Source organism: Gavia stellata, chromosome 3 (genome assembly GCF_030936135.1).
Source record: "Gavia stellata isolate bGavSte3 chromosome 3, bGavSte3.hap2, whole genome shotgun sequence".
Lineage (NCBI taxonomy): Eukaryota > Metazoa > Chordata > Aves > Gaviiformes > Gaviidae > Gavia > Gavia stellata.
The window spans coordinates 100185848-100257936 of NC_082596.1; the positions used below are offsets into that span (position 1 = coordinate 100185848).

The window sequence follows — 72089 nt, forward strand, 5'->3', positions numbered from 1 at the left end:
ATATGGGCATACTCTCTGAGGAAGCGAAGAATTATATAACACCAAATAATAAACTCTCATATAGTACACCACAAATAGAGGGACTTCTGCATCCTATCGTGCTCTCTACTTTCATAATATCCAGCTAATAAAATAAAAGATTACGTCACCATTAAAAGTACACAACTTGTCTGCAAGTCTACTGTGGATGCTCTTCAATGAACAACCCAAAACATTGTAAAATACTATAAATGTAATAGAATAGTAAAAATGTGAATTAAATATAGCATTAGAAGATGAGAAACATTTCAATTTAGATGCTGAAAATATCCTGCAAAATCCAAATATAACATGCAAACAAGTACATCTCAACTCGATGAGTTTTCTTACAATCACTTATTCAGTCTTAATACTTTTTAGGAGAAGACTGCATAGTTCTGTGAGAAAGAAATGCTAGAAAGGAATGTTTGTTAAATCTGTAAATCTCCAGGAAAAGAAAATAACTACAAAAGCGCAACTTTAATTCCAATGTGATATGAACTGAAAGTGGAACATATGTCAGTGAAAGGACAGACGAAGACCATACGTCAACCCAAGGTTACCATTCTGGGCATTCTCATAAACAAACACCGTCATTTAAACAGTCCAACAAGCTACCTATTGCACACAAGGTGTGCTGTTCTAGCCAGTACCTTTATTCAAGCAAAACTTCCCAAGACTTTCTTAAAGAAAGGAATGTTGAGCGAGCGCTAAATGCTGATACTGCTAATATACAAATAATCTAAATATTTTAAGTTGTTCTAGGAGACACTGAGTACATATTTCAGCATACAGTTGAACATATGCCATACTAACACCGTGAGAAGTCGCTGTAGCTGTTAATGAAATGTTACAGTCTATATTATGTGTTTATTTAGACAAATATATTTATTACTTCTTGCTCAATCTTTTTCCTCAAAATTGTATTCCTGGATCAGAACACATCACACATCAAATTCTAAAAAAAAGAATAAATCCAAAAAACACCCAAACCCAAAAAACTAATTCTGATCTCTACTAGTCTCATGTAAATCCAAAGTTTTTATCGTCACTTTGAGCCAGTTTTAGTTAAGTCCCCCAAAACTGTTTTTATTCCCGTATGTATAACTAAAAAAAAATTAGCTGAACTTTCTAAGAAAATGCTCCATTAGGCTATGACTAAGCATGTAAAGTTTTGGAGCCCAGGAGGGAATTTTCTGCAAAATTACAAGCAATTGAACATTTCCACTACAATTAATCGTGTGCCCTAGGAAATGTACATCTCAGACAATTAAATTTCCTCCTGCTTATGCTCAGTACAGCATTTTCAATTGGTCATAACCTTTCCTTGACTCCATTTTCTTAAAGTGGATGGTCCTCCTAAGAGTGTTTCTATGTCACTTCATAACGTTATGTCTATCAGTATGTTTAACATTTTTACAACTAGGCGCTTAAAGCTATACTTCTACAGTCACTTTTAAGAACCTAAGAGTAATTTTCTTTCCCTGCATGCCAGGCATTACAGCTCCAGTTGACCCCAGTAAATGTACATGGGAGATCTAGTCAGTACAACTAAAAAATTAAATTTCTTTTAAAATAAGTTTGATAATTTTGGTGTACTATGAATAATATCTGACATTGAAAGACAAAACCTCAGCCCAAAGACTACTTATTCATGGAATTTGGGATGTTTTGATGCAATGAATGCAATGGCAGAATTTTATCAACCAACAACAACCTGCTCTATCTGCTTTCAGTTCAGAGCCATTGACCCTACAAAATAGTAGATCAGTCAAATTATACATTTGAGTGTTGATCAGCCCTTATCATTGCCAGCAGCTTTAAATTAGCTGAGGCAACAGTAAACAGAAGCCCGAAAACAAAATTAAAAACAAAAGACACCTTGACATAACACACTAATGCATTCCAGTGTCATCCAAAATGTAAAGCCTTGCTGTCCTGAGGGCACAATGCACAAGGGCTTCTGCAACTCATCTCAGACCAAAGTAGCACCCTGACAAGTGAATAATCTCAGGAACACAATGAAACTCAACAAGTAGCGACCAGTTCAAAGTTGATTTTTTTTTTCTTCTTTTTTTCAACAGAGTCACCTTGGTATTTAGGCACTAGCATTACCTAAGCTGCGGATTAAAGCTAGAAAGCTTGCAAAATACTCCACCATGGCATGTTTCACTTCCCAGGTGCCAGAACCAGTTTGCAGAGAGTCTTGGGCTATGGGGAAAAACAGTAAGGAAACAATACTGTATCTCTCTGCCTATCTGCATGTCATGTCCTCCCCCAACATAGGAAAAACTGACCTGTGAATTCATTCTCCCTCCACCCACCTAAATGCACAGAAGGTGCTGTAACCATCTCAGGCAGCTGATGGAAGCCTGAGAATCATACCTGGTGGTGTTCTGCCTGCCAATCTCATAACAACTGCAGGAACGGGATGGGGGTTCCCTGCGCCGAAACCCAAGCAACGTAAATGAGATTCCAATATCTTTTAAAAACAATGTTTGTGTGCTGAGGGAAAAATATAATTCTTGTCCCTTTCCAAACAATGAAACACAGTATCTGCAATTATCTACAAGCAGATTTCTGTGCAGTGAAGAGGAATTACTTGTTTCTGGCAGCAAGATTCCCATGCTTAAAGCCCCTAACTGTATCAGTCATTCCCGAGTACTTTCCATTTTCTGCAATCTGGAAATCCTCTGGATGTGTGGACTAGTTGTGTAACAAAAACTGCATTAATACACACCCTGGATGACTCAACCTGTCATATTCAATTTACTATTTTTTTTTCATTCACTGCACTTCTCAAAGACACTACTACTGAAAATGATGTTTTAGCAGTGCATAAACTATATAGATGTAAGCTCCTAACATGCAAAGCAATTAAGTTAACAAGCCAATATTAAGTGACTTTTTTTTTCTTTTTTTTTTCTGGTAGTAAATGCAGAACACAATAAGCTCAATGTGATTTACAAGGTGTTAATAAACCCTAAGATAAATAAATATCTTTATGATTCTGAAGGAGTCCTGAGATGGCTAGGCAGTCTTAGATTCATAGCTAGTTGCAATGCAGGAATAAAAACAAGAGCAAAAAAGTTTTTAAGTGCAGTCACTGAAGTGGCTGATACAGTGAGATGGTTCCCTCTTCTGGCCAAAACTGGAGGAGACTAAATGCTGATTTTACTTTTTTAATTGAAACCGAATAATCTGCAGAATTAAAAAAAACCCAGCAGTCTAATTTTACTTTACAACAAATTCATCTAAACATTTCTACAATATATTTTCAGAAATTAGTCCAGAGATGAGGTAATTTTTAGAAAACTTTTTAGTGAGGCTCATACATCTGGTCTGTGGAACTTCATGTTTAGATTACCTTACTGGTAAGAAAATATTAGCATAGGTCTAACTCACTGTTCTCGTAATGAATATGCATTCTTCAAAAGAAGGAAAATGTAAAAAACAGTTAAAGCTAAACTGAAAGATTATTGAATAGCATATTTGAAAAAAAAGAAGTCATTCCCTTGTTGACCCTGACTAACCTTGTAATTTCCAACAATGCTCCAATCCAAACACCTGCTGGTGGCTATGGCAATGCAAGCTCAATAATGATAAATTTCAAAAAAGGAGAAAAAAAGAAAATGAAAAAGGATAAAAAAGAAGATAAAAAAGGAGGGGAAAAAAAAAATAACAGAAGGAGAAAAAAAGGCCCCAAACCAGAATAGCTCCTTTCTACGTATTACACCTGAGAACATAACTGCACCACTAACAGTGCCCGTGCTCATTCAAGAGCAATATATTATCTTTTTACCACAAGGTAAATAAAAAAATAATTTATATATGAATTTGTACCGAGGAGTCAGGAAATACCAAGCTGAACTGAAAGAGCGACTCCTAGGGCAATCAGTAAAAAATATTTAAATTAATAATATAATTTTAGAGTTGAATACATAATTATTTGGTTTTATATGGTCAGAGGCTATTTTGGACCTCATCCAAGGAAATAAGATCAGGAAAATGAACAATGTAGAAACCAGAGAATATGCAAGAACTATTGATAGTCATTTGTTATAAAATACCACAGAAAGAAACTCATTAAGAATCACCATGATATCTGACAACAGTGTTAAAGCTGCTTGAGATCATTCAGAGCACAACTGGTAACAGTTAACCACAGGAACACAATGCACAAGGACATCTACGCACATACAGCAAAAGAGTGGACAAAGAAACAACAAAGAAAGAGCTGAAGAGCTGCAGCAAAACACTTCCTCGTTAACTCCCATCAAATGAAGGGAAAACAGAAACAACAGGACTTCCACAGGGCCCAAAGTTTTATTCTGATTCTAAAGTTCTGACAGATAATGAAGAATTTGGGGATGATGCTAACAGTCATCGCACGCAGAAGTAAGGAGAGACATAAAAAAGCGTATTTGATGCTTCACATTAATTTGTTATAAGCAGACTAAGTTCAGCATTTGCCTAGTTTGAACACCATCTACTTGTCTCTGGGCACCATTTCTCCCACATTCATCCCTCTTTTTGAATTGCACCCTGGAGAAATTCCCCAAAATCCAATTTTTTTTTTTTTTTTTTTGCAATCCCAATTACTGTTATACATTCCTGACAAAAGCCAACATTAAGTTTTGGAGCTGAGACAATGTGCTTTCCAAACTGATACTTTTCTGGGACATTATATTGCCTCTGCTAGGAGACTTGCAGCTGCTCATTCGCTGAAAATCCTATCAGCCCTAACTGCTACAATAAAAAACAATAGAGATATTTCACTGTGCAGCACACGTCACTCAAGCCAAAGAGTTACCCGGTTAATGATGACAAACTGGGGAAGGACATGATAAAATACTTACTCTGTTCTCTTGTGCTTTAGGACTTACACTCTGTTAGATTTTGTTATGAACTCGCAGCACCAAAGTTCTTCATAAAAGGATCCTTTCCCCCTCCCCCAAGTTGATGTGGCCAAATAATTCTGAACTCTAATACTTCTCCTCTTTCCTTCACTTGCCTCGCTTCATTTATTATTCAGACACTGAATCTACTACCTCTGGTTCAAATCCTGCTTTTTTTTTGTTCAGGGAAAATCATAGCAAGTCAATCAAAGCTTAGTGTTAAAACAGTAACAACAACAGAGTTAAAAGCAAACAGAGCATACCATTTTGGCTCTGCAGCAGCCCACGGAGAATTGGGAAGCAAGAACGAGAAAAGGAAGATTTTGAACAAGGTGCAATCTTGTGAGCACACAGCTGGAAAAAATTAATTTGCCACTGAAATACTTCCAATAAAGAACTATGGTAAAAAAGAGCGAGTCTTACTTAGAATTAAGAGCTACATCTACAGTAGCAAATAGAGCATGGCCAAGGCACCGGATTGAGTATTAAGCTATGATCATCCATAATATCTAGCTGCTGCATGTTGTCCACTGTGGCTTCATGCCATGCCAAGTAGCACTCCCCCAGACAATGCCCAGACTTGGTCTGAAGGCCAACACAGGACTGGGGCTGTTCTCAATACAGAGTGTGGATAAGGGCAGCCTATTCTGTGAGAAGGCAGGCAAGGAAGGGGTAAGAATGAGTTTAGCTTTATGGACACAAACTATTAATTTGCCTTTGTAACTCTGCCTTCTCCACATCACTTTGCTCGAGCACTTTTTACATGCAACTCCGAAGTGTAAAACACATTTATTGGCTAACGCACACAAAAGACAGCTAGGACAGATGTGCTACTACACTAAGCATTAGTATCGTCACCATCCTTAATAATATACCTTAATAATAATGAGTATTTTCCAGCTAGGCAGGCATAAGCCCAGTGGGAAAAGGTTGGTCTCTGTTGCTCCTTGGAATGGCTGCTCCTTGATGTTGTTGAGTTCCCCTCCGCCAACTCCATTTTTTTTCTTTCTGTTTTTACATGTTACTGGTTCTCCTCTTGAATCCCTGAGAACTTTTAACTAATCCCAGTTCAGCCATCTTAGCTCTCTCTGCAATTTTAGCTTTCCTGTCTTGTGCAGCTCTAGTTTAGGCACTTTCACACAACTCAAATTTTCTCTAGTCTGAGCCAAAGTTACACTGTCTTATATCAATGCTGAACCTTGGAGGAAGGTAATCCCTAAGAGGAGGGTTACACCTTCAGGTCAAGAGAATGGAGCTTTTTCCAATTTATTGGCAAATACAAACATAGCCAAGGAGCCCTGAGTATTGTTATTTGAAATATGGGACCGGTACACCTTAGTATGGAGCAGAGGCCACAGGCACCATCTCTTACAACATCGTAAAGGGACAAGTCCAGATTCCTTTGTATAAGAACAAACTTCCTTGCCTTCAATCTCTCCCCTCTAGTGCAGGCTGTGTCTGTCTAGACAATAAATAAAATAAAATTAAAAAAAAAAACCCAAAACATTTCCTACCACAGCAGGATGTTGCCACTATCCAAGTATCTTGTTTTTCAGAGTAAGCTTTCAGGAAAATAAACCATTTCATGAAGCAGACTGATCTTAAAAGAGCTGCATTTTCTGACATAAAAGCGTTTAGTTGCAGTTTTCTAACCAGTTCTGCCACAGCACTCACAGGGGTGCTGTGAATGCTAATTTATTAATGTTTATATCAACAAATTATTTAAAAGATTCTTTAATATTCTAGAAACAGTTCTAACTAAGTACTGTCACTCTCAATATGAGCAGTAGCTTACACATTACTATTTTTTGCCTGGAAAAAAAAAAATCAAGTCAGGAGAAACAAAAAAAAAAAAAAAAAAAAAAAAGAAAACCACTCCACTTGGCTTCCCATAACAATTTTGTCCTGGAAGTTCAAGGTAATCAGTAATTTGAGAAAAATAATATCATTTTTTATTGAAAAAGTTGTGAAATATTCAGAAACATTAGAAAGAAAACATACTTTTCAGGTGAAATTTATGTTACGGGACAAAATGGGACTTAAACGATACTTACTTTTATGTTTCTTTTGCATCGAAATACAGTGAATTTCTATATATGATCTAACATTAAAAGCTTTTCCTTAAACATATGCTATTTATACAGAATCAAGATTTTCTTCCGATGGCAAACTTTTCAAAATATGACTTTTTGGAATAAATCTACAAATGAAACGCTACTGTACTTTTTGCATAAGCTTGACTTCATTGCTTGTTATTGTTATATAAAAGAATGACAGAGTTTTTACAGAGCACAGAGAATCAGAATGTTTTGAATATTAAAACAAGCTTTTGTAAATTTCCTTTGTCTCAGATTATTTGCTTACTGAATCTTAACTTCCCCAACAACGCTCACATTAATAATGCTAACATTACCAGATGACATACACTCTTTCCACACACACAGAGTCCAGCTGAATAAAGAGGAATTAAGAGAAAATTTCTGCCAACTTCAACGATGATAAGCAGTACTTTAAAGTAAGGCATTTAACTTGACCAAAAAAAAAGGCAAGAAAGTGACAGCTAGCAAAAGTAAGTATGAGCAAACTGAACCCCAAATTTCTAAATTTCTAAATGTATGAGGAACAGTATATAAATTACTGTCAGGTGTTGTATACCCTTCTGTACCTAGTTTCTAGGATTTTCTTGGTGCAGGAAAAATAGTCAACCAGAATGTATTAATGTTGGAATTACCATTTCCCCAAATAAACACAGAATTTTATTACCATAACTGAAATAAGAACAACAAATCCAAAAGATAAAATTTCACACTTGAGCAATCTGAAATTTTCACATGCTACCCTCAAGCAATATTTGCAATTTTATTTTTTTTAAACAAATAACAGTCAGTTTTTAGCATGTGAGGATTTTATCATTGTTTTTGAGGCAGATCTCATGAGCAGAAGGCTCAAAACTTGAGTCACATGAGTAGCAAATTTCTGGGCAAGATAAAAACTTGGTATTGAGATCCACCTCTGTAACCTAAAAAAGCAGCTTCTTAGGAAAAGGTTCTATCAATCAATCTTTACTCTGAAATAAGTTACTAATAATTCTGTTAAACAGCCATGACGCTACTTGTCCCTTACATGTTCCATACATCAGTTTCTCATAGTTTTCAAGAAAAAATTAAACCATACCTTCAAAAAAAAAAAAAAAAGAAAACAAAACAACAAAAAAACCCAAACAAAAAAACCCCAGACCTACAGATAACATTTAAAAGTCAGGGGCAAACCTCTTAAAGACAGGAGTTCGCCTTTCCGTCAAGTTCATGGATGTTATAGTTTGGTATAATTCAACTTCTAATTCCTGATGATATCAACGTAAACTATAATTTGATTCCACTAGTTTAATTTCTTTAGACACAGATGTAAATTAAATATTATGCATATTATCATATTGCCTTCCAGTTTTGCTTTCTAAGCTTAATGTAATATAAAGTATTCTTAATTAGTAGCAACCATAGAGAAACATAACAAAAAACCCTCAGAGCTGGGTAAGGTACGGAGATCAACTACCACACAGCTTAGGGGTTTTTTTTTCTTTTTCCAAAAGGGGTCTAATGTTGCACTACACAGCACCAACTTCTAAGGTTGTATCTTGAACAAAGACCAGAAAAAGCACTTCAGATGCATACATCAAAATCTACAGAAATTAAAAGAGGTAAACCTAAGCAAGGTGAAGATCTATTGAGATATCATCTATAGGCTCACAAACAATTCATTACAATTTGCCCAGTTTTAATTCTACGCCTTTAGATGGTGGCTTAATGAAAGCCAACAGCAAATGACAGACTCACCTTGAGTGTCATTCAGTTTTGCGGTCAACTGGCATTCATGCCAGATGCACCATTACATGGAAGAAAGGTGCAACGTTTAAGCTGTGACAGCGTTGCATGGTGTTCCTTCACATACAATACTCTGCAATGACTGACAGATGTATTTCTACAGACAGCTTCTCAGACAGGCCTGCATTTACAAGGGATGATGCCAAGCACTTTTCTTTTGTATTTCTGAGGGTCTTTATGCTGAGAGGTGACTCTTGACATTTTGGCATATTGATGTGAAAAGCACAGATATATTTTCCTGCAGTTTTGCGTAAGACATATGGGAACCAGAATGCACCTGTCACAAGTCACCAACCATAATATGTAGCTTGTAAGAAAACATAACCTCTGGGAATATCTAAATGATATTAACATAGTATGGCTAAACAGACAGAGGCCATAGTCAGGCCTGGCATATAAGGGCACAACTGCCATTGACTTTGGATGGTGTAACATTTCCTTACACCATAGCTGTACATGGTCCCAAATGACTAACAATTTAAAAAAATCTTCATGTTTGAGTTAATCACAGGCATAACAGTCGAGACATATATATATAAACAAAACCTTCATTTCCTTCAGGGTTATTATGAAAGTATTTGAAGTAGAGTGAAGCAGAAATCACCTTTAAGCCATTGAATGGCTTTTCCCTGAATATCTTCACTCAGAACATATACACTATTTCAGTGCCTAAATGATGGGTTCAATCACCCACAACAGTTCTTACTACCCTGTAATTTCTCTAAAAGTAAATAAAAATAAAAATGTAATATATAGAGGCACATCTGGAAGTAGAAATAGTAAATTTTCTGAAAAAAAAAAATCGGTTAGAAAATGATTCTTCAGCCACAAGTTGAATAATATATAGCAACTGCTGAAAATACTAGCAGATACACAAACCTCTGAAGTTATAATGGATAATAATCTGAGTATGAATCACGACAATGAAAAAAGTTCCGCATAAAACTGGAGAAATATTTCCAGAAATACAATCATCTATGAAATTTAAATAATTGGTCTCCTCCTAGAAATCATCATGAAACAGTAGTATAGCAATCAGTACTTTCTCATGTTTTCCCACAGGTACGTTGTTACACTTGCATTCTCATTCAACTTACGAGCATCTGCAACATACAGAGACCTCAACCAAATGACACGTCTAACATAGATGATAAAAGAGGCTTAAATTTCATTCAGACCATCAGTTTGTTCACAGCAACTGTTTGCCTGCCATATCCTAATAATGCTGAAAGAACTTACTTTTTAGTCATCCTAATAGGTATGATTCTGACCCAACAGCAAATCAAACACAAAGAGAGGCTAGAAGCATAAGTAATACCTCACCTACACTAACAGCCTCAAAATCACATCATCTAAAACCTGTATACATTCTTTGACAATCTAAATTACCAATATGCTAATGGAAGACAATCTGCAGCTGCACGATTCTCACACCTACCCCTTCAACACTCCTCTGTTCTGACTCCTCTCCTCTAGTCAAATCCTAGCACATTCCTAACAGCCAACTCACATAACTTCTTGCACAGGCAATACTTTGCTACAGTTTGTTTCCATTCATTTTGTTCACCATTTGCACTGAAACAGCAGTCAGGCAGTGTGTTTTAATTCCTGTACAAACTCGCAGTAAAAACCAAGTTCACACCCCTGAAAAGCTTGCAAACCCCAGTCTCACAATATTTAACATAATTACAAATATGTGATACCAGATTTGATCTTGCATTCCAAAAAGTGCTTCAATGAATCAAAATTCCCATTATACTGAGTGGAAGCAGCAACATGTCTCATAACACCCAAAGTCTATCATATCCAACCAGTACAGTCAAGTGATATACAACTTAATCTGTGACTGAAGAAGCACAGTTACTGAGTGATGTGCATCTTGCAATGCTGCATGCTGCAATCATTTTTATATCAAAACCGTGTAATCACCAGACAGCCCTGGGGAACGCTATTGACTAAAGAAACAACTGATAACTTAATAGTCAAAATGAGAGGTCTCACTAGATACCCTAGGACAATGCTGGCATTTTTGATATCACAAGAATCTCTGTCACTGAAGTCCCTGTTCCTGACAACAAGGATGAAATAAGTATTAAAAAAAAGCAAAGCATTGTATATTTATAATGCTATACAATTGTGGGTTAACAGCCAGATCATGCTGCCAAGCAGCTTAATTCTGTGATCTTCCTACAATAGTTGACTTCAGATCACTCAAAGCAATGTGGTATTAAAAAAACACGTTAAGTAGTTTATATTTTAAACCCCTGTGTTTGATCTTAAGGTACTTAACATCGTGAATTACAGAACAGAATATCCACTCCTGAAAATTAGTATCAAATTCATAATAGGTGAAATTTCATTAAAGAAAAAAAAGTGCAACCAACAGGTTTAGACTTCCTTGGGATATTATGCTATAGACACAAATATAGAGGAAAAAAAAAATAGCACTAGTTTTGTTTAGTTTTTAAAGGCTGGCTTTCTGTAGGTTTTGAGTCTTTTTCAATTTATGTACAAAGAAAACTAACAGAAAATTCATCATCCTCCTCCATTTTTGTCTTTTTTTTTGTGATGATCTATGATACTGCCTAGATGATTATACCTCACCATCTGGTTAACCTTATCAGCAAGACACTAGAAAACAAATCCTGTGCAGTACAGTTTTATCTATATTTCAGTTATTCTGATCACAAGCAGTTACCCAAAACTATGAAAAATTGTTATGGAGACCTGAAATGTGCTGCATAAACCACTTGTGACTGAATTCAACTGAGGGCTTCTGCACTTTTCAAGGAAAAAAATTATCCCCCAAAACTCCACTCATTATCACAGTTTTCATGGGCGAGAATATGTTACATTAGATACTAGACAAATAGATAATACTGGTTGGTACCAACGTATTGGGAGAGCAGAGCTCAGAGAGCACCTAGAAGCAGGTTAAAGTTTTTCATAAGCAAAAAACCCCAAATATTCCAGTCTTGGTAACTTATTTGGGATCTAGGAAAAATAAGCAGCAATGACATTTTGCATTTGAATCTTTAGGGCAAAACAGACATATTTATCCTACAGAATAACAGTTACATGGAAAGTCTCACACAGTGAGACTTCTCAGTTTTTGAGACACTAGCATCCCCTAAATGGGCCACTGAAATTTTAAACCAAATGTAGGCCATCCTAGAAAGTCAAGTGCAAGCCATCAGCCATACTGACTGGTTCTTCTAGTTCCTTAGGGAAAAAGATTTGCCAGAGCAGTTTTTTTTCTTGTAGGCATTCTCAAAGAAAGGACAATGATCTGTTTTGCCTAAACAGCAGCCAGGAAATCCTCTTCTCTAATTATTGCTTGATTGTCTGCAAAGGCAGAAGCCTTTATGAAGTAAGGGCAAAAATCCTAATTGGAGTTAGTAAAAGAATACCTCTCCAAGAGTGATCCAAAAAACTTTTTCAGCTTTTCTCTTCCAACTTTCTCTAGAAGAAATACCACAGTCTTACTGTCTATTGTAAGGCTGCTTCTAGCTCTCGTCATCAGGAAGAAACAAAGAAAATGAGACGAGAAAACATAAAGAGGTAAATTGTGACTCCCTCACAAGGGTCATTCAATATTCAGTAGGTAATATTCCAAGTAGATTGTTCATCCTTAACTTTTTGATGCAGCAGTTTTTAAGAACAGAATTCAGATTCATCACAGTTTTAGTCCTATTTAGTCCCATGTATGATACAAGGTCATAAACAACAAAGAGGTTTGCCCTGTAAATGAATGCAAACTGTTCCACTTGTACATTTCAATAGTTATGCAGAGCTGCTTTCAGTTTCTGTCATGGCCTTTATCCACCACTAAAGTGATAAACAAGACTAACGAATAAACCGCAAGGAGGCAGGGAGAAATTACCACAGGAAAGCAGCATAGAATCAACAAAAACTGCCTTATACTCCATGCCAGGCCCTAGTACAGAGCATGGTTAGGTGTGTAGAAACCTTGGATCTCAGCGCTATAGAAAATACATGGTATACTGCATCCCACTGGCTAAAGAAAGGCTGTTATGAATTATAGCAGTCCCCAGAAATTCTCTAATTTATGCCAGAAGCTGTCATAATGCCTCTCTTGGCAGAGCCTTCTGTATTTCACCTCTCAGGAGAGTAGCATCAAACAGTCTGCCCCACTATGTCATCTACATTATAGGAATACACCTCTTTTACAGCAGGACTTCAACACAGTGGGCAGCCCACACTGTTATTTTTGGAAAGAATGAAGCCAGTATCTTCTAATAAACACCTCACTTGAAAAGAATTGAAACATTTTTGTTTACAAAACAAAACAGTCAAATGCCCCTGTATTTATTGTTACCCAAATAAGAGGCTAGTAATACAACATAGTCTTACCCTTAATATACAGATTTTAGAGAACAACTATAACCCTGATACAGTTTACACTTCACCAATCTCAAAAATTACCTTAGAGGACCACCACACTGAACTTGGTGTTCTGCATTCCGAAGGAATTCCATCACTCTTAACCACCGTTACAATCTCCCTCTTCCTCATACCTACAGAATGCCAAGAGCTTTGAAATGCATTACTATGCAAATATCTTGGGTGCCTTTACTACACATTTATATTGCCGAGTAATCAATAAATTATTATTTCAATATTTATTGGAATCTCAGAATAAGAAAGAAGACAGATTACACAAATCCATCTTAGTTGATTAATGGGTACTCCAGCAAAAGGCATACACTGATGGAGTGGGTCAGTATGCAGACTATATTACTGAATATTTCAGCTCGGTTGTAAATATAGTATCTGTTTCTCTTAGGGACTGTCACACTGAGTGCAGTATAAAAGGCAATAAATTTCAACAGATTAATTAACTCTTTGGTTACTGGGGCTGTGTGTCACCTATCCTGGCACCTAATAAAAAATCCTTTAATGCCAAGACATAAAGAAGGGCCTCTTTGGAAATGAGTTATTAACAGCATTTCGTGAATAGATGGAGAAATTGTAGCCCAGCCATTTAAGTGTCATAAAGTGCAGCAAAGGCTGCTGGAGGCCTCTGAGGGACGCCAGGCAATACCATAACAATCAAATCTGAGATGGAAGAGGGATTGAGCTGTCCACTCAGAATTTTTATATTGTCAAAGAGCAGCGAGGAAATAATGTGATCAAGAAGTGAATTAACCTTGTGTGTGAAAGAAAGGGGATGATCTGATGGAAAAGGCAGTAAAGTAAAAATCACTCCATAATGCCTACATTGCAGGCTGGTCATGAGGGGCCCCTAATGTCTGCAGGCTGTCAGGGAACAGATCCAGCCCTCTAAGTACCATAAACCCATTACCTGCATTAGTCTGTAATTGGAATACATTTATTCATACTTTTTAAGTTCTTAGGGTCCTGGTGCTGGCTAACCACACAGCATTAATTTCTATAAATGTTCTCCGTTTCCTTCCTTGTGACAGAACATGGACAGTCTTCTGGGGCAATTAATACTCAAAAAGGGATGGAAGACTTACATACCACGTTACATTTATATGGATGTCTGCATCACACCATATTGTTTAATCTGGTTTCCTTCATGTCAGTTCCCTATGAAGCTATGCTGGCGTTTCTGGTAAATAACAAGCTGCAGAAATCTGCACTGTTGGAATTGACACAGGCATATGGGAGGACTATGCCAAGGAGTAAATAATCCATACCAAGCCTAACAAGGTTGCTTTGACCTAAACGTCTTTAGTAACATGCTAGCCAAGCAAGAGGCAGTGGAAGTCATACAGTGTACTCCAGTCACAGAGGAGTATGCAATTTTCTTTTTCTCCTTACACAAGATAAAAATTTTCCTTGGACCACTCTTTATGGAAGTGATGAGCACAGTCTAGGAGTATATTATGTCTACTGGGCACAAGCTTCCCATGTATACATCATTTACAATCAGATGTGACACCAGTGAGGCCTAGTATAAAAAAAATGATGTATGGACACAAACACTTAAAGTCACCCACAAAGACACAGACAAATTACATGCAGAGCGGGCTCACACTTGATGTTTTGTATGTTTAAAAGTATTTTCTATTATTAATTAAGTCTGCCTTCCTCATTAAAAATTTGTTCACTATTACCTCAAAGCAGAACGCATAACAGTGCAATGAGAGCTAAAGACCATCTAAGCAATTGGTTGCAGCGTCACTATATGAACTGAGCACAAGAAAAGCATCCTTTAAAGAAGGTCTAACAAATCCTTATCCTGACTATTAGAAATAACTAGGATTACAAAACCAATACGCAAGTTTAACAAAGATGTTAAAATGTACTACGGCTGTCCAAGTATTCTTACTTTAGTGAGGAAAATTTAGTTATCATCCATTCCAGCATACTTTAGCCCATCTAGCACTCAAAATCAGGTTGAGAAATGCAAGCATGCAAGGTCTCCTTGTTGCTGCCAACAGAATTTGCCAAAAAGAGTATGTTTCCTAGCCAGCCATTGCCCTGAGAGGAAGGGCACAGGACTTCTGGTATAACTCATCTCTCTTAATAGTCATGTTCTGCCACCATCCTGGGCATACCACTTGCTCTTGGCTTACAAATCTCCCCGGTCCAGCCCCTAGCACTTCTGACACTAAGAATTTGAACACAGTTTTAGTTTAACCAAGAACGTTTATTAGGAACTACTATTGTATCTAATTTTCAGAGGGCCTAGAGTAAGTAGTACTGCAGCTCTCGCAGCTCCACCCTTTCCTCTAACAAACTGACACTAAGAAAAAAAAATTGCAACTGACATTTCTGTAAATATCACTTCTTAGACAAGCTTTTGTGAAACAGTGTGTCTATATTTATGCAGAGGATTTACTAACAGTAGAAAGCGGTATAAAATTAAACAATTAATTTCATAAACAGAAAGTATTTACTACTCATGAATATATTCTCTTCCTCAAACGCTATTCAGCAGGTCAACAACAGCAGGAGTCAAACGACTTTGGGAAGCTTCGGACATGCTTATAGCAAAGAGATTACATTATGAATATCACCGTTGAGTTACCCTTCTCCGCTCCTTCAAGATTGTCCACACTCTCTTATATGTTCATGACAAACATACAGCAAAATACCTTGTGTCAGTCAGTATTATATCCACTTTTAGTTACCACCAGAAAATATACCAAAACTGCCTCTAGGAGCATCTCTCCAGGGCATGGAAAAATGCCTCCCTAATCTTTCTGTCCCTTTTGTTCAACCAGCCAAATATCCAAAGCACCAAAGTGAACAAGTAATACTGGAGAATACATTCAAAGCTGAAATTAGGTTAGTCACTTCCCGACTCTGAAGAACAACAAATAATGTATCCAAACCTATTACCCAAGAAAACATGGAATCAAACTGTGCAGCACTGAGCAGATTTATAAACACTTTCACCTAAAAAAAAAAGTATTTGCAACGAAACAGCTGAATGAAAAAGTCTTTCTCCAGGTCTGCAGAGCAGCAGTGAGTGCCAAGCAAGGCTCAAGCACAGGAAAATTAAATCTAGCAGAAGTCCAGGCACAGACTTCCAAGCATTGTGTGCAGCAGGGATACAGAAACCATTCGTCCTGCTCCCAGACTTCCAGTTCAGTATCAGGTAAAAACACCTCATCATTTTTAGTAAACTCACGCTGATAATCCAATTGCTTGAAATGAAAAATAGTTTTGCCAAAGAATATTAAATTCAGGCAATATTTGCTGAGCCTAATGGCATTTGATCACATGGCCACAAAAAGAGCAAGACCTAAGATCAATTTTTCAGACTCTCTTTCAGTGTGGCGGGAAACAGACACTTTGCTCCTCAACAAACATTTAAAAAATTGATAACTATATGAAAAGCTTGTTTAGTAGTTTGGTTACATTTTTGTTCCTTAAAACTTGTGACTTAATCCACGGGCTTCATCTTCCATTTATGAAATGGGCACTTCAATCCACAAACTACTAGGAAGAAAATTTACCTAACCCATAGTACTGTTCATGTTTACATTCATGATCAGAGAAGCCTTCCTAATCCTGATTAACTCTTGAATTTCACCCAACTAAAATCAGGTTGGATGAAACTTTTTCCATGACTATCCTACATGCCTGAAGTTTCCTAAAAAAAAAAAAATCTTCACTGAACAGAAACACACATATATGACTAAATAAAAAAAGTGACAAATGCACTGAGCCAGCAAAATTTTGAGAACAAAGACACAAAAAAAAGGAATCAGCCTACATTTTAGATTGCAAAAAGAAGTCAAACTCTCCTCAAAGCTGAAGCATTCTGGGACAATGATCACTGGGCTGTGAAAGGAATTAATGAGCTATAATAGTACAAGTACTACTGCCCACTGCGTTATAAATGCTTCACTCACTTCTTCAGTTTTCTTACCTATAAACAGGAGCTAGAATAAAAACAGCATGGTGTTGAAAGACTACTTGTGAGAGCTTACGACATCTGCAGAAATTATCAAACACTGTACTAGTTCAAAGTATTACAGATAAATGGCTTGACTAAAAGACCACATTTCTATGCAGATGACTTTTCACTTCAGGAGACAAGCAAACAGAATGGTTTTCATTCTTTCATAATGGAAAATGTTATAAATAGATGGTGTAAGTCATGAAACATCACTGTTCATTGCTTAAGGTCATGTCTACCACCACACTCAATCACTTTAAACTGAACTCCTACTCAGCTCAGTCTTGTAGTCATGGAATTTAAACATCTACATGAACACTCCAGCATGTAAAACACTGAACATCCAAGAGACTCTAGAATCCCAGGGAAAATTATGCAAAGGAACTTTGTTTCAATCTAAAAAAAAAAATCTGTTGGTTTTGGAAGAGTCACTGAAATATGCCCAGATACCTCAGTCAAAGCAATGATCCTGGTTAGTGAGCCCTGTTACAATTGTGCTAGTGAGTGAACTATCAAAGAGTTCCTAATAGGGAGGTTCAAAACTAGCAGAGTTCTAGCTACTTCCCATAAGGAATAGCCTTTAAGATAGCTGAAGCATAGTATCTTACAAGCAGAGGACCACGGAATGAGTATTTTCATACAACCAGGTGCTCTTCTAATACAATTGTAGTATAGCATGTTTTCAGAATGGACGATTGCAATTAATGCTCACAGAAACAAATAGAACAATACTAACCATGCTTACCAGTCAAGGCGTTGGCCACAGCCAATACCATAAGAACAGTTATTCATTTTAGTAACTCTACAAAATGTACTTTCCCCTTTAATTTCTTTTTCTCTCCTGCAGTAAGTATGAAAAAAGAATTGATTAATCTTCAAAATTAAATGCATTGAGTACATGGGAACTAAAGGCCACTAGTTTCTATCTAAACAAAAATTGTTCAACATTACCTTTAATCCTTTACAGTGAACCCTGCTGGTTCTTGCTCGTGGAAGGATTTTCTGCCACCAGCTTTTGTGCCCCAAGTAATTTTCATCTTTCTCACACACCATTAATAATGCTACTGCTCCAGGTATCACTAAACAATACAATTAATGGAGCCCAACTACACTGCAACCTAGCTGTGCTGCAATGTCTATAAAGAACATGCTGAAGGCCTTGGCAGAATTGGCCAGATTACCCCAAATAATAATGCTGTGTAGGTTCAGAAAAAGGAAAAAAAAAAAACAACACCAAAACCCCCACAAACACACACCACCTTCAACACAACCAAGCAACTGGAATACAACTGTAATAAACTGAGAATAATAAGCATGTTATAATGCTACATAACTTATTTGTAAATATCAGTTTAAACTGCTTAGCAAAGGAAAAAAGCTTGCAAGATGGACCATGGGGAAAAAAAAGACTTTAGATTATTGGCCTAAGTTCAGCAGCAGAGTTAGCAATTTATGGACTTGATTATACCTTCAAAATGAACAATAACCCAGTAACTACTGCAGTAGAAAGGTACTAAATTTTTATGATATGGGGTAATCAGGTTGGCTACCAAAGACATAGTAGACATGCTGCAAAGAAGAAACAATTCACATTAAAATAGCTGAGCAACGAATTTCCTTCTTGAAAAGGATATTTTTCTTTATATGATGTCTTTAGCAGACTGTCGGCTGTTTCTTTAAATGAATGCATATGACACACTTAATTTTCAGGCACACTTGGTTACAGAAACAGGCACTGCACTGTACATCATGTTTAGAAATAAATAGAGCTGTCATACCTGGATTCATATTGACATTTACATCAGATTCTTAATCTGTATAGATTTGACATATAGGAAAAAGTCAGTCACCCCACATATGAATGATGCTTACATATTCATAATCAAAATGTTCTTGGTTGTTTACTCAGTAAAGCAAAACTAGTTTCTTTATACATCTCTACTATGGCAGTAAATAGTCTGACATTTCAGCATATTTGGAGACAGTATGCTATTTTATTGCAATTACTATTTCCAGTAAAAAATTAAGGGGCAAAAATTGTGGTGATTTTTCAAAAAAATAATGTATTCATTTTTGTACAAGGTTGAAAAGAATTGTATTCTTTGCTTCATGGTGTAATGGGTACTCACAGACTGTGGAATTAGCAATTTCATGCAAAATCAGTAAACTTTTCCCTTCTATTTAGTGCATGAGTTGTTAACAAAAATGAAATAAAAAATGAAGCACCTATGATGACTCAATAAGCACTCAAAGGAATGTAATGCTTTTTTAATTACTTAATGCCTACAGGAGTAACTCAGTTGCTATAAAATGATGCAAATGAAATTATAAAATAGAACATTCAGAATTTAATATAAATAATATCCAAATGTTTTTATGACTCTACTATGTTTTTTCCAATTTCTTGCTATCTGCTAGAACTTTTATATACTGTCCTCTCCTGAATGTTTATGTATCGAGTTGAGCCCAAAGATGGGCACCATCCGTGCATAGTTAGACATTGGATGCATCCATAGGTATTTCCAATGAAGGCAATGAAGTCACATATGACATGAGACAATTTTTAGGACAATGAAGATAACTTCCTAGATATCAATTTATCTTTGTCAACTGCATTAATTATGCCACAAAATATTTTTCTGTTCAAGCATTTTAAATAGACTCTGGATACATTGTATCTTACCCTATTTCAAAAAGCCAATACACAATGCTTTAGAAGGAGAAAAGAAAGTTTACCAATATACTTAATCCTAATAAAAAGAAATCAACATAACACCAATAATGGTGATAAAGCTCAACCTTCAAAAAGACAACTGTGCTCTTTGCCTGAAGGTATACATACAAATTTTATCCTTCCAGTGATTCACCAAAATGTGTGGAAAGGTTGATTTCTGTTTGGCTGGTTTTTAAAATCACATATTCACAAACTAAGAGCTGTAAGGTTTTTCAGCACACTGAAGGATCTAACCATACTTCTTAACTAGGTATTTCTTGAAGCAATAAAATTCCCAGCGTAATCCACAGCCCAGGGGCTCAGGTATCTGTGAGTCAAGGCCAGGTTTTAAGTAGCACACTGTGTAATGTTTATTTAAGTTTACTAAACTGTGAAAGATTATGTAAGCTAAAGCCACACAGGAAAGGAAAAGGGAAAACAAACTAAAGTGGAACTGCTGAAATAGTAATAATAACTCAAGTCCTCAAGTGAAAAATACCAACGTGACACAGTGCAAAAGCCTAACAAAAAACCTGAAGTCAGAAGAGACATGTGACAGACTAAGGATCATCCTGTTCCAAGGAACAATGGAGATCAACACTTCCATACCTTCTGGAAAGCTCATCAGGTGTCTGCATTGAAAGTGGTGAGATATTAATGCTTCACCTCATGGCATGTTAGCCCTAGCTATCCACCACGCATGTTAGCCGTTGATAATTGCTGTACACTGGAAAGTTATATATGATATGCTTGCACTCTCTCCATGCACAGTAGAAGATGCCAAAATAAAAAGTGACCCCACAGAAGGTATATTATACCAAATGAACTGTACATCATATGAATTAGTATTTATTTCTATTTTTCCCTAAGTTATTCCACATTATAAACTCCCTTAGTCAGAGATGTTTATTTACTGTAAGTTTGTATAAACTCAAGCACAACTCAAGCCCTGTCTTGCCTGAAGAAATCTAGATGCTTAGTAGAAATAATAAAGAAGATTCAAGCATAATTAGGAGACTTTATTACTAACTGGAAAAAGAAGATACTTATTATACAAATGTGCACAATTTCAAAAAAAAACGTTGCTATAAAAGGAAAATACTATGGAAATAAAATACTTAGAGGTCTTTTCTGACATACATTCTTCATACATTGAAATTTCTACATAAGAAACATTTTATTCTTCTATTGGTGCTACAATTAAGCTTGTGAAATGGGGGGGGGTGTCTTGGGATTTGGGGGGGTGGGGAAATGTTTGTTTGCTTTTATAAAATCAAAACCTGTCTCTCTACTCAGGACTTTCTTAAGTTGGCAATCTCCAATAGTACTGCTGATTATTTATTCCAATGCACAGGGTTTCACCTAGTCAGAAAACACAGGCAGCTGTTCGCTACTAGATGGGAAAGAGATGGTTCTTCAGGAGTAGTCAGTAGCTGCACAATAACCATGTGCATGTCCGAAAGCATGCAGCACCCTGCCACATTACAAGAGTATCACCAACTGGCTTGACCAGACCATTAGCACAAGAAATCAGAGGTCCTGTTCACTGGAGTGGGAAGCAGGCCATGCCAGTAAACGTGCAGTGACAATATAACACAGAAAAGCATCAACTAACTCTGCCTTCTGTCTCTGTACATCATAGTAACATTGAAATCACACAGAAATCAAAAGCTGATAGAGTATTTGGGAGATTAAGTACAATTTTCTGAGGGAAATAATGATACTTTTTTTTTTTTGGGGGGGGGGAGGGACACGACAGGACAAATGTCTGCTCTGCAGTTGCCTCTACTCCTCTTCTGTATAGCTCTGAAATGTGAACAATTTACATTTCTAAAGGTATTTTAGTCGTTTTCATTGTCTTCATGCCATTTCAGTATAAAAGAACAGTTAAGATCTTGAATACTAGGGTCTCAGAGTAAGGCAAATACTTAAAAGCCAAGCAATGCTCTTGCAGGCCCAACACCACCGGTCCAGACCTCTGATTAAACAATAATCATCAGCCTACAGAAATTTTTCCTATGGCCTGTTAGCATACGGCAAACAATGCTGAGATTATATAGAAGGAAGGATACACTCAATACATCATTCTTATCTCACCAGTTCCACACTGTGGGAAACCGGAGATGATTATTCATCTACTCCCTAAAGAAAGCCAGTCACAAGCAGAGTCCCCCAGGGCTCAGTTTTGGGGCCAGTCTTGTTTAATATATTTATCCATGATCTGGATGAGGGGATTGAGTGCACCCTCAGTATGTTTGCAGACGACACCAAGTTGGGTGGGAGTGTTGATCTGCTCGAGGGTCGGAAGGCTCTGTAGAGGGATCTGGACAGGCTGGATGGATGGGCTGAGGCCAATTGTATGAGGTTCAACAAGGCCAAGTGCCAGATCCTGCACTTGGGTAACAACAACCCCATGCAACGCTACAGGCTTGGGGACCAGTGGCTGGAAAGCTGCCCTGCAGAAAAGGACCTGGGGGTGCTGATCGACACCCGGCTGAAGATGAGCCAGCAGTGTGCCCAGGTGGCCAAGAAGGCCAACGGCATCCTGGCCTGTGTCAGAAATGGTGTGGCCAGCAGGAGCAGGGAGGTGATCGTGCCCCTGTACTCGGCATTGGTGAGGCCGCACCTCGAATGCTGTGTTCAGATTTGGGCCCCTCACTACAAGAAGGACATGGAGGTGCTGGAGTGTGTCCAGAGAGGGGCGATGAAGCTGGTGAGGGGTCTGGAGCACAAGTCTTATGAGGAGCGGCTGAGGGAGCTGGGGTTGTTCAGTCTGGAGAAGAGGAGGCTGAGGGGAGACCTCATCGCTCTCTACAATTACCTGAAAGGGGGTTGCAGAGAGGTGGGTGTTGGTCTCTTCTCCCAAGTGACTAGCGACAGGACAAGAGGAAATGGCCTCAAGTTGCACCAGGGGAGGTTCAGGCTGGATATTAGGAAAAACTTCTTTACTGAGAGAGTGGTGAAACACTGGAATAAGTTGCCCAGGGAGGTGGTGGAGTCACCCTCACTGGAGGTGTTCAAGGAACATGTGGACGAGGCATTGTGGAACATGGTTTAGTGGGCATGGTGGTGTTAGTTGATGGTTAGACTTGATGATCTTACAGGTCTTTTCCAACCTTAGTGATTCTGTGAGACATCTCCTACAACAGAAAACAGTACTGATGACACTAAATGCTACAAACCAAACCAGAATGCAACTTTATAGCAAAGAAGATGGCAGAGGGTGAAGCTGGCAGTTACAGAAGTCTCTGGCTTTGACAGCTTTGATCACCTGCCTGTTGCAGAAATTGAACTACACTTTTCACCAACAGGACCAGGGGAAGCTGAACCTGGCACATGTCAGTTCAAAAGACACCATCCAATGACAGGTAGAGAGTATCTTTGACAATGACTCTTTGGCTACTCTAGCAAATTCTCTGTCGTCCCCAAAATATATTTTCATGCATAGAAGATATAACTTCATGGTGATTTGTGGCAGGGAGAAATAGGCTTAATCGTAAACATTTTCAGTGGATACTCTTTGCCGTAGTGTGCCGTATGGATCCATTCTCAGATAACTGCAGGGGAGAGATTGGGGTAGCTTAATAGAACTTTTTGTAAAAATGGTTTGGCACATGGATGACAAGTTCTCAACCTTTGTAAAACAAGAGGAAGTGTTAACACAAGAGGGAGATCTGCATTCCCGTCTTACCTCAGCCACTGAAGTCCATATAAACCTGGACGTAACATTGTACCTTGTAGCACACCAGTTCTGATGCCCATAAAGCAGTGACAAAACTACTTCACAGGAGTGCTGTCAGGAGTGCTGTTTTATCAAATCATGGTTGCAAGATACTCGGAAGACACTATAAAGTACCATAAAAACACCCATGGGTACAAAACAAGTGACGTGAGAATTCATTTCAAAACGTTCCTATGCGTAACATGTAAGTTTCTTCAGATTACATTATGTTATGGAGCTTTTCACAATCTTTCTTGCCTTCAGAAAATTTGAGAATATATAGGAAATCCATTATTTATTGTACCAGGTCTTTAGTAATAAATACAGTATATTGCTTTTATCTGCAATTGTGGCTAATTCCCAGCTGACTATTTTTCTAGCACATCAGCAAAGTATATACAGTTCTTTGACTCAAGTTATTAACTAATATTATTAATTCAGCAGAAGAAACCACTGAAATGTAAGAATTACTTCAACCCTCTTTTAAGAGGAATTAAGATGTAACAATGAATGAACTTCAGAAACTCCGGAATAAATCTGAATAAAAATTCCTACACAATATAAAATATTTTGATGCTTATCTAAAACTATCATTCTCCAGCCAAGCCTGTCTAAACCTATTCTCTCCCTAAATACACCAATCAGAAGCCTAAAATAGACCTCATATTCTCTTTTCCTTCTTCTAAGAGGTATCAATCCTTCCTTTCCAGTACCCATTTGACACCAACAAAACTGTTTGTTTTGTCTTCCAGGAACATACCTTGCTTGTCAAACACCTACCTTCCAAGTTCATGTATCTCAAAATACTGTATAATGTCTCCACTTACCCAATCCATGACCTTTACACTACTTTTCAGTCCCAGATATATCCCAGTCCCAGATATATCCCAAGTTAAGAATCTGTTAAAGCTCCCTACAGCAGCTCCTTAACTAAACATTACAGAGGCCAAGAACTTAAATGGCTTCAAAGCAACATAGACAAAGTGATGGAGGAGATGTTTACCAGTGGCCATTAAACAGACCTCCACACAAGTCACTAGCCCAAGCCAAGGGGCTACGCTAGGAGGAGGACTGCTTAATGTATCCCCAGGTTCCACGCTCCTCCCTAGACTCCATCAGAGAAAGTGACTACACAGACCTTTGATCTGATCCAGTATTTGTTCTTAAGTTAGCTCTCAAGCTCAGATATCCCTCAACATTTCAAAGCACACATCACATATTTTCAGGACGTGTAAAAAGCCACATCCTTCCTCAGCAAATCTCCCAAATCTTACACTTCAAGAAAAAATATCCATCACATCTTCACTTCTCAGAAGCAGGGCTTGAATTCAAACTTTGCACAGCCATGATACACCCTATTATTTACAGTCTAGAAGGCCCCAAACAATTACAAAAATCATGCGATAGGACAGTGAGAAATTTTTATATAGAAAACATTCTATCAATCAACCTGCCTCACTAGTACTTACTCTGCCATTGTCTCCAGTGTAACAAAAGACCTGCAGGCACAAGCGAGACAGCTTTTACTCGCATGCTCTGGAGTGTCATCAGTGTAACGCTGTCAATTTCGGGTCATAACGCCTGTTGAGAACTGCTTATGAATAAAAAGAAGTTATTCTAAAGAAGGTTGCTTGTGACCTAAACCAACTGGTAAAGTTCCTTTAACCCCCTCAGATCACAAACTACGAAATAATTTGAATACGTCCTGGCTTAAGCACAATTTTTCTGATATCAACCAGTTATGACTGTAAAATTCCCTACAATGTTATTCCAAACAAGTGCTAGAATATACATCTGCATGCCCACTCTCTCTGAAAAAATTACTTACTGTTTGCATTTCCAAGTACTAGCATGTATATGCACCAGTGACAAGACAGAAAAAATGAAGTTGTATCTAGACAGTTATCAACACTTGATAGATTATCTGTCTGATCATATGTTCCGTGGTTTAAGTGCAATTTAAAAATTTAAAAATCAGTATTACAGTACTTTGTAATGTCAGAGGCAGAACCTTAATTTAACTTTATAATTCCAGATACAATAGCTTTCCCTTGAATATGAAGTGATGTATCACACACTTCAAACTGGGTATTCTATAATCATAGAGCTTTTTGTTACTGTTAAAACTGCAATTTAGTTTCTGAGGCAGTAGAATGCAGTAGTACAAAGAATACGCTAGAAAAGGTTTTAAAAATTAGGCTAAGAAAAATCATTGCAGCTGGAATTTAAGTACAGAAAATTATATTAAAGGATTCAGAAAACATTTATTAGAGAAGCCTAAATAACATATACATTTTAAGGCAAAGTATGTACTTTTTAAATTGCATTGATATTGTGATATTTAACTAGCCATCGCCAGTTTGGGTGGGCACTTATTTCTAATTTTAAAAATATTCCTAGCAAAAAGCCAATCACGTCCTTCCTCTACATGTGCCTTATTTATTTTGTTCTCATTCCACAGCATCTCAGAGCAACAGCAATAAAAACCTGTACAGAGCTGGCAGGAAAATCTTCCTGTGAAACATATGGTATTAAATTATCAGTAACGCCATTATATTTGTCAACAGGAGAAGAGAACTATTGCTCCTCCCCATGCTACAGCGATAAAATGCCTCTCTTTTTGTCAATCAAGTTTCTAGGTTCACCTAATTCCAACAAACTCAGCAGATGACCAGTTACAACAGCCAAAATGCACTTTCATCCAACCAAAATACTTACTTTTGCATAACACTTAGTTGTCTTGAATGCAAACCCTGAAGTAAAGCAAAATTCATAGAAAAATAGGAGGCTTTGCACGTAATTCCCCACCATTTTTGGTAAAGACAATAAACCAGTAAATTACATTGGTTTTAGCTGTATCAAGACTCACAAACTGCATCCTCATTTGCATGTATCATGTTTTAGTCAACATAGCAGATTCTAAAATTATTTATACAAAGCTAAAAAACACATGGGTCTGAGAGGTGGGTTCAAGCTTTTGAACATGGTATTATCTGCCTTTCATGGTGAAATATAACAAAAACCCCTCATTGTTTTGTTTCATTAACTCTGTTTTATTTATCAGCTGTCTGAAAATGTTTGTGGATACTTGTGTCACTAATGGCATACTTATTTACATGTTTCATGGGGAAACATACCTGTATTGGGTAATTTTTGCACACATAAGAATTTAAAGGAGTAAAAAATACTTCCAAATAGGAACATATGCTATGCCGCAAAGATATTATTGTCTATAATCCACTAGCAAAAAGCAAGATGTGCACCCGTTAAAAATATTCCGTATTTGTGTTCCCTTCCACAAACAAGAAATGCATAACACCTTTGTTCTGGTTAATGCCCAACCTACCATATCAGGATTGGGTACCAGCGTACCATTTTACAGCTGAAAAATTATAAATGCTCATAGTGAAAGAGCTGAAAAACAATCTAGGCTAGATGATATAATATGGCATTTCTAAGTTAGATTGTAGTGAACAAAAGTTCCTGTTAATAAAACTACAGCCAACAGCATTATTGTATGTATTCACTTATGTATTCCAGAAGAAAGACAGAGGATTAAGTTTGCGCACAGAGTAAGCTTCCCTGTTGGTATCTTGAGTTGGTCAAGAAGAAGTACAGACAGGCAGCATAAGAACTTGGAGATCTTTAATACTTCCACTGCCTCTGCTTGTGATGTACGATATCTATTTCCTGGATAAACAGAGAAGTTAAGTCCCCAGAGTCTGAATCCAGTACCTTTCATAAGCCCTAACTTCATTTTTAAAAACGATAAAAGAAAATGTAATTTGCTTTCCAGCTTTACCAGTAATCCATACGTGTTCATATTGCAGACTGCAAAAACATCTGTGAGATCAATAATAAACATCCTCCTCATGGTTCATTCTTCTGCTTTATTTAAAGAGAACATTCCCCAGCATACACCCCGCTTTACACTTTCTCCAGTTTGAATGACGGAATATGGATAATAGAAATAGAAAAATGCATTGCAAATGGCAAAATGCATGTTCTTTACAAATAGGCAGGAGACCTTCTGAGATTAAATCAAGCAGTCTAGTTTGTACATTTCTCAATAAAAAAAAAATGTTACAATAAGACAGCAACAAGACTGCAAAGTCTCAAATATTAAGGAATATCAGAATCACATTTGCCAGTGTGTCTCCTCTCAATGCTCTTCCTAGTCCAGAGCCCCACGCCCCCAGGTTCCTTGTTCCAGTTACAGGTTAATTAGTCAATCCTGCTCAGTGGTACCGTTTCATTTTCCCTCCTATCTGCCTGCTTCCACTGAGTCATTCAGGCACACTCTACTCCAAATATTGCCTCCTACGTATTTTAACTTGCCTTCAAACTTCACAAAGTTGGCAGCTTTGCACTCCCTCTTGGTACCTATTTCCCACCTAGCAGGAGATGGAAAACACAACATTGTGGACAAGTAAACATTCCGCTTGTATCCATAATAGTAAAGTTCATTACAGACAACATATTTAGAGAATTTACTTATAGGAATCTAGAAAATCCCAGCTGACCACATGCAAGCTTGAATTTATTTACTTGAGTTATTGGGGTAGTTACTTCCATCATGGAGACAATGAAAAGCACCATCCCTATTGTTGCAAAAAAGCACAATTGTTTGCTAAATGTGAAATCCCTCAAGCCAGATAGAGGAAACCCAAACCAAGCCGCACTGGAACCTCTCAAGAAGATGGCTGCAGTATTTTCCTCAACAATCACTAATCCCCTTTTTCAGAAACAGCTATTTTGCTGAAAGGTTTGGGGAGGTTAAAAAAAAAAATATTTTTTTAAGTCAACCTCAAGCACACACTTTGGTTTTGGTGTTTCACTTAACAGATATCCTTAGAAATACAATTTTAAATGCTGGTGCACTTGTTGCTACTATCCATAATACGTACTGATTTACTACGCTAGCATGGGAAGAGGTAAAGGAAAACTTTTAAAACACTGCAAACGTAAAAGCTTGCATTTCCAAACCACTACAGGAGAACAGATATATATTTATGTATAATGTTAAGTACTTCTGCACATTGTTACTAGAAACACAGCACTTCCATTTTATAGCCTGGTATGATTAATAACGAGATTTTATGTATTTTTAAGTTACATCTAATCCACGTTTTCCCAAAAATGCCTTTAGCTACCTTTCTTCCAAGCTTTTTACCTGATTCTTTTGGCCATTATGTTCTCTACACATTTTGCTGTTATCGCTCTCATTTACCTTTTCCCTTGTCATTATTAAACACATTATTTTCTTCCTGCAGTCTCAGACGGAAAGATCACAAGAAGGCCTCCCTGTAGAGTAAAATGCATTTTTGTGATTTTTATGAAGGCGGCAGCTTCACGTGGGTGATTTACTACTCACGTTAGAATGAGCATCACCCAAACCCTGGAACAAAACTTGTCACGGACTCCAAACTATCGCGACTCCACCGCGCTGTGAGACACAGTCGCGTTCCCCCGGGGCTTTTTCCGAGCGGTACCTGTCCCGCTTGCTGCGGACCTGAAGCAGCGCCTCACCAAACCACGACCACCGACCCCGGGGGGGCACACCCGCACCCCCGCCCCGGGGGGCGACCGCCTCACTGAGGCGCTCCCCCCGCCCTCGCCAGGCGGCCGCTGCCCGCCCCCCCCGCAGGGGGAGCAGGCAGGCGAGGAGCCCCTCAGCGGCGCACGGCGAGCGGAGGGACCCTGCCTCCGGGACTCCTGCCCCACGCCGGGAGACCGGCGGCCCGGCTGTGTTGCGGAGAGGCAGAGCGCGTAGCGTAGTCGTGCTGCGCTCCGCTCCGCTCCGCCCCCGGGGACCCCCGGGAAACCCCTCAGCAGCCGCAGCCAGGCGGGAGCAGCCCACCCCCTCCCCGGCGCCTCCGCCCTGGGCGGTTCCTAATGAAGAGACCCCGCCCCCAGCGGGAGCTGGAGGGCGCCACCACCCGCCTCAGGCCGAGTAGCGGAACGCCGAGCTGAGCGGCGCTCTCTCGATGCGCTCGATGCTCGCGCCGACCCCTGGCATCCCCACCGCCACTTCCGGCGGCGCGCGAGGCTGGAGGGAGCGAGGCGGGCGAGCGGCACGGGCGCAGCGGCGGTTGGCGGAGGAGGACGGTTGGCCGCTGCCGCCGTGCCCCTCCTCCCCCGCGCCTCCAGGTACGGGGGCGGGGCCGCTCCTCCCCCGCGCACCGGGGGCGAGTGGGGAGGAGGCGGGGTCGCTTCCTGGGGAGCGTCACCCGGCAACTGGGGGCCATGGGCGCGACGGTGAGGAGCGCGGGGGGCCGGGGCGGGGGCAGGGGCACGGACAGGGACAGGGACAGGGACTGTCCCTCGTTCTGTCTGGCGGGAGGGTTTTGGCCGGCCCCAGGAGGCGGTGTCTCGTGCCGCTGGGCCCTCTGGGCCCGTCAGCAGCGAGACGTTCCTTTCCCCGGGAGGAGGGGCGGGGAATGGCGGCCTGTCGCGGCTCCGGGGCAGCTGGCAGGTGCTTGGGCAGAGCCACGTCTGTCCTGGCCTCGGGGTGTGGCGTGGGCCAACCCCCGGCAGCTCGGCTGGCAGAGGGCTGGGCGCCGGGGAGCGGGCAGGAAGGAAGCTTCAAGGATCATGCCGGCCCCTCGTCCCCTTTCCCTCTTTCGCCTCCGGGTAGGAGCCAGGTACCACCGAGCAAAGGATCTGCTCGGATTTCCGAGAGATGTACGTTTGGGTCCCTGTAACCCGGAGCATCCCTGCGGTGGTGCCAGCTGCTGTCCTGCCACCAAGCATTTGTGGAATTAGGTCTAAAGGAAATGGATCTTGGCCAGGGCCAGCGTGGAGCTTGCCTTGCATGGCTCATGGGAGCGATTTTTCAGAGAGTACTGAGATGCTGTTTTCTGCCAAACTGATGTTTTTAATGGATGTTCTTCAGGATTAAATAAAAAAGCCCCAGCTCCTTCGTAATGTTTTTTCTATGCTTGGTACAGGTCATTAACATTTTGGAGGCCAAAGAAATTTTGCTTTTCTAGTTACTTGTTCATTTGTTTCTTTTTCATGTAATAATCACTCTATTTTACTTGTGTGATAGGTTAAAATCTTGCTCTGCATAGGACTTTTTTTCAAAGGGGAAGGAACAAAAAGTCTTTGATCTAAAGAATGTGTTGTTTCCATTTTTACACACAGGGGAAAAAAAAGGAGGGGAGTATGCTATTTTACACATATGAGGACAGCTCTTAAGCCACTTATAATCATAAAACAGATTTTTGCTGCATGTTTGTTCAAAAGGTGAATCAGTTGCTTGAGGGATTTTGGTGAGAGGAGGATAAATAGTGTTTTTGATTCTTAGAAAAATAACAGTTTGAGAAGTCACAGTGGACTTCAGAAGAATTCTGTCACTGTTGGTGATGAAATTACTTGGTGGAGAGTGTTTCAAATGGATACATACATTTACGGTTTCTTCAGTTGTTAAATAATGTTCCTTGAAAAGTTTCTTAAACATGGTAATTTTTTTCTTTCCTTTAGAACATAACAGAGAAAAAACAATTACTATACATCATCTTCTTATGGATGGCCTTGGGTGTGACTAGAGCTGTCAGTGTTGTTTCTTACTACTTTAGTGGTAGACTTAGTAATCTGCAATGAATTAAATGGACAGATTGTAAAAAATGATGGTGTTCCTGAGGAAATATTTTGAATATAAATAGTTGAAAATCAGAAAAATTGTGGTGTAGGTTAACACCGGTAGGCAGCTAAGCACTACACAGCTGCTTGCTCGCTTTCTTCCCACCCCCCGAGGGATGGGGCAAGAGGAAAGGAAGAGTAAAAGCAAGAAGACTTATGGGTTGAGATAAAACTCGTTTAAGAAGTGGACGAAAAGTGGAAAAAGAGAGTCAAAAAAACCAGGTGATATAAAGGCAATCACTCCTCCCACAGGTAGACCGATGCTCAGCCAGTTCCTGAGCAAAAGATGGATAACCTCCATAAACCCCCTCCTCTTGCTTTTTATTGCTGAGCGTGACACTTTATAGCATGGAATATCTCTGGTTAGTTTGGGTCATCTATGTGGTTGTGCCCCCTCCCAACCTCTTGCACACACCCCAGTCTATTCACTGGTGGGGGGCGTGCAGAGGGAGAAACAGAAAAGGCCTTGATGCTGTGCGAGCTTTGCGCAACAGTAGCTAAAACATTAGTGTGTTATCAGCATAGTTTTGATGACAAATCTAAAACATGGCACCATACAAGCTGCTGTGAAGAAAATGAACTCCATCCCAGCCAGGCGTAATACATAAATACACTTGTTACTGTTTCTTCTTCCCTCTACTTCTACTTCTTCTGATCCTCACACAGGTATTACACAAATAATATCTAAATTAGTGGCCAGAGTGGAAAATGTAGGTACAAAACTATGCATTATACAATTCACTCCATGTTTGGACTCAAGGCACACATGACAGTACATGGCTCTGTCTTCTGCTGGGCATACCTCATTCTCTGTGTTTCAGTTTAGTTGAAAAATGAGGCTCAGATTACTTCTGCAGGTCTTGTTCCTGCTAGGAAAGTATGACATTAACAAATGCAGTGTGCCTATCAGGCAGAAGTGTACACTGCACAGGAAAGATCTGAACAGGCACCACTGAACATACAAGTTCAGCTAAGATGTCAGCAATGGATAGATTTCTAAATACATCATCTTTCCTTCATGGTCATTTGCTCCTTGGTCTTGAACTTGGGAGTCCTAACTGCATGCAATTCTTCTGGGAAGAGTAGTAATTCATATCCTGGTGTAGTGACCAAGTAAGAATCACCGAGTACGTTTACTCTGCTTTCCATAGTGGTGGAATGCTATAAACACAGGAGTAAAGGGGACTGCTCAGTCATCGTGCCTAATCTTAACAGCTCTACATAATTGCTTTCATAAACTTCACCTTAAAAACAGTTCAGTTGTTCCTTCTTTCATTTTTAGGCTGCTCTAGAATACAGATAGTCTAGGGATGAAAAGGTAGTTTCTAGTAAAGTTTGTTCATGATCATTTCATGTCCATTTGTTCTCATGCTACTGTCCTTAAAATTAGAATTATTTTTCCTCCTTAGTGGTAATCCCTGTGACACTTGTATTGAAAGCAAGTCTATTTTCCTTTCATCAGGGTTTTGCTAGGCTAGGCAAGTTACACTTTCATCTTACTTCAGGTCATGAGATGGGCAATCTGTTCCTCCCTCCTGATGACTCTTTTTGCAGTTGTCCTTTGAATCTATCTTCGGGGGTAATCGGAACTCCGTATGATATTGTACATGAAGGCTCACTAGTGCCTCATTGCATGACATTGGTGCTTTTCTGTTTTTACTGAAAAAGTCTGCTTAAACTTTCTCTTTTTCAATTTTTTACGGCCACCTCATTTTGGGATTAACTAACAATCCACAAGGGTAAACTTTCTACCTCTCGCTTTTGGTTTTCAACTGAAGAGCACTGAATTTAAACACAAATAGTTATTATAGTCCCTAAACTCCTGTTACAGTCCCCAAGCTATTCTTTCAGAACTGTAATTGGAATCTTAGTAGGTTGTATCAAAAAAGGAAACATAGCCACATTGCAAGTTTTATACTAATCCTTCATGTTTCAGCTAAGCATGTCATTTCTTATATTGTATAATAAATGACCAATGTCCATGCAGATTACATTTACTACACTTATTGCATGATCTAGCTTTTATATACTAGCACATTTTCCATTTTAAAACAGTGGGAAAAGCGTTTGTCATACATGTGTGATGAGGAGAAGTATTTTTGAGCTGGGGAAAACAAACCACTAAATAGTTGAGACAAACAGAATTTAATTACTGACTGCTCACTGAACTAGATGCTGACCTACACTTAAAAATCTTGGGACAACTGACTGACCAGTGTGTTTATATTGAGGCTGAAAGGAAAAAAGAAAAAAAAGCCTCAAACATCATACTCTCTGCTGAGCTGAAGAAAAGAATTATTTGCCTGTCAATTTATTAAGCTGCTAAATTCTTTCTCGAGGCTTCAGTTATCCGATTTTGTTTTCTATTACACGTGGAAGTGGCTGCATGTGGTTAATATTAAAGGGATTGCCATACCATAGCCCTCATCAGATAACCAATCTAATTTCTGAGACTGGCTTCTTAATCTTCTTGTTTCAATCTTCATGTGCTTTTCCTCAGAAGTATATGAGAAATAGTGAATAAATGGGAGAATGAAGGGATAATTTCTTCCAGTTCAATGGTTGTAACCAATCATAGGGTCAGATCTGTAGTTTTTAGAAGGCTTCCCATGTAGTGGACTAGTCTGGTATATTTAGCTGTGAAAATGAAGTGAAGTAGACAGAACCACAGTGCTTCAATATGAGTTCTTTCATTGGGATTTGATCATGGGGATCACTTCTCTCCCAAGCAGTCACTCCTGTGAGTATTGACATAAAAGGGCTAGTTTCAACTATTGCGAAATTGAAGCTGGTTTTCTATTGCTGGTGTTTTGGGGTTTTGTTTGTTTGTTTCTTTTGTAGAGTGTAGGAATACTACTTCCCACGTGATGCAAAAGTGCTTTGATAAAGTGTTGTTGGCCTCTGATATTAACTGATGTTAACTTTGGACATCAGAAAAGATAAATAAAATTTGTGAATACAAACAATCTGACAAAACTCTTAAACCTTTATATTTTCCATATAAATGTCACATTTGTTTACTGTTATTGTTGGAAGGCTGTATGTTATGTCTTACCTGACTTGAGCGTTTCTTTCAGGTTTCAGACAGAGGACGCACAGAAAGAGAAGAGCAGAAGGAAGATAACAATAGCACCGAATGCAGCGAACTAGGAATCATGGATCTGAAATTCACTTCATCAAGAAAATACATTTCCATCAGTGTACCTTCCAAATCTCAAACTATGTCTCCTCATATCAAATCAGTAGATGATGTTGTAGTTCTTGGCATGAATCTCAGCAAATTTAACAAACCTACTCAATTTTTCATCTGTGTTTCTGGAGTTTTTATGTTTTATCTAATCTATGGATATTTACAGGTAAATGCTATGAACCTGGGTCTTAGGCCAATTCCTCCTACCCCTTTTCTTTTTCAATGGCATAATAATATAATGTGTTTTAACACATAATAATACGTATTTTAATATGTATAGATGTTTAAAATAGATATTGATTGCAAAATCAAGCTTTCAGAATTCAAGAGCAGTAAGTAATTATATAATGGAAGATTCCATTATAGTTCTCATGCCTACAACGTTTGATTCAGTTGGACTTTCGTAACTTGATCTTTTACTTCTGCATGCAAGATACACCTTTCAATATTGTTTTGAATGTGTATTTTTTAAATGTGATTTCATAGTCTTCTGAAAACAAATTGTAGAACCGTACAGGCTGACATGTGAACCTTCACTGGTGTTGAAACCTTTAGCTCTCCTTGAGTTCCGTGAGTGCCGTACAGTAATAGTAGTCTGTTGTTCTCTCTGCTCACCCTTCAGGACAGAGCTGAAACATGTACTGTGGTTGTTTGTTAAGCAGAAGCATAGTGCTTATGCCATTTTAGTTAAACATTTCTCCTTCTGCTAACCTTTTCTCTCTTATCTTGAGCAGCTACATTTCTATTCCTTTTTTTAATTTTTTTTAAATTCAGTGAGTCTTCTCAATAAAGCAGTGATTTAAAAAGTTGATAATTAAAAATCACCATGTTTCCAATGCAGAAACAGCTAAGTTTGTTAAAGTTACTTCCAAAGAGTTATACGAAGTTATCGGTAATTGAAAGCAGAATCTCAAAAAGGAAAATATTAGGTAGCCTTTTGTTTCTATAACTGACACATCTACATAATTCCTTATGCAGTGCATGTATTTTTCAATAACAAATTGCTCTGGTTTTAAATGTTCCTACAGCCTGCAAATTTATAAGCTCACAAGTGCTATTTAATGTAGGTACTCAAAATATTAGGTGCGCATTCCTAAGAGATGAAAACTACCAGTAAATATGTCTGTTAGCGAAAGTTTGTATTTAATTTATTGTGAGCTGTTTAAAAATTCTGGATAAAAACAGTCTACTGAAGGAAATGAACTGAAAACCAACTGAAAAGCAGACAGGAAACCATCTATAATTTGAGATAAATATTAATGGATCAAATGTATTCTCCTGAAGAATAGGGGAGTAAAATCTTCTCAATGCATTTTGGAGAACCTAAATTGTCTTCTTCAATACTTTGCAAGTTACATATGGCAGGTAAATTCTAGTTAATAACCATGAGCTGCAAAGAAAAAAAAAAAATCTGTTGACTTTGTTTTGATTTAATATTTTGATGTATGTATGTGACCTTGGTGGGTTTTTGTTTTTATAGGAATTGATATTTTCGGTGGAAGGTTTTAAACCTTTTGGTTGGTACCTCACTTTAGTGCAATTTGGCTTTTATTCCATTTTTGGACTAATGGAATTGCAGTTGATTCAGGACAAAAGGAGAAGGTATGTGTTTTTCCAAGCGTTTTACCCACTGTCCGTCAAATTAGAAACGTTTGATATTTATGGTAAATTTAACTTCTGTTGTTTGAATGTGAATACTGTGAGGCATTGGTAGCAGTTCCATAGTTAAAATAATGTGAATTTACTGGACAATGTTAGAAAATGCTTTATAAGCACCCGCTTAGATTGCAGAACTGTAAGTAGTCTTGTTGACTCTACTATCACTTTATCCCACTTACAGAGCATATCCTGTCCTTAAGGTAGCTGATACAGACTGACTCATGTATGTGTTGCTTGGGATTATTACATCTAGAATAGGGCCAACTGCACTTCACAGCACTTGAAACCATCTCTCACTGAATACTTTTTCCTCAAACCTTGGCACCTCCTCACCAAGAGACTCCTCTGACATGCTGTGCATCTTGGAGAGTGTCAGGGGTCTGCTCTCTGTTTGCTGTGTGGCTGTGTAGGTTTGCTTCAAAGGATGTGCTTAGGTTTTGCATTTTTCATTTAAGGTAGCACTTATAATACCCTGCCACAAAATTATTCTGTGTTTTCACTGCAGTTGACCAAGGAGATTCTTGCTGTCTTGAATCCTATGGGTATGGGAGAGTTTGATCTGACTCAGTGTGGCCATTCTATGGCTTCCTGCCCAACTACAGCCTCTGCAAACTGTGTTGAGGCCCTTTGGAAGCTTGGATAGAGGCTGTCATGGTGTACATGAATTCTAAAATTGCTTTAAAGCATTATATCCTAGTTGAGCATAACTAGTTTCCCTTACCTGTAGTCAACCTTAGCTCATTTTGCATATACTGATTTTAGGTAACAATTCCTTTATAGCCAAACAACGTAACTTTGAGAAATTTATTATTTTTATTTGAAACACTGACAGCTTATATTTCAAGTTATCTGACTTTTTGAGATGCATCAGATAATAGATACCTCTTTGGTGTTCTGTAACTAGTATTTAGGTTTTGATTACCAAATATTTGCTAATGTTTACAGAGCATGACCCTGTAAGTAAGTTGTGTTGGGAATGTAGATCTTAATATATTTTACATTTTATTTTCTATAACCTAGGCATCTTCTTGTAGACATTAAAGAATCTATTTCCTAATTTTTATGCTGAATTTTCTTAAATTTTAAATTTGTCTTGCACGCCTCAGAGTATGACTACATCACATAATGAGTTGTGGATAAGACAGGGTTACAGCAAGACATCTCCTTATGATGCTTAATGTGGCTCTGAGCATGCATAAAAAATAGCTGAACATATGCACAATGATAACTGTAAAAAAATCACAAAGCAAGCACAGCGATTGGTAAAAATTACTGTTGGATCATCTGTTGTGAGGTGATAATTTCGTCAAATTGCAAACAATACATCTGAAAATGTTCAAGGAGACCCTCCGTTCATGATATCTGAATCACTTGTCTCTTAGTTCTGTTGAGTTTTATAAAACAATGGTACTTTTTTCAACTGTCTTCATTCTAAAAATGTCAATGTTCATGTGAAAACTTCACCAAAAAATTGACGGTGACCATGACAGGGCCAAGATTCAGGATATCTTGGTATACCCACCTTCTGTGTTTCCTTTGACAAATAACCTGAAGCCTTCATCTTGATTCTTCTGTAAATAATATACCTTCTCAGAAGGAGGTTAAAGAATTACTGCTTGAATACTTCATGAGCCATGAAGTTTTTATTGTCTTGTATTTGAACACTGTTTATTAGCAGTAATTGAAAGAAATGAAATTTGAAATAATTTATGCACGTTTTTAAATTTCTATTATGGAATGAAATTCAGTGAGAAAGATGGTCAAGTTGTATTACAAACCTATTCCTTTATCTAAATTTTCCAAGCTAAATCTCCTTTAGGTGTGTTTGTAATACCAAGATTCGTATGTTTATATTTTGTAGAATTCCTGGCAAAACCTACATGATAATAGCGTTTTTAACAGTGGGAACTATGGGTTTGTCAAATACCTCTTTAGGATATCTGAATTACCCTACTCAAGTCATCTTCAAGTGCTGTAAGCTGATTCCAGTTATGATAGGAGGGGTTTTTATACAAGGTAAGTGTTAGTCTTGCTATTAGATGATTTTTTTGTTGTTTCTTGGGAAAGGCAGTCATGTATGGAATCCTGTACTTTGTTAAATTCCACTGAGGCTTTTGGATAGAGAGGGACAGGTAGCATTTTTTCTGTAGGAGGAAAAACGTGAATTTCTAAAGCATCTTCTCAGAAAATATAGAAATACAATTAGATGAACAGAAAATGCGGGGGAAAAGAAGTTGTACACGTCACTCGCAAAACTTCATTTTTCTGTAGGCTTTCTTAATTTTTAAGTAATGTAACTTCGTTTTCTAAAGCAAATCACTTCATAAATGAAATATTTTCAATACCGAAATGGAAAACTTGAAGTGGGGAAAAAAAAAATCCAGCCATGATTTGTGAAGAAATCCCCTACTCTTCTTGTTTGAAAAGCTTGATTCCTAAATTCCTGATTAAAATTCCTAAATTGTGATTAAACAAAGGTTTAATCAGAAATACACCTGACTTTGCATGTCTTTGGCTAGTCCTAAAGTCATAGTTCATATTGCAAGAACAGAAAAACAAATTTGGAGAACAACAGATAAAGACTATAGTTACGCGAGTAAACGTACTTCAGTATTTTTGATTTAGAAGACTTAGGTGTATTACAGAAGTTGCTATTTGTTCAATACACAAGGCTTCATTAAATCAGTAAAGCTCTGCATGGGCAAGTGTTATGGAACGGTATCTAGAATGATATATTTCTGTTTCTGTAGTTAATTCTGGCCTTCTAGTTGCAGTACAAAGCTGAACTTTCAGAGGAGGTTACAAGTTTACATATGCACGTGCGCACGCAGTATTTACCTTTTATTTGGAGTCATTTCACATTGTTTTAACGCAGGGAGACTAGTATTCCCTTAAAGCTTTGTGAAACTATATTGCGTTGTAGTAGTATTGTATTCTCAGAAGCTGTGATTTTATTTTTTTATTATTATTCTAAAAAATTTTCAGTTAAAATTTTCAGTTCAAAAAACTTCCCTTGGAAGCTTATACTGAACATACAACTTCTGTGAAAGGAGTATGTTATTTCGAACGAGATATACTAACTGCTGCCTTTTCATTTCCCCACTCTATTTCTTTCTCCACCCCCTTCCACATACCATCTCTCCCAAACTAAGGGACGATGTAGGGTTCTAAAAGTACCCAAATCATCTGTTAATGTTTGATTACAGAGAAGTCATTCCAAATAAAGGCAGCCAAAATGTCTTGCATGAGGGAAAAATCTCAAGAGAACATCTAAGCTGCCTTGAAGTTGCTGAGATGGTGCTTTGTCAGCGAGGATGTGTGTTATGTCATTAGGGGTAAAACTAAAACTGACCACAAGAAACAGATAGTATCTGCTAAGGTCCTCCTCCGTGTTAGGAACTGCTGTTGTAGAAGAAACTCATTCCAGTCATGAAAGGCCAGAGCCTTAAGTCCTATGCTTAAGTAAAGGAGTGACGTTGGAACAGTTTTTCCTTTGCCTTCTAGTCTGCTAAACAGGATAAACATGAAATTCTGAGAGTGTTAACTGTCCATTCATGTTATTTGTATTGCTTTTGTAGGAAAACGTTACAATATTGCAGATGTGTCTGCTGCCCTATGTATGAGTCTTGGATTAATATGGTTTACTTTAGCTGACAGCACAGTTGCACCAAACTTCAACTTGACAGGTAAAGATATATTTTAGAGTTTAATGAAATGCTTGGTTTTTCCCACAATGAGCGTTCCATAGAAGTTCTGAGAGTGCTTGGTGGAGTGCCTTCAGGTATCATACGGACAATGCAGGGTTCATTGTAGCTTTACACTAGCAGAACTGTATCTGTGGCAGAAGAGGCCTTTATTGTAAGTGTTTGTTTTTAAGTTCTTAAAATTTCTGGATATTCCACCCTTTAGGTCAAAATGTCCTGTGCTTGTTCTCAAGAAATACTTACTTCCCAGTGAATATGTTAAAATAAATATGATAAAATTCAGTTTGACCATTTTAAAACTTCAAAAGATTAGTTGTCTTTAGTAGTTAAATCTTGAAGTCTTTTTCCATTTCAGAACCATTTACTTCATATTAATTGACGGTCTCACTCAGATTTGCTGTAGTTCTTAGTTGGAGTGCCCATGTTCTAACTTTTCTATACTGTGTAAAATCAGAAGCAAAGAAAAGATTTTAACCTGCTTGGGTTTAAAAACTTAGTTGGATTTCTTTCTCAAATGACAAGGGCAAATTGGTTATTTGTAAAATCCATGTTATCTACTTGGCCAGTGTTTGGATTAATACTGAACCTTGAAAACTTTTGAATATTCAACTTTTATTGTATTCTTCTTTTGAAATTCTGAGATGAGTTACAACAACTGTTACGACAGACATTCAGTGTGAAACCTTCATTTCTTATTAGTGGAGGCACTGATTTAGAAGGTTTGTTCCTAACAATAGTAACAAATTCTCAGTTTTAAGGAAAAGACTTTTTGTCCTCACAAAATATTATTTAATCTCATGTTAGTCATGATCAATTTGTGATGTTGTCTAAACTGTATGTGTCTTTTGCCTTGCTCATAAATTAATTCTCATGCCTCTTAATGTAATTTTAGTGCTACTGGTAGTGGAAGGAATTACGAAAATCTGTGAATTATATAACCTGCTGTGCATTTAATGTGTTTATGTGTGGTGTAACTGGGTGGCTACTTGCAAAAAATATATTTTGAGTATGCATGTCATTATATTCTAGTGTTTCTGATGTATAGATACGTGTTACCATTACAGCTGTTTTTGACTATAGCCTCTTAAGTGCATTCACATGTTAATATATTCATTTTGTAAAATTTTAATTGTTTTAAATATGTGCTATGACTTAATTCTGAAAAGATTCGGAAAGTTGATTCTTCAACTGAATAGGATTGGGTAAAGTGCAGCAAATGTAGCGAAGTCCTGACGCCTTCAAAGATCTGCAAAACAAGATAAAAAAACTTTAAATGTCTTCAGAGAATAGACACGGTTGTCTTTCATTATTAATTTATTTTGAACACTTCAAACATGTCTGTATATATTGAAGCTTAGAGCACGACCATTTGGAGGAAGTTAGTTCTGTGAAAATAGAATAGAGAACTAGAATTCAAAAGTCTGGATCTCCACTTAGGAAGGTGATTTAATATTCTCCTGCTCACCTTCTGATAAGGTTCTTTCTGTATTTCTCTATTCCCTCTTGCCTGTTTTGTTTTATTCCCATGTCACTTAATTTAACCAGAAGAAACTTTTCATAATGGGAAAGGTGGAGTTTTTCCTTTTCTTGCATGAATTACGGAGATAGGTGGTTCCTTCCTTCAAGAAGTGTACTGATTTTTGGTATTACAGAAATACGTAGCTGCCGAAGTGTAAAACCAGTGATAAGAATTACTGGAAACTTTGCTCACTCTGCAAAATGGCATATTCTTTTAAATAATTACACTTTTCTTGATGTAAATCACAGAATAAGAACTGAAACCAAGAGGCAGAATTTAATTATGTATCTTCATAGAGTATCTTCAAAGAAATAACTACGTATTTAAGGATATTAAAACTTTCAAGAACATAAACAGCAAATTGAATTACTGTTAAAGTTGCAGTTTTATATTACTGCCTACTTACTGCCCCCTAAATTCCTGAGTTCGTTTCAGTGATTTATGCACATTTATGTAGAGCTGTTTTGATGCAAACTATTATGATTCTAGCATGATTTCATAGAACTTCTACTAACTTGTTAAGAACAAGCTGTTTACGTTTCACAGTTCCAAGAGAGCAAAACTGTGCTGTGAGGTTAAACAAAACACATAATCTTTGTTGTCTGATGCAGATACTAAAAATGGAACATGAGCAGACATAAAATATTATTTGGATGAAGAATTTTACAAGTCCTTGGGTGGTTTTTTTCGTTTTTTTTTTTCCCTACTATTGAAATCTAATCTCAGTATTGCTGGGCCAAAAAAGGAATCTACACAGATTTTGTTTACACATGAAAGAGGTCAGCCAAGAAAACAGAAACTCTCTACTGCCAGAACAGGTACATATTTGTAACTAAAGAAGAGGTATTCTTTTCAAGATGCGGTTGGTGCTAAGAGCTCAAAGCATCTCCTAGCATTATCAAATTGGAGAGGTAGTGGTAGATACTATAAATCACTGTGATTAATAGATACAAGACTTCCAAAAGAGAAACCAGAAGAGAAGGGTGTGCGGAAGGAGACAGTCTTGGTGCTATGGGAACTTCCACTGTTCTGGCATTGCAGGTCTAAGTGGAAATTAACTATTTGCAGTGAAGGCACAGTAAAAGTACCAATTGCATGAAGATCCCTCCGCCCTAGACTGTACAAGTGCAGTTTAGTCTTTTGCACACTGAGGTGTTTTATCCTTAGCTTCACTGTTGTTAAGATGATATTACTTGGTTAGCTACCTCTCCTGTGTCTTCTAATCTTATGTATGGCAGGCTTCTAAAATGTGGAGTATTAAAGAGGTCTTAAGGGGCAGGAAAACTCCAAACAACTTACTAGTTTAATACATTTGCATGGTGGGGATTGCAAGTGTGAGAATGTATTTTTGAGGAACTTACGTAAATATCCAATAGCTTATAAATGTATAAGCAGTGTTAATATTTTAATCACTTCACGCATCACATTAATAGGGTAAAATACAATGTAGTGTTTCAATCAAGTCTGTTGGTGCAAGACCTCCATGTTTAATTTCTTTCAGAACTAATTTAGGACCTGTTTTTCCAATCATTTTCACTCGTGCTTTACATACTACATAACGTTACCAGTCTTGTTGATGGTTTTGCTGCTGCTGCTTGGCAGGTGCAGTGCTATCACAATGAATGGAACAATTCTCGTCATACTACAAACTGTGCATGTATGTAATACTAACATGTGTCTTGTCCCTACATTTCTCCTTTCCATGCTCACTTGCACTTGAGATTCCAGATAACCTTTTCATCTCAATCCAGTCCTGAGCCCATGTATTTGTCCAGTGATGTGCCTGGGCCATTAAGCGCTGCTGGAACCAGCATGATAGAGAACACAGATTAAGACATACTCAGTCATTTTACAGAAGTGATCTGCAGTAAGGCTATTGCTAACTGGAGGTATTATTATACCGTTGGATCAGAGCTGAATCCATGGAGTTAATATTTCTATACTGTGGTCTTTAGCATAACCAATATTATTCAGGTTACCATGTCATTTCTATTGACTCACACCTTTTCCAATGCTGGTAACTTTGAATAATGAAGAGTCTTTGTCTGTTTTTTCAGTTGCATTAGTGTAGCCTGGGAAAGGAAATGGTTCCCAAACTAAAAATGCTAGTTTGGAAGTTCCCATATATCCAGAAGTTGACCAAGGAGATGCCACCTTAAACTTTGTTGGTCTTAAAAATGTTAAATCTTTCAATTCTCAAAATCCTAGGAGCTGGGATTTTTTTTCTCCGTCAGGAGCTTATACTCCATCTGGTCCATCAGAATGCCTATTTTGAGACCTCTGATAGTAAGAACATAACATTAAGAAAACAGAACACTGCTTGTTTCTGGTCATCCACTCCTTATTCTTCCCTGACACGTTTTAAGGAACCAAGACTAAAGCTGACAGTAAATACGATTTTGATGACTGATATCTTCTGTAATGTTGTATACATAGGAAAAGTGGTATTTCAACCTGTGTGCATCATTAATTTCTAACTCTTGCAACATTAAATACAACAGTTGCTACAGTCATGAAATAATTGAAGTTTGGAGGTTGGGAAATGAATTGTGACTGGCATGGATAAAGAGTTATTAATTTTTGTTATTGGAAAGCTGATTACATTATTGACTGTGTAGTGACTTTGTTGTGAACAAATATGGTGACAAACTGTGGGATTTGTACCTGAAGTATAGTTTTTGAAAGTTAATATTTCAACAATGAAAGATTTCCACTGTGAATCCTCTTGCACTTGCTTTATCATTGTATCTAAGGTTTCTGTTTGCCTTTGTCAGGAAAAATAATCTAGGATTAACTACTCAAAAAAGAATGTTCTCTGGTTATTTATCTTCATTAAAAATACCTAAATAAATGCAATTGACATTCTTTCACTCTTGTTACTAGAAAAACTACGGCTAGTTTCTTTATAGCAATGTCTAGATGTTCCTATCAAGCTGAGAGACACACAGTGCTCGGGGCTTAACTGGTGGAGGGAGTGGGGGTGGACACTGCTTTATACTAGTGTAATGAAATAGTTTTGCTGACATTTAGAATATGATACAGAGATTTTTTTTTATTGTTGTTTTTCTATTCCTAAGATTTTTTATTTTTTTCAGGGTAAGTACAGAGTGGTTTTCGTTACTACTCTGCTTTGCTGATAAATATTCTGAACAGGTTTTTTTTTGTTTGTTTTTTTCTTATATTAGGTGTGGTCCTAATATCCCTTGCCCTCTGCGCAGATGCAGTTATAGGAAATGTACAGGAAAAAGCTATGAAGTTGCACAATGGTTCTAATTCAGAAATGGTAAATACCAGATTTGCAATTCTAAAAGTACACGTTCTATCATAGACAAGGCATACAATGACAAAACATGAAACTTAATCTGCTTTTCTCTTGCATATGTAAAGAAGGGCTCTTGGTGTACTGTTCGTGGGGTTTTCTGTTTGTTTGTTTGGGGACTTTTGGTGTTTTTTTGTTTGTTTCATTTTTTAACCTTTCAGAGGTGCTGCTTTCTGTGTGCAACTTCAAATGTATATTGCAGCTACAAAACCACTTATTTCTAGCAACAATTTCTTTGTCTACCCTGCAGGCCTGAAATCAATGGAGTGTTTTCTGTATGATCATGCACTTAATCTCTGAAAAATATATACTGTTCTTCTGGTATAGATAAGCATGTGTTCCATGGAACACGTTGCTTTTCTTACTTTGCTAGACTTCCAACTCTAGAGTGTGCTAGCATTTGAGAGGCAGCCTTTTTTTAAGGTTTTGAAATCAGTAAAACTGACTTTCGGAAGGGGTGAATATGTGTGTTCCTGATTCAGTGAAATACATGACTTTTAAAAAGTCTTGCTCAGTATTTTTTATGTACATATTTGGAATGCGGATTATCTGTTCATATGGTCTGACTTTTTTTTTTCTTTTTAGACAAAACTTGTGTTTGAATTTGGCATCTTCTCTAAAATCAAGTAAATACAGGAAAATCTTTTATTATAAGAGACATTATTTGAATATGCCACAAGTAGAAAATTATTGAAATTTAATTTGCATATTTGGCATGTATTTGACATTTAACTAGAAAATCTAGTTTCTCATTTATGAAAATAGCTTCATAAATGGAGAGAGAATTAGTTAGACAGAAGCTTCATTTATGGCTGAAAGTGATTTAGGTTGGCTCAAGAAGTTTGAACTGCAAGTTTCTGGAAAGTGGAAGAATATATCTGAAAAGTGTCACTGTATTCTTGTTTTTTATTTTTGTATTTTTTCTTAGTATTCACAGTTGACTGCTGCCAGAGGCAGAGATCCTAGCTAGATGGACCTCACCTGACGCAGCACAGCCTTCTATGGCTGGAATCTCTGAAATCCAAAACAAAGTACAATCTGTAACTGTTTTCTTCCCACTTTGCATATTCCCAACAGTCATCTGACAGTGCCTTACCCGCAATGCTCCTTTTATCTCCAGAACTTTGCTTTTTATTCTGCATTAGTCTGACAAATGTTGGTCTTCATATCGTATACTCATACTACTTGTAGACAATCAGTGTAGTGATTGAGGATATAAAGGTTTTGTTTGTTTGAGGCCTAGAGATTAAACTCCAGGATTTTGTTTAGAGAATTCAGTGCAGAAGTACAACCAGAATTTCAGAAATAATTTTTCTAGACCTGACACCATGGGTGAAAATTTAAGAGGTCTTCTGAATCGGTGATCACGTTTAATGGACAGTGATCTGGAAATAAAATTGAGTAGTAAAGGAACCTGTCATCCACAGGATCTCTGTTTTGTTGCTGAATTTGGAACTTGCCCTGGATTAAACAGTTACGGAAAGAGAAAACGTGTCTGGCGGCTGAAATAGTAACCACTGCTCTGAAAATTTATACCTGACTTTGCCTTGTGTGTGATTCTAAGGAAGTGACTTATGTCACACTGCCTAACAAGGAACTAGCAATGTGGAGCTCATTCCTGGTTGTGAAAAGTGAGGTCTTTGGGTAGTTTGGGAGAAAAGCTGGATGCAGAGGCAAATGAAGAACTAGAGACTAACTTTTTTGTGTATAAACACTGTAAAATAAGAGCTCTGAAGATCAGGTCATTGTTTTTTAAGAGGTTGAAAGCAGTTCTGCTCTTGAAATATATATTCATCCTCCTTTATTGTAGAGCAGTTGTAGGTGTTCTGTTGTCTCATGGCATTGTTACTAATTGTTAATAGCTTTATTTTTCCAAATAATTGAGGTAGTATAATAAGAAAACAATTGATGAAAGCTGTGTCAAAAGAAGTAAGCCTGTAATTGACACCGAGTTTTGGAAGTGTAGTAAGTCAGCATGTTCTCACTGGTAATGTGTAGAATAGTTCTGTTCACTGTCTCCCTTTTTCACAAGAAAAGGTCACTAAATGTTGCCCAGACAGCTGAATGCCTCCCACTGCACGGGAGGGTATATGGATAGGCAGTTCCAGCTTCTATTGTTGCCTCTACATGGGAAAAGATAGGACGAAGATTCTTTTGTTGCTTTTGTATGAAGCAATGAGTTAAATAAGGGTACAGACAAAATGAAGAGCTTACCTGTTTGCTGAGTATAGTCTATTCTGAGTACTGAACTAGGCCAGAGCTGGTCCTATATGAAAGTCTTGTATCCTATAACCATAATGCAGGTGCGCCACGTATGTGAACTGAAGTGACACAGATGAAACTTATGTGACACTTCTTCTGGCAGTTCATAGTGATTACAGGCTACCCTTTGCACATTTAATGTAATATGGATCTTTGCTGTGCAGGATAAGTAGCAGAAAATGAAATACGTTTAATATATTATTCAAACTATTTAATTACATAGTTGTGTGCAGTTTTATTTAGGCTATGAAATCCTGAATTTGAAGGATTTACCACAGTCAACATTGACCTCAGGATATTATTAACTGGCTAGCTTACAAAATTTTTTCTGTGTAGCTGTGGGTAGGAAGAATGTCACTAACACTGATTATTCACTTTTCACTGTACATCAGCTATTACAGAAATCCTAGTAAAAATATCTTCAAACACTGCAAATTCAACTCTGAGAAGTTGAAGGTATTAATAGGGCCAAACATTTGAAAGCATTTAATTTTGTCCTTTTGTATAGTATCACCTGGTAATTATTTTCTCTTAAACTATTCTAGGTTTTGTATTCCTATTCAATAGGTTTTGTGTATATTTTGTTTGGATTAACATGCACTAGTGGATTAAGCCCTGCAGTAACATTTTGCTCAAAGGTAGGTGTAAAAATTTCCTTTTTTCTGTGAACAACCTCATTGGAAAGCATTGCTCTGTATGGTTTAGAAAATCTCAGTGCTTCTCTGAAGTTGTATTTTCATCATGTAAACTGGTTGATTTGTATAATTTATACATTAAGCAAGTTGTTAGTCTTTGATGTATAAGATAGGGTAATGTTTTAAAAAACAAAAATCACAGGACCAGACTTAGGAGCTTATAATTTCATTATTATTTTTCCATTATTTAACTAAAATTAAATAAGGATCTTTGCATGCATGCATTGTTGAACAGCTTACTATTGCTCAAGCAGTTGATTAAAGTCTGTAGTTTTATGTCATTTTGCAATACCTCAGGGTTTGTTTTACATTTTCCTAACAGGCTTTTTTTTTTTTGTTGTGTTGCAGCATCCAGTTCAGACTTACGGTTATGCATTCCTTTTCTCCCTGACTGGGTATTTTGGAATATCCTTTGTTCTAGCGTTGATTAAAATCTTCGGTGCCCTTCTGGCTGTAACAGGTATGAACAAATGATATCTTTACTGCTTTTTGGTATAAAAACATGAAGGAATCCTATTCTATTATTTAGGACAGAGCTTTTGAAAATTGTTCTCAGTCTGGCTTTTTTTCCTGTTCTTTTGCTGACTGATTGTGATTTGGGTAGCGTGGATCTTCTCTGGTAGTACATGTTTGAGAGCTTCCTGGTCCTTTCTGTGCCACAGTTTCAACTTTGAAGAGCCTGTTAAGTAATCTTGTGCGTATAGCCTGTGCTATGTGTTACTGCAGAAACAGCACTGTTCTAAACAGAGGAATTGCAATGGCAATGTATAGCATGGCGTAAGGAAAAAACATGTATTATTTGAAACATGGAAGGAAAAGTAAGGATATTCCAGTAAGGCATAGTGTAGGTAGTGTCATAGTCTGTAAGCACAGAATTTCTAGAGATTTCCAACAAATGGTGTTGCTAGAAAAACTATGAAGAACTCCCCTGAAGCTTCTGAATATCCATATACTCTCAGTGGAATGCTGCTGTAACAATGTTAAATGTACACTTCAGTCTCAGTTCAGAATAAACTCAAGTGGAAGAAATTCTGACTTTTGTGATGGTCTCTTCAGTTCTTTTTATTAAACTGAAGGGAATAAAGGGTGTGTATTAGTTTTGGAAGTGAGGATTTGAACTAAACAAACTTCTGGTGGGCTGTGTAACAGCTGCTGGGTTATCTCTAAATTGCAACTTGTGTATTCACGGGGCAGGTAGAAGCCTATTGTTAATGGCAGAAGCAGACTCTGTCTGGTCTTTCAGTTCCTCTTCTAGACTTCTGATGTAATTGTCCGACAAAAAATGGAAGCAGTCATGCTTTCTGTTAAATGCTTAGTACAGCATATGACTGTATCAGCCATGTCAGAGGAAACAAGTGTGAAGAACTCTGATCAGTAATATGTTGAAAAGACTTGGGCCACTCACTGATGTGTCTGCTAGCCGCACGTGAATGTGGAACAATATAAGTCCCTAATGTATGTCAAAAGTTACTGGAATCCTCTCCAGGCTAAGAAAGTCACCAAATGCCATCCTGTCTGCTCCTGTGATAGTTCACGCACAAATAAAAAGTTTCTGTGGTGTGGTGTTCTCACCTAATAATATAGTAATCTGCTAGCAGTAAATGCAAATCAGACCTATCTGCGCTGACATGCTCCAGATACGTATCCAGACTGATGAGGAGAAGGAGGACGTGAAGCAAGAGGCAGTCACAAACGTTACAGATTTTCAACCTTTATAGATATTCAGACTTGACTCTTATCCCGTATGCAACTGGATATAGTCTTCATGTTGAGTAATCAGTCATCTGGAATAATCATGTGGAGGGATTGAAATCCTACTAGGTGAGATTGGCTGTCTGTGAATGAGGAAGCCACTGAGCATAATGAGTCTCAGCACTGTGCTGAGACTGTCATCTATTTGTGCTTGGCTTTAGTAATGGATTGGCTGATGTGTGCCTTGGAAACAGTGAAAAGTATTAAAACTAAACATGTTCTGTGTGGAAGGACAACTGTATGGCTTCAGAGCAAGAAGTGTGTTCAGAGCCTATTGATACTTTGCCTGCCTGAGATCCTTAATGGAAGAAGCAGTATAGAATATGATTAAATCAAAGGAATCACTAGTAAGACAGATGTGATAGAAATGGTGGCTTAGAAATTATTTGTGCTAGTTTATTGTGGCTTGCATCTATATTTGTGAGGCTGTGACATATTTTAGTATGTAGCATTACCTGAGTGTGACAAAGCTAGCTACAGCCAGTGACATAACTGTGTTACTAGTAAATGCTTTTAACCTGTATTATTATGAGTTTGTAAAACAGTCGAGTGACTAAAGTGTTTACATATCAGAGTATCTTCAACTGTTGGAATAAGGGGAAATGACCCCGCTGTTCGTTTTAACAAGTAGTTCATTGTAATACTGACATTTTTAATGTATCTAACAACACTTGATTATTTTTCATCATCTTCCTGTACACCTGTTTTCAGGCTGTCCCTAAAATTATTACTCTTCACTATATGCAACTGCTATAGAATGTAAAATTATTTGTCTGTAGAAAATAGTTGCTTCTAAACTTAAAATGTAACTAGAGTATATTTTTCAAAAATCAGTCATTGCCTATTTAGCTGCTTCTATCATTTCCATAGTTGTTAAGAGTAGTCTTTCAAGAACGGTTACACCGGGCTCATTCCTTCCTCAGGTTACCTTTTCTTAAAACTACAAGCATTAGTCACAAGAGCCTGGGGAGGGAAGGTGTAGCAAGATGCCATGGAGCTTCTTTCCTCTCTTCCCTCTACCCCTAAAAGCTGGTTTCTGTCAGGTGATTCTCTACTTCATTCGCAGTAGTGGAGAGGAAACTATGGACAGTTGTTTTCTGACCTGAGGATTGCATGCTATGCTTTCCTATTAATTATTTCCTCTGCAGCACTTCTGTTTCATGTTTGTTTTTAACACAGTTCAGTACTCCTGACTGGAAATTGGCCCAGGTGAGAGGGTCAGTTCATCTATTAAAATAGCTTTTTTTTAAAAAAAAAAAAAGTCTTACTGTGCTAAAAAATGTTTAAAAATGCTGTGGAAGGGCAAACCTTTCCCGGGTTTTCTTATGCCTGACCTTGACAATCCTAACAGTTGAGCCCTTTCTGTCTTGCCTGTAGCAATGTGAAAATGTTTATTGTGCCTTGGAAGAACACCACATTCATTATTGTCCCTCCCAGCCCCATCCACCCTCCCCCTTCTTGGGGGTGAGTGGGGTGAAAGAGTTTAATGAAAATTGTGTTTCTATTAGCAGAATGAGAAATTATCAGACTTAATTGGGAAAAAGAAGAAAAGGCACTTAATTTAGAAGGAAATGGTTACATAAATATTTTAATTAATAACTGATTTGAAAGAACAGAAATAATCGTAATTAGAAAAACTGAAGTAATTTAACCATTTTTTAAATTATTCATCTGTAAACTGTTTTCTAATTAAAACTCAATTTTCTTTTTCATTCTCCTTTAATTTTTCATGTAATAGAAAATCATTTTATTTGATGCACATACATGTCTTAAAATGTAAAAAAGTTGTTACTAAAAAGCTGAGACTGGGGCAGATAAGCAATGGTGAAGGCTGTTTCTTTCCCTACAAAACATGCTTTAAGTAAATATTTGTTTGTGGGGGAGGGTTGGGGAGAACGAAACATGCTTTACTAGCCATAACAGCCTGAAAATACATCAGTAGTCATTGCTTCCTTTTGTCAGTATGTTACAGTAGGACTCATGTGGATGTAGTTATACAAGTAAGGCTTTCCAGTACGGTATAGTAGAAAGTGCTTCATTTTAAGCAAAATATTTTCTGTTAATAAAAAACATAGTTTTCTTTAGGTGCAGACAATTGTACTGGGGTCTGTCTTAAGTGAGAAGCCTGCACTATCGTATAACACAATTCAGGCCCTTAACCTCCATAGCTAAACTTGTACGCCTGACTGCATTGTTACTTTTTTTTAAATATTTTCTATAACTTTTACTCATTTATTGATTTTGTTTCAGTGATAAACTATATAGGTTTCCCAGTTCGCAATTTGCTAGCAACACTGTATTCTTGCTCATAACAGATAGCATTGAAATTGTTCAAATAAGTATTGGAGCCATGGTTAATTTGAGAGTAACCCAAACAGATAGTTTACTTCCATTTTCATGACAGGATTGTGTTTTCGACTCTTCTTACTACCTTGATTCTTTCTAGTGATAAGAACAAATGTAGAAGAAGGTCTCTTAATGGTTTTGATGAACACTTCCTAATGCATAATCTTTGAAGTTGGACATCCTTGGTCTCTTAGGTTTCCAACCAAAATTGTATTTCTCTGCACTGTTAGGTAAATTTTCAGTAACCTCAAAAGAATGACGAGATGCTGATCCCATTCCACTTAAAAATAAAGCCCAGAACACCACTGAACTATAATAGCGTGAAGCGGAAATGGCGAGAGATTTGGTGTATCCAAATAGTGATACCACTTCTTTCTGCTTTAACAGATGAGTTTATACCATCAGTTACTTGCAAGGATTGTTTTGTTGCTTTCAGATATTGTGAATTGATCAGTGTGAAGTTACTCACACTACTGACGCAGTGTACTTGTTTCAAACAGCATATGGTTCTAGCGCTATTTTGCACTGCACTGAGGCATCTGCAGTCTGTGTTTGCACCAAGGATGATCATTGTTTTAGCCAGACACTTAATTATGTAATGAAGTTATCTACTAATATTGAAGACTATATTATGTTCTTTTGCTGTAACTGAATTCTTAAAGAAGTAAATATTTGTTTTCCTCTGCAGTAACAACAGGAAGAAAAGCAATGACCATTGTGCTTTCTTTTTTGTTCTTTGCAAAGCCATTCACATTCCAGTAAGTATTTATAGTTTTAAATGGGCTTTTATATATTTTATAAAAAATTACGTTCTTGATCATGGAAATGTAACAACAGCAATTGATCATATTCAGGCTTCAATGCTTTTCATTTCATATCTTCTACAAATGTTGGCCATCTGCTGTAAATATTGACTGGCTTGTTGATGCTAATCATGCTAGAGAAAATAGTTTCCATTTTTCTAAAGGTCTGGAAGACGAGCTATTCCATGTGTTGGCATTTTTTCTTTTTTTAAGAAAAATCTTACATAATATCTAGTGCTTATGATACTTAATAAATTGTTTGGATACTTTTTCTGTGGAGGAAGGTTTGGCTAAAGGAGGGTAGTTTCTCCATTACAGTATTGTTTCTCTTTTCATGAGCTCAGGTTTGAGTTCTTAGCTATCCCTTTTAAATAACTGCAAGCTTCTGTTATCGTGATATATTAAATTGCAAGATTTTTGAGCTTGGGTTTTTTCCCTTTTTTTAATTTCAAGGAAGAGCCTACACTAAAAAATGCAGCTAAGTTGCTACGTTGATACTAATTGCTTCTGGTTTGAAACAAAATAGTATTCAATTTTATTGCTATGTATAAATTTATTTGACATTTAAGAACAAAACTTACAGCCAAATGCCCAAATGGAATTTACTCCAGCTGAAAGTCTTGAGGCCTAAAATAATGGAGAGCTGAAACAAACATGTGCTTACATTGGGAAGTATGAATATAAGGCACTGAGTTAGAACACATTTTGGACCAGTAATAGAGAGTATAGCTCTCATAACCACAGGAAGGAAAAACATACTAAAACCTCTCAGGACTACTTTATTCATGTGAGAAAGAACAGCTACTGTTTAGTTATTTAACTATAAATGCACCTTAATAAGCTTTCCAGCCAGGATGGGAAAAGGAAAGGTGGAAGGATAGTCATAATAAAAATTCAAGCAAATTCTTTCTCAGAGTCCACTCATCTGTGGGTTTTTTTTTTTCCTTAAGCTCTTCTCTCCTTAATGTAGGGGCATTCTATTACTATGTAATCGCTACAGATAAAGTGCTAATGGTAACTTTTTTTCCCCTCTTTTCCCTCCCCTTTTAGGTACGTGTGGTCAGGCTTACTGGTTGTCCTTGGTATATTTCTTAATGTTTACAGTAAGAATATGGATAAAATCAAACTGCCTTCACTGCATGGTCTTTGGAAAAAAAGTGTGGAAGAAAGAAAAACAAGGACGTTGTCACAAACTGTATAGGCAATGGTTTATACCTTGTCTAGACTATGACTTACTATTATTATTTTGTTGGAACAATCTTCAACTGATTCACTTTCCAAAGGGAACATTATTAAAACCAAAGGAGCTGAAGGCATATTGTCTGCTTGAGGATTGCTAGAAATGCACATTTTTGTGAGCCCTTTCTTCAGAGCACTTGAATTCATCATAAAAGGTGTTGTAGGCCATTGTCAGATGGCATTATCAGGCAATGAAGGACAGCAGCTCCTGGCAGACTGCTGAGAAGCTGCACTCCAAGTGGGACACAGTAGAAGACTAATTTGGGCATTTTAATAATATTGGCCATGTGGCTGATCTGAGATGAGTGGTTCTTTGTCTTTGTTAATTGTCTAGGCGGGGTAATTTAAATGTAATACTGTGTTAACATTTAATGGAACCTAATCAGCAACTGGTTGACCAAATTGAGATTTTAAAGGCCGAAGGTTTAGAATATGGTATGTTTTCACTCTTTCTCATTTTAAATAAAAAATGTTGGGTTTTTTTTAAGTTATTGGTTAGATCATCACAGAACTTGGTATTTATTGTAATAATTGAATTTTTTATGGAAATCTTACGGTGTTACTCTTTTTGATTATTGCTTGGAAGTAACAAAAATGAGATTGAGTTTGTGCAGTCAACACCCATGCTTTTACAAGGTGGGAATGGGCTTTTAGGCCTGAACAGGGTGAGAACCCAGAATGAAAAAGTTGTGATTGAAACAGTGGTATAAGAAGCTGTTATTTGCTTATTCTGTGGTGAAATACAAAAATTTTGGTGGCCTGTGGCCCTCCATGTCATAGTGGTGTAAAGAGACATGGAAGTCCTCTAAATTAGTATCATCAAATCAAAACTCTTCATTTTCAGTATTGGAGTAAAAAATAACAGCATCTGCTAATCTTTTTGGAACATGTATTGTGTCAGTCTTTGTGTGGTCATGTGATGAACGTAAGAGGATTAGGGTACAGATTACAATTTTCTTTATTTAATGACAAGAAGAGACAATGTACTACCGGTCTTTCTTTTTCATCATGAATTTAGGAAGACTAAGTCCATTTATCTCTCTTACTTTCATATTCAACTCGCTTTTGAATCGCTTGCCATCTCTTTCATTTTGTGTATTTAACAATAGCACTTTAAAAATGCTAATCACCTTACAGTTCATTGTTCTCATGTGGCCATGATTTTTTTATTGTTGCTGTGTCCCTTAGATGCATCTTGGTGTGCGTTCTCTCAACTTAGACAAAAGTAAATTGGATAACAGAATTGTATAGTCAGGAAGAATATACAAAGAATTGAAATATCTCACAGGATTGCCTTCTGCCAAAAATACTAGTTATGAAAATGTGCAAAATGTTTTTCAGACATTTAGGGAGAATTGCTGTTCCAAGGAGTTGTAGTCGAAGCACAGACACAAAATGTGCCTTAAATTTTGCTTATTGAGTTGGTAGCTAGCATATGCCATATTAAGTATGTCATAAAACAGAACGTGGAATAATGTAGCCATCTTAGCACAATGGGATGAATAGGTGGAGTGGAGAGCTGCACTAACGTAACTGCACTGTTTCTAGCACTGAGGCTACTCTCATGTGTCAGCAAAGCCTTTCAACCCATATACACTCAGTGTTGCCAAGTTACAAGAATTTATCGCACGTCACAATTTTGTTTTTTAAATTCCCAGCTGCTGCATGATTGATTGTGTCCTGGATAAGAAAGAGAGGTGTGAATTTGAATAAATGTACCTTGAAAGAGAAGGATGGCCTGCCATGGCTGTCCGTTTTCATGTTGCAGCCAAAGTTTTATGATAAGATACGAAAAAGGGTTACAGTTTCAAATTTCATGCAAGAGTGCATTTGACCAAGTCAAGGGGATTGATACACATATCAACTCTTAACATTCCCTTGCATTCTTTTCACTAAGTGAAGTTGCTTTTTCCAGTGAGGTGAAGTTACCTATCAAGCTTAGAAGAGGGACATTTTTTGAACCATTGAAAAGGAAGTAATTATGGAACATTTACTGCTCTCCTCACTGGCATGATGGAACTTAGCATTTAGCAGTTGAGCATTGTTCTGACAATTTTTCAGTCTCAGGTTTGCCATCTGTAAGCTCTGTCTGTTGCTAAACATTATTGAACTTCAGGAAATCAAATTGTGAAAGCTACCATACATGCAGAAAGTCATAGTAAATATAGTTCATGTGGCATCTGTTTTATATAAATAGATGAGAAGTCACTCCCAAAGTTTCTGACTAGAATTCAAATGTAGTATGTGGGTTGCTGAAGTGTTTATCTAATCCAGTTTTGTCTCTGTTTTCTCTTGTTGGAGAGCATAGCATTCACAATAATTTACCTTTTAATTTATTATCTATTGTATACAAGACTGAATTAATGGAGCACACGTTAGGGGAAGTTTTGATTTATTTTTTTATTCATTTTCTTTTTCCTAACTATAGAAATGTATGTTGTGTTTTACAGGTGTACTTTAAAAAATTATTTTTATAGACAAATGAATATTGTAGGTTTAGCATCAATAAGAGTTAGATTTTTATTTTCATAGGTGTGAGTCTAGTACTTGCTAATCAACAATATGTAAGCGTGTTAATGACAATGCCCACACAAGTGAGAGTAGTTTGTAATTTGCCACCTGTCATGGTCTGCGCAGTTTCATGCTTTCATTGAGACGTTAAGAAAACCTTCATTTCAGTGAATTGCTGTTTGTGGGCTTTTTTTAATAAGCTTTATAGCGCATGCAAGTAAGAGAACCTTACAAACCTCCAAGTGTTCTTATTACAAAATTTTGTTTTAAGATCTTCTGTACTGTATATGTATGTTGATTTTGTGTTGGCTATGAAATATGAATAAGGGCTTGTCCACAATTCTTTATTTTTTATGTAAGAGCACTTATATTGGGGTGTTGGTTAACCCTTCATAATCTTGCTATGTAGGCTGATCATAATAACTTCTGCATTTTATACTCATTGGCTCCTGGACTCTTTACAGTAGGCATTAGGAAACTGCAGAAAACAAAACATCCATTCTGTCACCATAAAATTTATTATCTAAATATAATGTGAATTAGTTGCTTCTTATTCTTACGCTACACAACTCTCTCCTCTCTACAGAAAAACTGTGATATAAAAATCAGTTATAATGGGATTGAAGTTCACACTAAAATTTAAGGCTGCCCAAGGTCTCCATTGACGTCAGCAATCTACCTCGGTGCCACCCTCTACTTCTGCGTCCTTTGGAGGACTGAGGGAGCTCTGTTTTCCTAAATTAGTATGCATTTGTAGTTGCTTTCACATTAAATTTTTGCATTTATTTGGCACACTTGAATACCGAAGTAATTGACTGTGCAGTGGATTTCTTCAGTATTTCAGTACATCAGTATCATCAAACGGCTAATTATTCAGATACCTATATGTGAATACCAGTGTGGAAGAACTAATGCTCTGAAACCCTCCCTAAACCTACAGTGTTTCCTGATACTGCATTAAACTGGTTTTCTTAATCTTGTTTTGCACTCGTGTGCTTTGAACTTACCAAGCGTTTTAAGCTAAAACGGAGGCATACGTCATTCCTACTTGTCTTCCTGACTTCCTTACTTTTGGATGCTAACTCCCTTTTTAACATGCTTTGTTAATGCACTAGGGATTATTTCAGGTTTCTATTCCTGCATTTAAGGGCTCACATCATACTTATTACAGAGTGGTCACATTCCATATTTTCTGCTTCATATCAGTTATGACTGTCTGGATGATTCTTTTAAATCCTTTTTTCTCCATGAAAAAATCTCTCCTATTATACTTTCCGTTGTTTTTGGAAAGGTCGTGATGAGTACATGTATGAGTTAACTCCTTGACCTCATTCCATCTTCCAAGAAAATCTCTCTTCTCCCTTGCTTGCCTTTGAGAACTAAAGGAAGAGGAAATAAATTATTGCAAGTGCTCTTTTTTCTTTAATAAGTGCCTTCCTTACTAACCTGGTTTGTCTTAATTGTTTCTTTTCTTTCTGCCTCCCATGCTCCCAGGCACAAACAAGCCCTTCTCTTATGTTTGACCACTGCTTGTTCAGTCATGGAAACTTTTTGAGTTGTTTACTGTTCTGGAAAGTTTACTCTGGAGGGCAGGAAATAATAAGTAAACTTCACAAGTTAAGGAAGTAATTAAATGGATTCATACTTTTTTTTCTAGAGGGATTTTATATATGGTTTAGGTAATGGCTCAGAATTTGTTAGTGGAAGGTTCCTTTTCTTCTACGTTTTACCTGTTTAAAAATCCTTATATTAATTTCAGTATTTAATATAAAACTCCTGACTATTCAGGCAGTTTATAGACATTAATTTCAGTCTTGCCTATGAGGCAGAAGAATCCTATCTCCATTTCACTGATGAAGCAGAGATGGTAACTTGCCCAAAGTTGCCTTAGTAAGTCTGTGGTGAGCAGGGAATAGATGTTAATACCCTCAGTTATTCTACGCCCCAAGTCCAACAGAGCCCTTCTGTACCTGAAATGAAACCGTACTATTGTAAGCTCAATTTTCTTTTACCCTGGTATTAGAGATTTTTAAATTGTTTTTGTTCTGTGTTCTATACTAGCGTAATTTAAAGAGAAATTAAGGCTGCCATAGAATAGGCTTCCTGCATTTTGTGTGAAGCTTCTTTGCGTTGTGAGCATTGTTATTGTCTTGTTGATTTGTTCTGTTTTCTGTGAACACTGGTATGGAAACAAGCCAGAGAGAGTAACAGTCGTAGGAAAAGTGTAATACCCTTCACTTTCAGGTGACTGGCCTGAATTTAGTCCACCTTGCTACTGGTCAAAAGCTGCTGCCATTGGAAAACTGTGAGGAATTGTCATAATGTGAGGAGTTGAGCATAATGATGTCATGCCGGATCTGTATCTTTTTGCCATTCACTTGTAGTGAAGCAAAGACAGTAATGCAATAAAGAACACTAATGCACTAATACTCAGCTTAGAATATAATGCTGACTTAATGCTTCTTTTCTATACCTGCATCAATTTGTGCTGTTTTGCTGTTTTTTCTTGAGATGTGATAGTAATATATTGCTTCTCTACACTTTTGGATATTTAAATACTTTTTTCTTTGTTAGATTTCTCAGTTTTATGCTTCCTCTTCTCTTGGTTTTTTATTTTGAGTGTAAAGTATTACCTGGTAATTTTTGTTACACCTGTAATATTGTGTCCAGTTCTGGGCTCCCTGGGACAAAAGAGGTACGGGGCTGCAGGGAGCAATCCAGCAAACGGACACAAAGATGATGAAGGGACTAGAGCATCTCTCCTATGAAGAAAGACTGAGAGAGCCAGGACTGTTCAGCCTGGAGAAGAGAAGGCTCAGGGGGGTCTCATCAATGTGTATAAATACCTGGAGGGAGAGTGCAAAGAGGATGGAGCCAGGCCCTTTCCAGCGGTGCCCAGTGACAGGACCAGAGGCAATGACACAAACTGAAATGCAGGAGGTTCCCTCTGAACACTTTTTCACTGTGAGAGTGACTGAGCAGTGGCAGAGGTTGCCTGGAGAGGTTGTGGAGTCTCCATCCTTGGAGATACTCAAAAACCATCTTAACAATCTTTGTCCAGAATCTAATACTTGCACTTTTTCTCCTGTTTTCAAAGCATTAATAGACATATTTAAAATTAGTATCTCCGAGTTGGCTACGGTAACTTCATTGAAGCTGAAGAAACCATGTTGACAATGCCTGATAGTGTGATTCTAGCTGAGTAGTGTGTAGCTGCAGAACACAATCGCCTTGAGAGAGAGACCTTCGTTTGGTAACTGCTGCTCAATGCAAAATGAGAGTGTGTGACTCTCTTAGAGCAAATGCAAGAAGCTGGTAAATGAAATTGATGTCAACACAGAACTATTTGAATGTACTCATTAAGGAGTTCAAAGTTGCTTTTGATTTTCTGCATTTAGCTCTTACTATGCTATTGGGTCTTAGTACAGCATCTGGTCTTCAGGTGGCTGTTAGAAGTGTTGCTACACCGCTTGCTGCCTGTTAGTTGTCAGCATTTTGCATGAATATGGTCAGCTGTGGTAAATGCCATCCTACTTGTTCAAAACCCAAGTATAAATACAGTTCTGTAGTATCGGGCGTTTACGCAAGCAAAAATCTCTATCGTATAGCAGTCCTAGTTCCATATAAAACTGAAGCAAAATTGTTATGTCGGGTTGAACGCTTACACCCCAACAGCACTGGAACACACGCACAATAAGTGCTGCTGTTAACCCTTGTACAATCTCTCTGTCACAGGGTCATCTGCTGTTTTACCTGTGACTGCAGCAGTAAAGGGAAAATTGATCAAATAAATATGCCCTGGGTTTCTGTTAGTATGGTACATCTGAATACCGAGTGTTGTAAGTGTGGCTTCTGCTGCAAACTGTCTCCTGGAATAGAGTTGGTGACAACATGTTCTGGGTGAAATACCCAGTCAGGCATGGGAGAGGGCTGCAAGACAGCAGGCTTTGGATATGTGCTAAGTCGGGTTGATTCTATGCTGCCAGCATGTCTGCTTTGCTCTCTGTTAAGACAGCAAGTGTATCTATCCTCAGCTTCTGAATTTTCTAGGTAGCACTGACAGTAAATTGGATTTACCAAGCCAATAGTACACGTGGTTTAAGAAGAGTGCTTGTGCTTACTTCCTGTGAAGTCTACATCTTGAGGAAATGTAGACACCCACCCCAGAAGTCTCTAGCATTCACAAGAAAATGGAAGGTGTTTTTTTCGATCGTGGTGGAATAGGCTGAGCTCTGCCTATTCTCCAGAGTAAGGTCAAACATAGCACTATTATACGAGAAAGGTTATCGTTTCAATTATAGTCTATGAAGCAATTGGTCAGTGATTCAGTAGGTCCCAAATCCCAAAATCATCTTGGAGAATTTAGGCACATTGATAGGATCCATTTACTGGTACCATTTGTAGAAGAGCGAATCTTTCCTGACAAGCTACAGTTCCTATTTCTTCACTTTTGCCTCATTTTAAGTTCCTGAACTCCTTTCTGTTTCCACAGCACTACAATAACTATTGGCACTCAGTGCTAACATAAATATCTATATAATATAACTTCTGAAGAGAATAGTCTTTCTCACACTATTGTCCACAACTGGGGAACAAGAATGAGGCAGCAGTGGCATGTCAGTGACGAAGCATTGCGAAAGCTCTGCAGCCCGGTCTCACGTATAACGTGATATTGTTGGCTGTGTGCTAGAGATGCTTCCTCACTGCATGCTTCTCCGTGACTTCAAAAACTGCAAGCCCTCGTGGTGGTTCCATTACATGAGAACTATCGCAGTGTTTTGCAGGACTACACAATATAGGCAAAGACCCCTCAGCGCAAAAAATTAAGGGCACTACAGGCTATGCTTAGGAAGTGGATTATGTTATAGGCTATCTATAGAAAGTAGAGCAACCCAAATTTGCAGATTGGTGAGTTACTCGAGCCCGTCTCAGCCTTAATTTGAATGACCAGGTCCAGCTCAATAGTTGTCCCTCATCAGCGAAGCAGTGATAGCAATAGGAATTGGAAGTACCCCATCTCGACTTTCAGAATAACCTGTAGTTTCGAAGTTAAAAGTACTCCTTCAGAAGAGATTTGAAGGGGGAGACGTGGCTCTGACTGCTGTGGCTGAGGAGAGAAAAGCCGTATCATCCAACGATGAACAGTACTGTTTGAAGATAGAAATGGCTTCTCTGCTCACTGTGTCTTTAAATGTAGCCTGCTGTATTAATACTCTCATGCCTAATCCAGTAAATCTGCTTATGCTTACAAACAGGTAAAGGTATACCTATTTATTTTGAACTTGATGGGTGTTTCAGTTTGAGATAGAAATTGCAGCCACAGGATTTGGACAATCATGGACATGTCCACAAAGAGGATTTGGGGCCCCTGAAAGGCTTTAATGCATAAAGCGGAGTTCATATAGGCTTCAGGCAGCAACTAAGCAGAATTTAAGCTCTTTAGGCTTTAACATGCCTTTAATCTTTTATTGCTCTAGCCTAAAGTTAGGATTATTTATTTTGTGTACTATCCAAATTTTGGTACTGGAAAATCATTTTAGTGAGAAATACTCTAAAAAATGCCCTTAATAAGCAGTTCGAGTTAACAGCTGGTAGTATTCTATCCCTAGTTTACACCATCCTGTGCAGTGCAGCCAATAGTAAAATCTGAATGTGAGTGCTTGGCCTCTTCAAATGAAGACTCTATTCTTGCTCTTAGGTAATATCACCATCCTTGATTTTAACAGAAGAAAACGAATTCTATATAACTGCATAGGTAAGAACTGATTTAAAAGTAGCTAATCCTTACTGTGAGTCACACCTGATTTCCCTGGACTCCTTATCCTTAATAAATGAGTCATGTCTGGCTGTACAAGCTTGGTTTGCGAACTCCATCTTTCCTGGGATTAAAGCAGCCTGAGATTAAGCAATCAGGCTTGCATGCTTGCCTGGGATGAGACCAGTTACTGCCTAAAGCTTTTGGATCCCCAGGCACATAGGTAAAGGCAGCTTGAATTGACCATCTTAGACTTGGTAAATTTTGCATTGCAAGACAGCTTCAGTATAATCTATTCTTTCTCAGATAAGAGCTCATTTTTTTCCAAGAAGTTGAAGCATAGACTGTGTACAAATGATACATGTTTGGCTTCTAAATAGAAATGTCACTAGTTGGGAGAGCCAGCTTTTTTCCTACTGAAAGCTAAATTTGTATGGAGAACGGATGTAGCTGTGTATCGGAAAGGTGCAATGTGGTATCTTTTACCAGACTGTATTTCTGCACTGTGCACTGTGGTAGGATGAGGAAAGAACATCAATAAAGGAAAGAAATGAAAATCAGGATGAGCTGGACAGCAATAGCATTAATTCTTGGCTATCCTATTTTTCCATTATGTAATGTTGGATGCAACAGATAGAAAGCAGGTTTCAGTAATCGGACTAAGAATCGGGACAGGTATTTTCCAAGGCAATCAAAGACTATTGAAATCCTGTTGAGCCTTAACTGCTTTACTGTTCTGAAAATACCAAATTCAGTCACCACAGAAGAGCACTAGACTGGCCCTCTCTGTGCAAAGCTTCCCTCGCTGTCTGTGAAGGTCCACTGTGAAGACAGATTCGTCTTAAATGTATACCTTGATCGATGGGCAAAGACATTCTTTTTAGGTATGCTGAGATTTTATGGTCGGAAATAGGATGGATCCTGTCAGTCATCTTCATTGCAGGTCCTTCAAAGCTGAGAACAGCGGTGCCAAGCTGAAAACGAGTGAACCACATTTGGTCGATGTGCAGGTGGCTGAAGGGAGCTGTATATGATTTAGTGTGTGATTTCTTCAATCTGCTAGATTTCTTCTGTATGACTGTTGGATCCGTGTAACAGTTCTCTTTCTGGTAATGATTTAAAGTGTTAAAACATGTATTTTTGAAAGCACGGATACTTGTGTTTTGCTCAGTTTGGGAGGGTTCAGATTGATTTTTTTCCCCTTTGTATTTTTCCTAATTAATATTCTGTGGTGCAGGGGATTCTTCACAAGTAATTTTCAGTATTGACCTTTTATCCTCTCTGTTTAGTTTCTTTATTGAGACTCACAGTAAGAGCTGTCTGCATCTCTTCTTCCCTGTGTTCCTTTCTATTATTGTAATCTCCCTTCAACAGAATTGGTAACCTGTGTTATTTTCACAGCCTCATGTAGTAGTAAATAATGGTACATGTCTGAAGCTTATCACAACAGCAAATAAGATGGTGCATAACGCATCATCCTCTCCAAACGGCCACAGCAGGGAGGGTTGGCAGTACATCCATTACCTCTGTTATTTCTCACAAAAAGCTTAATTTTTCTGCCCATGGATGTTGTAGGGCAGCAACAGCAAAAGAGCTGAGGTAGCTACATGAGGAAGTGGGCCTTTTAGTCAGAGCAACCCACACTGCATTGCTTATGGTTTTATCTCCGTACTTGCTCCTCTGCTCTCACCCTTTTCGCTTTTTCATTCCTGCAGCCTAACTGGAAAATACCAGTTAAAAACCCGGCATCCTAGTTACTAGTTTTATACTATGCAAGTAATTTTTCTATCATTTTGCATTCCTTTCACCATGACAACTATGACCTTATTGAGTGTTCCTAGGCTTATTCTTTTGATATCCTTTTCAGCCAAGGGTATATGTACTACTTCTTTATGCAAAGGAGGTCTTGAATTATTGAAAAAATAAGGACCAGATCCCCAAAAATATGTAAACATTTTGCTCCTTTAATGGATGATAGACACCTAAGAGTTTGTGTCCCCAAATTTCTGTGACATGAGACTCAGAAAGCTGCCACACAGCAAATTGAGTAGAAACTGCTTGTGTGCACACACTTCTCGCTGAGAAAAACATAAATTATCTCATATGTAGTGAGCACATAGATTGTTACTGTGGAATAGTTGACAGTATGAGATCACATTCTTCCGTATCTTGAAGTAACTTTCACATGTCTGTGATCTGAACTCTATTACGATTTGCAAGATGCTGGAGTAAATCTGGGACTGAGCAGAGAGATGCAGCCGTACTTCCCCTAACTAGGTGCGCAGCCTCAAAACCTCAGAACTCTCTTTACAAGAAAAAATGGAGAAAAATCATAGCAAAGTCCCATTTCTTGTAGAGTCTATTAATATCCAACTATCAAAACACCAGTACCAGTAGCCTGTGAGTTGCACACTGCTGTAGGGGTGAACATATCTATATATTGGGGAGGATGACTGGCCTGGCTGAACGGGGAGCTTTTGCTGGGACTCAGGAAAAAAAGGAGAGTTTATCACCTTTGCAAGAAGGGGCAGGCAACTGAAGAAGAGTACAAGGATCTCGTTAGGTCATGCAGAGATTAGAAAGGCAAAAGCCCAGCCAGAGCTCAGTCTGACCATGGTCATAAGGGATAACAAAAAATACATTATACATGTACATTAACAACAAAATACATTAACATTACATTAACAACAAAAAGAGAGCCAAGGAGAATCTCCATCCTTTACTGGATGCAGGAGGGAACATTGTCACCAAGGATGAGGAAAAGGCTGAGGTACTTAATGCCTTCTTTGCCTCAGTCTTTAACAGCCACACCAGGTATCCTCAGGGTATTCAGCTCCCTGAGCTGGAAGACAAGGATGGAGAGCAAAATAAACTCCCCATTATCCAGGAGGAAGCAGTTAACGACCTGCTGTGCCACCTGGACGCTCACAAGTCTATGGGGCCTGATGGCATCCACCCGAGGGTAAGGAGGGAGCTGGCAGAGGAGCTTGCCAAGCCGCTCTCCATTGTTTATCAACAGTCCTGGTTAATAGGGGAGGTCCCGGACGACTGGAGGCTTGCCAACGTGACACCCATCTACAAGAAGGGCCAGAAGGAGGATCTGGGGAACTACAGGCCTGTCAGCCTGACCTCGGTGCTGGGAAAGATTATGGAGAGGTTCATCTTGAGGGTGCTCACGGGGCACGTGCAGGACACCCAAGGGATCAGGCCCAGCCAGCACGGGTTCATGAAAGGCAGGTCCTGCTTGACCAACCTGATCTCCTTCTATGACCAGGTGACCCGCCTAGGGGATGAGGGAAAGGCTGTCGGTGTTGTCTGTCTGGACTTTAGTAAAGCCTTCGACACTGTCTCCCACAGTATTCTCCTGGAGAAACTGGCAGCTCGTGGCTTAGATAGGTGCACTCTTCGCTGGGTAAAAAACTGGCTGGACGGCTGAGCCCAGAGAGTTGTGGTGAATGGAGTGAAATCAAGTTGGCGGCCGATCACAAGTGGAGTCCCCCAGGGCTCAGTTTTGGGGCCGGTCTTGTTTAATATATTTATCGATGATCTGGATGAGGGGATTGAGTGCCCCCTCAGTACGTTTGCAGACGACACCAAGTTGGGCAGGAGTGTTGATCTGCTCAAGGGTCGGAAGGCTCTGCAGAGGGATCTGGACAGGCTGGATCCATGGGCTGAGGCCAATTGTATGAGGTTCAACAAGGCCAAGTGCCGGGTCCTGCACTTGGGTCACAACAACCCTATGCAACGCTACAGGCTTGGGGATGAGTGGCTGGAAAGCTGCCCCGCAGAAAAGGACCTGGGGGTGTTGGTCGACAGCCGGCTGAATATGAGCCAGCAGTGTGCCCAGGTGGCCAAGAAGGCCAACGGCATCCTGGCCTGTATCAGAAATGGTGTGGCCAGCAGGAGCAGGGAGGTGATCATGCCCCTGTACTCGGCACTGGTGAGGCCGCACCTCGAATGCTGTGTTCAGTTTTGGGCCCCTCACTACAAGAAGGACATTGAGGTGCTGGAGCGTGTCCAGAGAAGGGCGACGAAGCTGGTGAGGGGTCTGGAGCACAAGTCTGATGAGGAGCGGCTGAGGGAACTGGGGTTGTTCAGTCTGGAGAAGAGGAGGCTGAGGGGAGACCTTATCGCTCTCTACAATTACCTGAAAGGGGGTTGCAGAGAGGTGGGTGTTGGTCTCTTCTCCCAAGTGACTAGCAACAGGACAAGAGGAAATGGCCTCAAGTTGCGCCAGGGGAGGTTTAGGCTGGATATTAGGAAAAATTTCTTTACTGAGAGAGTGGTGAAACACTGGAACAGTCTGCCCAGGGAGGTGGTGGAGTCACCCTCACTGGAGGTGTTCAAGGAATGTGTGGACGTGGCATTGTGGGACATGGTTTAATGGGCATGGTGGTGTTTGTTGGTTGATGGTTGGACTTGATGATCTTACAGGTCTTTTCCAACCATAGTGATTCTGTGATATCGTCTCTCTGCTAAACCAGTTAATATTAAGCGTGAATTTATACTTGTTATATTATCCTACTGATAAATAAAAACAATACATTTTTCTAACAGGTATAATTTCATCTTGGTTAATGTGTGAGCTACATCCTGACTCTCTTAACTCTCAATGAATGTGTGCAGTCAACTGATGCTTTGTTTTGACTGTGTGGAATAACTGACACTTATGTCTAACTTAATTTAGTCTCTGCTTCTGGAATGCTGGTAACCAAAAGCAAACCAAGTGATTTACTTGGATTTGTTACTCAGAGGTCTGTGGCTGACACAACTGCAGATTATTTTTTAAACAATGGATTAATAAAATTCTGTTCAGTCATGACTCCCTGTTTCTCCACAGTTGTCTATAAAAATCTTTATTGTTAGTTTGCAAGAAGTGCAATAACTACAAATTCCTACAAATTCTATTGAACGTAGTGCATTGCACAATGTACCATAAAGCCTGTTGACACGTATGAGCAGCGTGGACTGCAGATCTATTGTTATTTCACTGCAAGAAGACTGTAACTGCTACTTATGTTCCAGAGGAGAACAGAAACCTCAGTATAACAGAATCTCATATCTTTGGAATTTCTTGTTGAAACAGAGGAGCTAGTGCTTCTGTTCTGCCAAAAAAGAACATCCTTCCTGAAGAAAAAGAAAGTATTTGAGATGTTTCCTTGTAAATGAAGGACAGGGCACTACTATGAGCTCATATGTTTAATATGCATGAAATTAGGGTTTTATGCAGAATAACTAACAACAATTAATGATTTTTAAAGAAACTGAATACAAATAGAGATTTGTAGAAATTCTTGAAAAGCAAAACCATACAGATTGCTACAAAAGGATATCAACCAGCTCCTCCCTGGGGCTGAGTTTCAGCAACTTTAGCTTATTCAAACTCAACAGCCAAACTGAAGCAATTGCGTGTATAATATTTGTCTTGGGCTGAGGGCAGATTTAATTATTAGGGAAAATGTCGGGAACATTTTGGTGGTAGGAGAGGCAGAGGTTTCTCCAGAAAAAAAAAACCCAAAGAAGAACAGTTTGCACTGTTTGATGTAAGATGAGATGTTACATTTTTAAGTTAATGATACCATTAAAAAGCCAAAAGAAACAAAGAACTAGATTGACAGAAGTGTTGGAACAGGAGACTTGTACCCAGTGGTCTAGTTACCAGAGCAGTTGTCTTGGCTGCTGGAGTCCCTTTCAGTCCCTTTTTCTTGAAAGGCTGTAATGTTGCCAGAGATTATACTAATTTATAGAGCAGGTTCAAATATGAGGATGGAAAGATGGAGAGACACTAACCCACTACATTGTACAATGTAATCTACTTGGACATTTCTGTAGCTAGTAGAGAAGTGAAATGATAGAATTGGGTCTTCTACATAGGTTTTCTATAAAAGGTGCATTGTATCTTACCAGTTTTACAGGATGAAATTGAATCAGCACATTTACAAATTATTCTGTTCAATTTTATTCTTTGTATTTCCCTAGCATGGTAGCTGGAGCATCAATATCTGAGAATCTGTTCCTTATACTTCTGTTACTCCTCCAAAGTAGGGCTGGGATGGCAATTTAGCAGGACGTCAAGAATGTATTCTCCATGTGGAGAAATATTGGGTCCTGTTTAACCCATCTTTTAGAGATCTGGCCACACTGAAAGTCCTCTAAAACAGCAAGTAAAGGGGGGAAAAAAAGTCAAAATACTAACTTGTTTTTCTTTGCTCTTGCTCTAGACTTTCTTGGAGCAGGGGACTGCATGAGTGTGGGGTTTTTTATTTTTTAATGGTGTCTTCATTAGGAATATTGAGTGCTAGTACTTTATTTGAGTTTCTTAATTGGCATTCATGTAACAGATTTTTAATAGTTTATCCTAAGGAAAGTCTTGAGCTAAATGAAAGTTAAGTTCAGGTTTTGATAATGTAATGCACAGAACATAAATTTTTTGGGGAAGCTGTAAGTATCCCCAGCCAGAACAGTACAGTTTGCTACTTTACCCTCCCATCCCCTCCACCCCCCAGATCCCCCACACCTTTTCTCTGCCTTGCATTCAGGCATACAAAGGATAAAGCATTGGAGGAAAATGAATAGCATTGTTCTAAAAGTGTTTAATTTGAGAAGCTAAATAATGCCTCTCTGTCATTGAATAATTATAGCTTTTGTGTCTCTACAGGGCTGAGGTGAGGCTGAGAGCTCTAGTTATTCTCTGCTTTGTTCTCTGTTTTCTCATAAGTGTAACCTTAATTGAATTTTCTGGATTTACAGTACTTGGTTTAGAGTGTCTGAACTGCCTAGCTATCGCTGTTTGTGTTGGGGAAACACGTACCTAGCTCTGCCTCGCTGGTTCCCAAACAGCCCTGTGGTACGAAGTCACCCTCGTCACGGGAAGCAAAGAGAACCAACAGGCAGTCAGCTGCACGTGACCAATAACAAAACATTTCTCCCCATTTCACAGAAAAAGAAGAGAGGACGGCTGACACAGGACTGCTGCCCAGGGTGACTCTAACGTGGGCCTGCTGGATCCCAGCCTGGTGCCTTTATACCGTAACTGCTGTATTTCTCTTCCTTTGTTTTGTACTTGCACTTTCGGTCGGTGGCTTTATGCTGCTGTTTTAGGAGACGGTACTCCATGGCTTTATTCCCATCAGCTGACAGAGATGTAAGAATTTCATTAGCTTGATAACTGCTCTCATTCTGGCTGATATAACATGGAAAATGTAGTTTGAAAATACCTTCCAGGGCTGCTGTGGTGGCCCAGATAGGGCTGTGTCAGAGACCCCAATTCATTTCATAGCCTTTCAGTCCTCTGGATGCCACGTATGCTAAGTAGACTCCCACAGGTTTCTCCACAGCAGGCAGAAGGGCAGCTGAGCAAAGAGCTTAGTCAGTACCTCAGCCAGTGTTTGGATACTTGCTGGAGATTCATCAGGAAATGCTTCTGATGCAGTAACTTCCTAAGGCTACCTTAATTAGCACTCAGGCTTGCAGCCTCCTCTATGCCAGGATGCTCTCTCACAGCAGCAAGACAGAAGTAAGTCCCTTTCCCACCTCGCTACAAAGGGAGCTGTGAGTCTCTTGGGCAACATGACCCCAAAGCAAAGAACTCCCATCCTCGTCTGTGAGTTATGGATTAAAACGTTCATGTGCTCAACTTTATTTAGGGGAAATAATAATGTTCAAATCTTGAAAGCCTTAGTATTCACAAAGTAGAATTGATTCGTACATCCCACTTCTCGGGCAGAGAACACAATTATGCCATGTGACTTCTGCATCCGTTCAAAATGCCGTGACTAGCTACCATTGAGCACCCAACTCCTTCTGGATCAACAACAGGCCACAAATTCATCACAAAAATTGGCAAATAATGTTGAATTATAAATATATTTGAGAAAATTGTACTGGGTTGTCTGACAATTCATTAAAAAAGAGGAGTTGAAATTGATCAAATGAATTGTTTGTTACTAATTATTTGCCTAGTGCTAGCTGTGATGTGAGACCTTGAGGGTGGGAATAAATTATCTTAATGAGGGATTAGGTTAAGGCATGTTATAAATTCTCATTTCAAGAGCTAACCCCACCATTAATATATTTGCCTATAACTGTGAATCTTCTTTAATAGCTGCCTGTCTTCTTTGCATAAAATGTTCCTCCTCTTTAAATCCGTGTTCTGAAAAGGAAGTATGTGGCCTCCCAGATTCTATCTTCATTAGAAACACCGAAGAAATACCTACGAGGAAATAACAGTAATGTAAACTGTAAGTTATATTTCATTACGGAGAAAGAAATGTTCACATCCCAAGAACAGATGAAGTACCAGATACCTTTTACTGTGAGCTGAACACATCCCTGCTTTTGAAAACCTTGTTCGTATAGTGCATCTGGCCTCAGAGATACAGTTTCCCAAGTGAAATGAGGATGGAGAAATGAGGATAAGCTGCCTTATACAACTTGGAAGGGAAAAGAGGAACAAGGATGCATATATTGTTTTGCTTGCAATAGAGTCAAGAGTTGCCTCTTATGATCTGAACACTGTATAAGCTCATGATGGTAACATTTGCCTCAGACAATCCAAGTAGCAAGGATTTTAAATCTGATCTTCCTCCATTAAGTTTCTGTAGCCACATTATTATCATACTTAATTATTATAACTGCTATTAATAATTCATAGCAAAATCTGAGACAGGTAAATCATAGGCCAGTTGAGATAGGGACCAGTTCTCTTTATGTATTTGTGCAATGTCTTGTAACTCTAGATACTACTGCAATGTAACGACCATGTAATAATAAAACATTATGTTTCTCTCTCCCTGTCTCTTTCCCATTTTCATTAGTTGTTCTCAAAGTGCTTTTAAAAGAAAGGGCATATTATTGTCTGTATTTCTACAGGCAGGTCAGCACCCACAGTCACTCAGCAGGTCAGTGTGGCAGTCAGCAGGGTAACACACAGCTCCCCGTGCCATGCCCCATGAGCATCAGTCCTATACATGTTCTTTCCCTTAGATATTGCTTCCTCAAAAGATCAGCAGTGCTGGCTATTTTGTAAGTTGAGGGTGGAGAAATAGGAGGACATATTAGGTGGTCTTGCCTTTCTGTGAACTTGTTTTGTTTCAGAATTTATTTGATTGGCTTTCCTCTGTATTTTTGAGGCATGATATAATGGCCCAGTTTGCCAAGAGCTTTAGAGCACTTCTAAAAATTATACTTTTCTTGCCTTCTTTTTGGTTTGTCAAATACACACTGCTGGTTTTTACTAGTTACCTGTCTCCTCCTTTCTGCAGCACTTGGTGTATAATCAGTTAAGCTCTGGGAGCACACAAGAGATGATACACTATTGATGCAAATTGTCAGAGCTCTTTGGAGATGCTGTTTGTCTCACTGGAAACAGAGTTGGGCCCTCTCTGCTTCCAGAGAGACTTGTTTCCAAGCGCTGTCAAACCCCTTGCTATTGAAATTCAGAACAGTAACAAACTTCCCAGCATTCATTATCCTATTCAGTATCAATTCAGAAGCAGCACTTGTGTGTTTGTGTTTGTGCAGGAAAGATTCATCACATTTTTGGGTCAGCTACCTTGTCAGCTCCACAAACACATGGACACGCACACACAGAGGGAAGAAAAAATGAGCTTCATACGCTTCATTCATGTCAGAACTCAACAACTTTAAAAGCGCAAATATTCTGCAGTCACTCATGAAAAGAAATTTTTAATAATAAATATCTAACAATTAATGGGCTGGTAGCTGCGGTTGTCTTCAGGGCATAATATCTAATTTCCTTGCAATGTTTCATATCCTTACTTTTCACGCTGCAACAGTCTATCATTAAAACCAAATGCAGGTTTCTATCACTTTTATTTATTTTTCAAATCAACTTATAAATCAGTGCCAGGCCCTGTTACAGATGAGTTCCAATAAATTATCGGCTGTGGACAAATTCTGAATGTTAAACATTCTCAGTTTCTCCCTTTTTTTTTTCCGCTTACTGTGCTCCTGTGTTGCCCTTTGAGCCTGGAGCACACAACAGGCAGGGGTTTTTGGAGGGTTTTTCCCCCTTTTAAACAAGATGAGAACCTGGCT

The 72089-nt window shown here is 38.3% G+C and overlaps 1 protein-coding gene across 2 annotated transcripts; it reads left to right on the forward strand.

Moving 5' to 3' along the window:
* The first annotated feature begins 34416 nt into the window (after positions 1 to 34416).
* On the forward strand, positions 34417 to 54179 carry SLC35B3 (solute carrier family 35 member B3). Of its 2 annotated transcripts, XM_009815378.2 has the most exons (9): positions 34417 to 34632; positions 35947 to 36068; positions 37987 to 38141; positions 39704 to 39811; positions 44534 to 44631; positions 47475 to 47567; positions 47973 to 48084; positions 52411 to 52480; positions 53576 to 54179. In XM_009815378.2, the coding sequence occupies exons 1-9, from the start codon at positions 34432 to 34434 to the stop codon at positions 53724 to 53726; spliced, it is 1110 nt and encodes a 369-aa protein (XP_009813680.1). In that variant the 5' UTR covers positions 34417 to 34431; the 3' UTR covers positions 53727 to 54179. The 2 variants fall into 2 exon arrangements, with proteins under 2 accessions (XP_009813680.1, XP_059671401.1); XM_059815418.1 differs by lacking the exon at positions 47475 to 47567 and having other exon boundaries at positions 34432 to 34632.
* The last annotated feature ends 17910 nt before the right edge of the window (positions 54180 to 72089 follow it).

What these genes read in the sequence shown, in the direction of transcription:
- SLC35B3 (XM_009815378.2), top strand. Translation starts at nt 34,432, where the DNA reads ATGGATCTGAAATTCACTTCATCAAGAAAATACATTTCCATCAGTGTA. An exon ending in TAATCTATGGATATTTACAG is followed by an intron (nt 34,633 to 35,946) that starts GTAAATGCTATG and finishes TTGTTTTTATAG; the next exon opens with GAATTGATATTTTCGGTGGA. An exon ending in ATGGTTCTAATTCAGAAATG is followed by an intron (nt 44,632 to 47,474) that starts GTAAATACCAGA and finishes AAACTATTCTAG; the next exon opens with GTTTTGTATTCCTATTCAAT.